Source organism: Microtus oregoni, unplaced genomic scaffold, assembly GCF_018167655.1.
Source record: "Microtus oregoni isolate MIOR12 unplaced genomic scaffold, Mior012 000000F_ref0000247, whole genome shotgun sequence".
NCBI classification, from domain to species: Eukaryota; Metazoa; Chordata; class Mammalia; order Rodentia; family Cricetidae; genus Microtus; species Microtus oregoni.
This window is the reverse complement of record NW_024543059.1, coordinates 11,006,417-11,078,010: the sequence shown is the minus strand read 5'-3', so window position 1 is coordinate 11,078,010 and position 71,594 is coordinate 11,006,417. Positions and strand designations below refer to the sequence as shown.

General features: G+C 39.0%; 4 protein-coding genes and 1 pseudogene across 4 annotated transcripts; 4 read left to right on the top strand and 1 right to left on the bottom strand.

Annotated features, from left to right (window-relative positions):
* The first annotated feature begins 6,322 nt into the window (after positions 1 to 6,322).
* On the top strand, positions 6,323 to 19,501 carry LOC121453686 (annotated as a pseudogene).
* A 4,483-nt stretch (positions 19,502 to 23,984) lies between these two features.
* On the top strand, positions 23,985 to 24,932 carry LOC121453661 (olfactory receptor 5V1-like). Its single transcript, XM_041660589.1, has one exon. It carries the CDS (start codon positions 23,985 to 23,987, stop codon positions 24,930 to 24,932), a length of 948 nt encoding a protein of 315 aa, XP_041516523.1.
* A 5,002-nt stretch (positions 24,933 to 29,934) lies between these two features.
* Positions 29,935 to 30,861, top strand: LOC121447429 (olfactory receptor 5V1-like). Its single transcript, XM_041650697.1, has one exon. The coding sequence runs from the start codon at positions 29,935 to 29,937 to the stop codon at positions 30,859 to 30,861; it is 927 nt and encodes a 308-aa protein (XP_041506631.1).
* A 9,065-nt stretch (positions 30,862 to 39,926) lies between these two features.
* LOC121453651 (olfactory receptor 5V1-like) lies at positions 39,927 to 40,874 on the top strand. Its single transcript, XM_041660581.1, has one exon. It carries the CDS (start codon positions 39,927 to 39,929, stop codon positions 40,872 to 40,874), a length of 948 nt encoding a protein of 315 aa, XP_041516515.1.
* A 4,113-nt stretch (positions 40,875 to 44,987) lies between these two features.
* Positions 44,988 to 57,282, bottom strand: LOC121446630 (vomeronasal type-2 receptor 116-like). Its single transcript, XM_041649387.1, has 6 exons — positions 57,086 to 57,282; positions 53,291 to 53,570; positions 52,120 to 52,920; positions 51,189 to 51,416; positions 48,315 to 48,438; positions 44,988 to 45,907 (listed from the first exon to the last, which is right to left on the bottom strand). The coding sequence occupies exons 1-6, from the start codon at positions 57,277 to 57,279 to the stop codon at positions 44,988 to 44,990; spliced, it is 2,547 nt and encodes an 848-aa protein (XP_041505321.1). The 5' UTR covers positions 57,280 to 57,282.
* Between the last annotated feature and the right edge of the window lie 14,312 nt (positions 57,283 to 71,594).

Below are 71,594 nucleotides of genomic sequence, written 5' to 3'. Positions count from 1 at the left end.
TCCACTCCCCTCTGACCAGACACTTGGGTTCTTTTCAACTTTGAGTGATTGTGAATGAACCTGCTATGAAATTTGAGTACACCTCCTTAGAGACACTATCTGCATTGACCCTGACTGCAGTGCCGATACTGGAATTGTGGATGACATGGGGATTTTTATGTTTTATGCTTATGCATTCCACTTTCTGCCAGCTCAGGTGAGAGTTCCGGTTGCTCTGCCTGCTTTACGCTTGGTGTCAGGTGATTTAAGTTCTGCCCCTATGGAAGGTACAGGGGGTTAGTCTCTGGGTGTGCTTTTAATCCATGTTTCCTTACAGGTTCATGACGGTGAGCTTTGCTAACTGGTTTATTTGATGATAAGATTTAAAATGACATTTAAATCCTCCGCCTAGTCATAAAAGTTGGGGTTATATTGTTCCTGAATTTTAAGAGTTCATAATATATTTGTGAACTGACTTTTTTTTTTTGTAAAGTGAATACATTCCTCCTTCTATGAACCCCACGACCCTTGTAAGATAACAGTTGAGAATGTGGATATTTGTTCTCCAGAAACAAAGAAGAATTCTGGATAAGAATATTTCTACACTCGCTAGGACCCTCCCTCAGTCCTGGACATAGCACCTCTGTGTCTCCTGCCTCCAGGTCCACGTCCAACTCTGTAATGGCCTTTCAATCCCTTGACCTTTGTTTTGTCTTCCAGTTCTGGGAAACCTACTTGGGCCCTTTCAACCCATTACTCACTGTCTGAGACTGAGAGCTGGGAGGAACAAGAAGATGCCAGATAGATTTTGTACTTCCTTTTTGATATGCTAAGTTGTTGGCTACTCTTTATAGAGTTTTTATTTTTGAGAACGGGTCTCACGTAGCCCAGGTTGGTCTCCACGGCAATAGGCAGCAAAGAATGAAGTTGGAGATCGGACTCAGGACTTGCTAGGTGAGCACTCTTAAGAAATGAGCAGAGTCCCTAGCCTCACTTTATAAAGAAACACGAGGGTTAACGCACATTTCAGAAGATGACAGGAGGAAACAAAACTTTCCTTTTATCTTTTTATGAGGGTGTCATGGCTCAGGACTTCATGCAGATACAGCAGATACTAGTGATCTACGCCCTAGACTCTGTTAACTTTGAAGCTATGTGAAAAGCGTGTACCTTCTCAACTCAGTCATCCTTCAGTGTGTTAAGAAAGGGAGCTGTCAGACACACTGTTGATGATAACAAACTAGAAGGAACTCATTGCGTATCATTAAAAAGTTCTCTTCAAAGATCGAAGGTTAAAAATTACTTTAGCTGGGCCCAAGCCTCAAGGGTTCTAAATGAGAGCAATGAGCTATGGGAAGTATTAGTAAGTCAAAGAGTTGATACAACGTGGTTGAGCTTTTAATGGAACTCACCTTTGGTGAGGTGTGAACAAGACCCCCAAGAGCATTGTAACCCATATGTTTTAAGAGAATTGATCTTAACTGGGAGATTTTTAACTTTCAGATATTGTCAATTAAAAAATTAATAGTTTTAAATTGTATTCTTTTTATTACATGGGGGTTATACTCTACTGAGTTTCATTTTGAGCCACTTAGGAGTCATTTTTTTTTCTCAGTGTTATGCAAAATGCATTAGTACATCAAATTAGGAAGGCCTGGCTTTTGTGCTACAGGAACAACCACCTCTGGTTTTCTTGGGACATGATTGAGTAGGGAGTAATAACTCCAACTAAGTGGAGCAGGTCAGCAGCACAGAGAGGCTGCAATTAGACAGGCTCAGTGGACACCTGGCTGTGAAAGCCGCGCGGTTGTTTCCAAGTGTGTGTCCATGGGGTGCTCCAGTGGTGGCCCTCTGGGATGAGACTTCGTACATCCTCATACATACGATAACAGGGCTTTCTCAATGTTTCTGATTAATCTACTCATGTCACACCGATATCCTGACTTCCAGAGCAGAGATGGAATGTACTGGCAAAGAATGTGGTCAGACATAAAATATTTATCACAGCATACAGCAGCATGGTGATGTTACTTACAGTGTAAATGACCCAATTTTGTTGAGAGAGAGGAAGAGAGAGAGGGAGGGAGGGAGGGAAGGAGGGAGAGAGAGAGAGAGAGAGAGAGAGAGAGAGAATGCATGCAGAAGATTCTCCCTTTCCATCATCTGGGTTCCCAGGATCATCAGGCCTTTTTTTTTCTTTTATTTATTATATATGCAGTGTTCTGCCTGCATGTACACCTGCAGGCCAGAAGAGGGCACCACATCTCATAGATGGTTGTGAGCCATCATGTGGTTGCTGGGACTTGAACTCAGGACCTCTGGAAGAGCAGTCAGTGCTCTTAACCTCTGAGCCATCTCTCCAGCCCTCATCAGGCCTTTTTCACCTGTCATCAGTCACCTAACAACTATATCCACTGGGTCAACTCACTGGTTCCCAATTTCTGTTTCCCCTTCAGTCATAATGAAGACTGAAGGTAGAGATAAGCACTGGACATCACCTCCTGCCAAGGAGAGCCTCTAAGAAACAGCAGGAATGCTGTACCAATGAAACACACAGGAATGGGAAGGTCAGACTAGCTCTATCCAGAAATCCAGGCCTCTCTTCAGGGCAGAGAACCAGACAAAGGGTCTCTGTAACCTATGGGCCAAGAGTCAGGCAGCCGTATTACTGAAGTTCTTGCCTGTCCCTTGTCCTGGAGCGTAGGGTGGAGAAAAGCCTGCAGACTGGAGTCAGAGGACTGTGATCCTAGGAACGGAATACAGGGGAAGGGAGCACTGTGGCCGGATGTTCTGAAAGACAGATGGTCCTGATGCTAGAACTCCCTGGCGCCTCCTGCCCCGTGCTCCCGCATTATTAGCTCACCTGGCAGCCTGTTTGAGCGATGTTAGTTTTTCTAACTTTGTTTTCTTTACCTCTGCTTACTGAGTAGGAGGAGATTTTCCAAGATTGCCAGGCAGTCCAAGAACTTAGTTGTAAAGGGTTAGGAAGCAAGGGTGTGGAGTGGGAGGAGGGATGAAGAAAAGCCACCTGGCTTGCCAGAGGCATTTGTCATCTTGTTTGACACTCATCCCAGGCCTAGAGGAAATCTCTGTAAACAGTCTGACGTGGTCTATATTTTGAAGCAGCTGGAACCTGCCTTACCTGTAAGATCGCCTCATCTCGCTAATGACCGTAATTGCTGGGGCCTTTGCCAGCCATGACCTAGCGTTGGTAATGGTGCTAAAAGTAGGCCTGGAGCCAGGCAGTCTGCAGGGCTTAGGGAGCCCTCCCAGGCACAGAGGACACCAGGCAGCTGGAAGGATGGTAGACAAGTCCGAGGTTAGAGGTGTTGTTCTTTCAGTGCCTTTGGTCTGGGTCAAACAGAAATACTGCACATACTGAAGAAGTTTGGTTTGGGGGACTGCCTGGTACACATTATTGGTTAGCAGTGCCCCCCCCCCCCCAAAAGGCTCACATCCTTACAATATTACAAGACGAAAAGCTTGTAAAATATAGGGGGTGAAAACCCAACCAAACAAAACCATGCTGACTGAGACTATAACTCAGTTGGTAGGAAACCTCCATCATTTTCGGAGCCCCAGGTCTGATTCCCAGAACCTCATAAAATAGGGGGTATATTCCTGTAATTCTAGAACTCAGGAAGTAGAGGTGATGGGAGGTTATTCTCAGCTATGCAGCAAGTTTGAGGCCAGCCCGGTCTACAGGAGACCCAGTCTCAAAAAAGCCCATAAGAGGATGCATCATGGGCTGGAGAGATGGCTCAGAGATGAAGAGAGCATGGACTGCTCTTCCAGAGGTCCTGAGTTCGATTCTCAGCAACCACATGGTGGCTCACAGCCATCTATAATGAGATCTGGTGCCCTCTTCTGGCGTGCAAGCATACATGGAAGGAATGTTGTATACATAATAAATAAATTTAAAAAAAAGAAGATGCATGGATCTTTGTGTACCAGTGGCAGGGGTAACACAGCAAAGTGACAATGCAAAACCAGATGGACGAACAGTAATTTATAACAAATATACAAAGGAATAAAACCATTTAAATGATCAAAACCGCTCTTGCACTGACTATTATGGTTTAAGTAAAATGTTGCAGGTCTCTGAGTGGCTGCAGTGGGCAGCGGGTCATGAGACCATGGCAACCATGGCGGGGAAGGCAGCTGGCCCCAGGCAACCCCCACCCCAGTGGCCCTGATGGCCCACTGGTCCTAGGCAGGGAGCCTAGGCAGGGAGCCTCATGGTGGGTGCAGTTTCCCGAGGGGTGGCAGTGGACCGTGGGCCACAAGGAGCAGCAAGTCCCAGGCAGGGAGCTGCATGGTGGGTGAGAGGCCAAGACAGATAGGCACACCATGCAGAGTGAGGTTGGATATTTATTTAGTGGGTTATGGAGGGGAAAGGGAAAGAGGGGAAGGAGAGAAAGAAGAAGAGCAGAGAGAGAGATGGGGGAGGGGGAGAAGTGGGGAGAAGGGAGAGAGGCAGAAGCTGCCTCTTCGGGAGAAAGAGAAAGGAAGGAGCTCAGACTGCCAACAGAAGGAAGATCTGCCTGCCTCAGTAAACTGGGAGTAAGGGTGGGTGGTGAGTAGGAGGGGGAAATGGATGGGAGTAGGCGGGACTTATCTCTTAAAGGGACAGGACAGACCATTACAGTTATGCCACCCCAAGGGAAGCGGGAAGATCAGGAGTTCAAGGACATTCTCAACCTAGTTCAAGGCTAGGCTGGGCTATAGGAGATGTTTCTAGAGACCAAAAAACCAAGAAGACAAAAAGTGCACTTGCGAGTAGCTGCGGCTGGACAATGCCCAACTTCACATCTTCCATGCTCATCAGTCCTGAAAACGACAAAGTTGCCCAGTTAGCACAATGTTGTGGGTGAAACTCAGCCCAGGAAACATCCCAGCAGAGGGTAGGTTGGTTACCATAGAGACCACATGGGTAGTCCTGGCTCCAGATTGGGCTTGGCATTGTATATTTGGGGGCCCCGAGGAACTATGGGCCTATCTGCTATCACCTGTGGAATATGAATGGGAGCAAAGAGAAGTAAAAAGGCTAAGGAGAAGAGAGAGATGGGGCAGGAAGAGGAACTGGAAAAGCCAGAAACCCCGGGGCACGCTCAACAGTCAGGCCAGTGAAGAGCCAGGAAGAAGAGGGAGGTCTGTTTGGGGTAGGGAGCCTGCTCTCAATGATGTGGAGGCATAAGGAGAGAGGGGCGGTCAGTATTGAGGGACAGAACTCCACAGATCCTGTCCTAAGCCTGGGACTGATTTGCTGTACTGTGTCTCATCTCTGTCCTGAGGTCAGTTGGGTGGAGCGGGGAAGTTGGAACAACCTGTGGCAGGCAGGCAGACTGTCTGCATTCAGATAACTACTTCACTTCCGGGGTCAAGATGCTTCTCTCAGGGTCAAACAGGCAGCTGGCTTCTCAGAACTCCAGCACCGCTTCGCTTGTCCTCTTCCTCCAGCTGAGTCACCCTCAGGTGTGGTCTGACACCCTGAGGGTGTGGGCTCACAAGTAAATCCTTGAAACACCTGGCACCTGCATTTCCTATGACAAAAACTAAGTGTTCAATGGGTTTTTCTTTTTGGCCGGTGTGTGTGTGTGTGTGTGTGTGTGTGTGTGTGTGTGTGTAAAAGCCTTGCAAGCCCAATGATCTGAATTCTACTCTCAGAACTCACCTCAAGGTGGAAGGAGAGAAATGACTCCCACCGTTTACACTCTCAGCTCTGTGTGTGCCCCGCGGAGTTCATACGCTTGCACTTGTGGGCACACAAACACACAATGAATAGCACGTTTTCTTTTGGACTCATCAAAGTTATGCTCAGCATACAAAATACTATACATATACTTATTATAAATCCTACTATAAAGTGCATATTTATTGGAAATACATCTCTGTGTGAGATAGGTGGAATATTAAAAGTTAATAATATTCCATCAGCCTATGTGTCCACAGGGGAAGTTTTCTTGCTAGGGTTCAGCATCAACTCTTATTTTATTTTTTATGATAAGCAGTGAGGAAAACATTTTTCAAACTCTATAAGGAAACAGGAATGGAAGTTTTGTTATATAAATGCCATTCAGCTGATGATGGGCCCAGACCAAAATACAGCCTGAAAATCTCCCGTGACAGAATTCTTTTGATGATTACCGCCTGCTTACTTGACTGTTTCCTAGAGATGTTCCATGTGTCTGCTCTAATACTGAGCTTTCCTTACTCAGGCACCCAGAGAGTTTCGTTCCACCAAGGAAGACAGCGAGCTGCAGGGATGTGGGGTCAGACATGGAAAAGAAAACGACCCGCTGAGCTCTTCTCACCCTGGCTCATCCACAAGGAAAGACGAGGCATGGTGGTTATGTGGGGCCCTCTAGAGTCCAGCGGGGGTCTCTTCAGGAAGTCTTCGTACTCCTACAAGCGTAGGTTACATCTGCACCTGGTTTTTAGTCCAACCTCCTTGGCCCCTTCTTCACGGTATGGACATAATACCATGAAGCTTGAAGACAAAATCGGTCGGGACTGTCCAATGTCATTTAGCCACCCATCTACTACCGCCCACCCTCAGGGACTGAATTCAAACTTCCAAGACTTCAGGGCCATAAAATACTTTCATGACTCCCTGTGTCCAGCCAAAACCTCTCCCATGCTCCTGCCCTAGTTCACCAAACACATCTCAACCTCTGCAGGATCCTTAGCGTAGACTTGGCATCTGGCATGCCTTTCTTGGGTTTCTTTCCTGAGCCATTGTCTTTCCCCTAGTTACCCCCGAGTTTCCCCCATTCTCACGCCACTGGTTCTTTCCTCCTTCATTTCCCATTCTCCCTCCCTCTTTTCATTCCTCCTTACTCACATCCTCTCTCCCTATCTGTCTCCCTCTTCCTTTTCCTTTTCTTCCTCTTCTTTCCATCTTTTTATTTCCAATAGAAAAGGAGGTAGTTTATTTAAAAACAACCAAACAAAGAAACCAAACGAGTTTGGAAATAGGCCGCGGGTGAACCGACTGAGGTTAGACCATTCTTTTCTATAGTACAGTGCCTTGCCTCAAGCCCTGCGGTCCACAGGCTGAGTTTCAACTGAGTGCCACTGAAGGGCGCTCGGCGACCTGCCCATGTCCCTTTTCCCACCCTTCCCTCTTCCGGCGCTTGTTGATTACACTCTGCTCCAGTTGAAACAGGGCGGTTTTTCCCAGCTTCCGTTTGCTTTCCTCCTTCATCCGTATGTGTCATTTATCTGCGCCCGCTTCCAGCCTGGTGAACTCCTACCCATGCTGAAACGTCAGTTCCCTGTAATCCCCTCCTGGAGGCTCTCCAGTTCGCCTGGTGTTCGTGGCTGTTAGCTAACGTGGCACGAGCTGGATAGAATTTTCATAGAGCTTCCTGTTTACCTCACTAAGCGGAGTAATTAAAGGGCTGTGCCTTCTCCCCCAAACCCCAGCATGAGAGTTCTTTATAACGCGGAGGATAATTGTGGCAGACACAGCCCTCTGACCTGCAGGGGTTTTCTTGTTCCCAGCTAATCATTCGGTATTGGGGACTGACTGCCGCACTTCCTAACCTGGTATTGAGAAATTCATAGTGAAATGTTCCACGCACCCTGAGCTACAGAAGCGCCCTTCTTCTAATGCAGTTCCACTCGAGAACACGAGATGGCACTCGTGGAGCGCGGTTAGCTTGGCCCTAGCAACACCCCCCCCCCCCCCAATAATCTCCATTTAAGTAGTTTGAGATGATAGGGAACTGCAGTTTATTGACATCTTCTGTCCCTCTCCCTAAAGTCACTTTTTGTCCTTGCGTCAAAGAAAAGCGGAGCTATCTAAGTCTGGGGGGGGGGGGGGTTATTTTTGTTTGAAAGCATGACCAAAAGCTGAAAGTCTGCTGCAAAATGCTTCTCTCTGAGCGCAGCATGGGTGGCTATTACAGTCTTGATGTCAGAGCAGCTGTGATTCCCTGCACCAGAACCTCATCGTTTAGGTCGTTTCTATACTCTTAGAGTTTACATTAATTGTTCTCAGCATTTTCTCATCTAAGGAAGTATATGGTCGCACAGAGTTAGACCATTGCTTCCAGCTTGGTTTTATAAATTCGCTGCCAGATTTGAGACAGCAGTGACCCCAAGAGACACCAAACACTGGACTCACTAACTTCCTTTGTGGAGGACAAGGAGGGCTTAAAAGGCCCAGCCTCTCCCTGAAGTTGCATAAACCCATTAAGCCATAGGTGGATGTTTGTGTTCCTATAGATAATCTCTCACCCAGTAAGTAACCCCAGTTATGAAGGCTTGAATAGAGTCATTTCTTTGATCTGCTGTTGGTGCCCAGTTTGGAGGGAATAGGTGTTTGTTCATGGCTTCCCTCAAAAAAGTGAATGCTATTTAATAAAACAAAATAAAAATCTTCTTCACAAAAAAAAGGAAACACAAAACAAAACACTGGCGTGGCATCGTATGGCTTTATAGTTCCAGCACTCGGAAGGTAGAGGCAGGTAGATCTCTGAGTTCAAGGCCAGCCTGGTCTACAAAGGGTTCTAGGAAAGCCAGGGCTATAGCCCCTTTCCCATCACTGCCTGAAACAAAGCAAACAAAACAAAAAAGGAAGGAAGGAGTGTACGTAAAACCTGGTAAGACCTGTAGTGAAGCTGTCTAGTTATTTTTCTCAGTGCTGTGCCAAAATGCTCGTTAAAAAGCAGTTTAAGTATCCTCTTGGCTATGGGAAGTAGACAAAATTGCCGGGGAGAAAATTGGGATCTTGGGGGTGGGTTGGGATGGGGGTAAGGGAGTTGGGGAGAGAAAAGTGAGAAGGGGAGGATGGGGGGAACTTGGGGAAACAGGAGGATTGGGATAAAGGAAGGTTGGATAGGGGAGCATGGAAGCACAATTCTTAGTTAAGGGAGCCACCTTAGGGTTGGCAAGAGACTTGAACCTAGAGTGGATCCCAGGAGCCCAAGGTGATGTCCCCAGTTAGTCCCTTGGGCAGCTGAGGATAGGGAACCTGAAATGACCCTATCCTATAGCAATACTGACGAATATCTTGCATATCACCATAGAACCTTCATCTGGTGATGGAGATAGAGACAGAGACCCACACTGGAGCACTGGACTGAGTTCCCAAGGTCCCAATGAGGAGCGGAAGGAGGGAGAAGATGAGCAAGGAAGTCAGGACCACGAGGGGTGCACCCACCCACTGAGACAGTGGGGCTGATCTATTGAGAGCTCACCATGGCCAGCTGGACTGTGACTGAAAAAGCATGGGATAAAACTGGACTCTCTGAACATAGCGAACAATGAGGACTGATGAGAAGCCAAGGACAATGGCACGGGTTTTGATCCTACTTCATGTTCTGGCTTTGTGGGAGCCTAGCCAGTTTGGATGTTCACCTTCCTAGACATGGACGGAGGGGGGCGGACCTTGGACTTTCCACAGGGCAGGGAACCCTGACTGCTCTTTGGACTGGAGAGGGAAGGGGAGAGGAGTGGGGGAGGGGGAGAAGGGTGGCAGGAGGGGGAGGGAAATGGGAGGCTGGGAGGAGGCGGATACTTTTTTTTCCTTTTCTCAATTAAAAAAAGCAGTTTATGGAAGGAAAGGGTTAATGTGCTCACAGAACACAGCTCATGGAGACAGGGAAGTCAGGCCAGCAGAAGCAAGAGGTCACTTAGGAGCTGTAGTCAGAAGTCAGAGCCAGCTGCTTACCAGCAGATCTGCTCAGCTTCTCTCCAGTGTGGGCTGTGTCCAAGGAACTGTGCTTGGTATACGAAGAGTCCTTTGCACAATTGAAGCCACCATCTTGGGCTCCTCCACGTCTGCCTGAGGTACCAGGTGTGACAGCATAATTCACAAGATGGAATGGGAGAGTCTGGGCCTAGGGATGTAGACTACACCATAGAGCGCTTGCCTGGTGTGCTGGAAGCCCTGGGTTTGATTGCCAGCACCATGTAAACCCGTATGGTAGTGCATGTCTGTAATCTCATCACAGAGGAGGTAGAGACAAGAGGATCAGAAGTTTGTTTGAGGTCAGTTTCAGCTGTATATTCAGTTTAAGGACAGCTTGGCTTACACTGGACCCTGACTGAAAATTAAGGAGGAGAAGGAGGGATGGGGAGACAGCAGGAAAGAGGGGTGCATGCATGGGGTGGAGATATTAGCCTTTCACCATCAACTCCTCTGCATTAAATGGCAAGGGTGGCTCCTGCAAGATTCCACAGATGGGGAATCTATGGGAGCCTCTTAGAGTCCCCAGCAAGGCAAGCATTGGAATTTTCTGTGTCCCGAATGATGTTTGTTAGTCTATATGTGGCAGCTTAAGGAGTCTGAGAATGTGAGGTAGAAAAAAGCTTCTAAAACCTGAGGTTTCAGAATAGCGCAGGTGTCGATGTTGTTACCAGGACAGAGCAGGGATATCAAAGATGACACAGGAAGGGGGTTTCCCTTGGAAGTGACACCTTACCAGACAGATGGAGGCTCACCAGTGACAATGGAGAATAAAGACTCTAAAGGCGTTTGAATTCTGAGAAGATTCTGTGTCTTTGGGGGAGTTTTAAAAAGACCTTTATGATGGAAAAATTGCGACACACTCAAAATAGAAGAGCGTGTCAGTACCTGCACTCCTCACCTCCTTCATCAATTGCCAACATTTTGACCCATTCTTCTTTTTTCTCTCACCTTTTGTATTTTTCTAGATCATTAACAAATCTGTGCTAGACTTAGAAGGCGGCAAAGCCCTTCCAGAAATCTAAAGTAAGCATCAAAGAAGTCAGACTGGGAGCTGCCCTATGCCAGTGTTCTCAGGCCACTGCACTGGGCCTTCCAGGGGCCACCAGCTCCATGTTTCTGGACTTCTCCCGCCCAAGTCACCTGTGACTTTCAAACTTTACACTCAGCAGAAAGAAGAGTGTCCTAAGAACCAGCAAGCCCCTGGAATGCTTAGAACGTGCTGACGCAGTTCACAGAGAACCGGAATCTTAGTTCAAAAGCCATCTCCGTTTTCATGAGTATATTTGATGCTGTGTCCTCTAGAAGGGGCGGGTGTGATTTTCATGAATACTGTGGATGATTCTGGAGGGAAAAGGGATTTAAGCTGCCAAGCCAGGACTAACATCCAAGGCCATAGGATGTCTTTTTCAGCATTGGGTCTTCTCTTCCCTGTGTTCCATTTGGAAGGTTCCTTGCCTTCTGGAACCCAGTCACCTTGGGATGCTAAGCCCCGCTGGCATCTCTTACAGTTCTATCCTGAAGAGGAAAGCACACAGACAAATACATATACAAAACCCTTACAGAAGTTTTGATAATGGGTGAGACCCAGTCACTGAGACTCTGCTGTGACTTTGAACTCAGGAGAGCAGAAGGTTCCCTATGGAGCCAGGTCAACTTTCCTGGTACAGCTGAAGGCAATACAGCCAGAGCCAGCTCAGAAGATTTCAGAGGCATGGGTCTGCAGGCTTTCTGGAATGAACCAGTCCCTCACCTTCTACCGGAACAATGGTGTGAGCAATAGACTGGCCATCACCTTGGTATTTCATGTGGTGAGGGCCTTTCACAACTGCTCTAAGTCTCATGACTCCGACTTTCTCTCCTTTGCCTCTTTCGTCATGCTCAAACACATCCACAACTGCCCTTATCAACTTAGTTGACAGAGGAAGCAGCCAACATGTTGAGAGGTTGTCTTCTCCAGTGGAGATGGAGAGCCAAGAACTATGTTCTATCATGTCAGTGGTGGGAATGCAAACTTGCACAACCACTCTGGAAATCAGATGGTGACTTCTCAGAAAATTGGGAATTAACCTACCTCAAGACCCACCAATACCACTCTTGGGATGCTCAATCATACTAAAAGGATGTAAACAATCTAGATGCCCTTCAACTGAAGAACAGATAAAGAAAAATGTGGTAAATTTACAGAATGGAATACTACTCAGTGGTAAACAAACAAACAAAAACAAAAAAATCAATAACATCTTGAAATTTGCATGCAAATGGATGGAACTAGAAAAAATCATCCTGAGTAAGGTAACTCAGACCCAGAAAGATGGGAGATGGTATATACTCACCAATAAGTGGATATTAGGTGTAAAGCAAAGGATAACAAGCCTATAGTCCACAATCCCAGAGAAACTAGGTCACAAGGAGAATCCTAAGAGAAACATATATGGATGCCCCTAGGAGGGGGAAACAGAAAAAAATCTCCCGAGAAAATTGGAAACATAAGGGTGGGGTGGGGGAAGAAGGGAGAGTGGAAGGGAGGAGGAGGGAAGAAGGGACCTTGAGGGAATGAGATGGGTAAGAACAGAGAGGGAAAGGAAGGAAAGAGATATCTTAATTGAGGGACTCATCATGGGGGTAGCAAGAAACCTGGTACTAGAGATATTCCCAGGAATCCACAAGGATGACCCCAGCTAAGACCCTAAGCAAAAGTGGAGAGGATGCCTGAATTGGCATCACCCTGTAGGTCATATTGATGACTATCTTAAGGTGTTACACAGAGAAATCCTGTCTCAAAAAAACAAACAACAAAGAAGTCATCATAGAACCTTCATCCAGCAACTGATGGATGTGGAGGCAGAGGTCCACAGAGGAACACTGGGCTGAGCTTCCAAATTCCAGTTGAAGAGAGGAAGGAGTAATAATAAGAGCAAAGACCATGATGGGGATACCCGCTGAAAGGCTTATTTGAGCTAATGGGAGCTCAGTGACTCCGGCCTGACAGTGGGAGAACCAGCAAGGACCAAACAAGGCCCTCTGAATGTTATGACTGTTGTATGGCTGGAGCAGGCTCTGGGGCCACTGGCAGTGAGACCACAATTTATCCCTACTGCTTGTACTGGTGTTTTGGAACTCCTTCTCTTTGGAGGGATACATTGCTTAGCCTAGATATTATGGGGAAGGCCTTTGTCCTGAGTCAAAGCAATGTGCTAGACTTCCTTAACTCCCCATGGGAACCCTTACCCTCTCTTTAGAGTAGATGGGGGTGGTAGGGAGTAAGGTGGGGGGAGCAGGAGGAAGGGGGGAGTGAGAACTGGGATTGATATGTAAAATGAGAAAAGAAAGTATTTTTTTTTTTTGGTTTTTCAAGACAGGGTTTCTCTGTGGTTTTGGAGCCTGTCCTGGAATTAGCTCTTGTAGACCAGGCTGGTCTCAAACTCACAGAGATCCGCCTGCCTCTGCCTCCCGAGTGCTGGGATTAAAGGTGTGCGCCACCACCGCCCGGCAAAATATAGTATTTTTTTAAAAAAATAAATTAATTCAGTCTATTTGGTGTTCTGTAAGTTTCTTGTATCTTCATAGGTATATCTTTATTTAGGCTGTGTACTCACTCATAAGTGGTTTTTAAATATAAAGCAAAGAAAACAAGCCCACAAATCACAATCCCAGAGAACCTAGACAACAATGAGGACCCTAAGAGAGACATAGATCTAATCTACATGGGAAGTAGAAAAAGACAAGATCTACTGAGTAAATTGGGAGCATGGGGACCATAGGAGAGGGTTGAAGGAGAGGGGAGAGGAAGGGAGGGATCAGAGAAAAACGTATAGCACAATCAAATCAATAAAAAATTAACTAAAAATAAATTCAAGATACAGATGATCTCCAACTCAGTAATTTATGGATGGCTATTTCATATTCCTTTCCTCTAATACACAAGTCAGTCGGACAAAAGATAGCAGAGAAACATTAGAATTAAATGCCATTATACATCAAATGCATCTAGCAGGTGTCTATAGAATATCCCACTCAAACATGAAGAATATATGTTCTATTAAGCAATCTATGGATAGAAGCCTGTCTCAAAGAGTCCACCGGATGGAGCACAGAACTGATACGGAGTAACTGAATTGTCTCATCTGACTAAAATATAGTAAAGCTTACAAGCAAAAGCATCTCTGGTAACTACACAAATGCCTGGAGATTAAATACCACATCATTGAATAATAAATGGGACAAAGGATAAATCAAGAAAGAAATAAAAAAAAAACACCTGCAATTAAATGAAAATGAAAACACAACAACAAAAAGCCCATGGGACACATTAAAATCTGTCCTAAGAGGGCAATTTGTAGTTGAATACACCTACTTTAAAAAAAGCCCTAAATAGCCCAAAGAAACAACTTAATGATTTAACTCAAGAATTTGGAAAAGCAGCAAATCAAGCCCAAGTGGAGTATATATTAAGACATAATAAAATCAGAATCTAACCTAATAAAACAGAAACAAAGAAATCAAAGACTCTAAGAGCTGGTATATTTTTGAAAGGATAAAACTAATTGAGAGACCTTTAGTCCAATTAACCAAAAGGCAAAAGACTCAGATTGATAGAATCTGAGATTAACAAAGAAATATTACAACAGATAAAAGTTGAGTATATTATAAAAGATAGTCAGGCAGTGGTGGCGCACACCTTTAATGCCTCCCAGCACTCAGGAGGCAGAAGCAGGTGAATTTTTGTGAGTTTGAGGCCAGCCTGGTCTACAGAGTGAGTTCCAGGATGGCCCCCAAAGCCTGAAAGGACAGAAAAATGCTGTTTGAAAAAAAAGAAACAAACAAACAAAAAACAAAACAAAAACTTTAAACTATGCTCCATTGTCTTAGGGCTTCCACTGTTGTGAACAGACACCAAGACCACACACACTTTCATAAAGGGAAACAGTTAATCATGGCTGGCTTAGAGTTTCAGAGGTTTAGTCCGTTATTGCCATGATGGGAAGAATGGCAGTGTGTGGGCAGACACAGTGCTGGAGAAGGAGCTGAGAGCTGTCCATCACAATCTGTGGGCAGCAGAAAGAGATTGTGTGTCACACTGGACATAGCTTGAGCATATGAGGCCCCAAAGCTCACCCCCACAGTGACACACTTCCTCCAACAAGGCCACACCTGCTAACAGTGCCACTCCCTATGACCAAGAATTCAAACACATGAGTTTATGGGCACCATTCCTATTCAAACCACTACATCCATTCTTTTAATATCCCAAGAAAATGGAAAAATTTTTATTCATGCGATTATATATTGTAGAATCATCTGAGCCAATAAAGCTAGACCGTGAAGAGATGAACATTTTAAAAAGACAAGTAATAAATAAGAGGTTGTAACAATAATAAAAACATTCTGACTAAGAAAAAGCCCAGTTGCAGATAGGTTCATAACAGAATTCTAACAGTCTCTTAGAGAATGCTGGAGAGATGACTTAGAGGTTAAGAACACTGGTTGCTTTTAAAAAGGTGCCTCGAGATCAAATCCCAACAAACACATGATGGCTCACAGCCATCTGTAGTGAGATCTGGCGCCCTCTTCTGGCATAAAGGAATACATACAGGCATAAATAATAAATATATATGAATAATATATATTTAACAATATGCTACATATATTATATATTAATATAAATATATACTGTATAAATAATAAATTTATATTAAAAAGATCTACAATCAATATCTTTTAATTTTTTAAAAAGCAGAAGGCATACTTTAAAACTCTTTCTACAGTATCACTTTAATATCTAAACCAGGTAAAGATACACCAAAAGAGAAACACAGGCCAATATCCCTATACAAAAATATACAAAGCCTCTCAATTAAATACTTCCAAAATGAATGAAGGCATAAATAACAAATATTATCCACCATACTAAGGATGACTTTATCATGGAGATATAGGGATAGTTAAACTTATTTAAGTTTATAAATGTAATAAACTATATAGAGGAACTTAATAAGAAAATCCCATTATCTAAAGAGATACAGAATAGACCTTTGATAAAATCCAACATACATACAAGATAAAAGTCCTAGAGAGAAAATGACTGGAGGAAGCATCCATCAACATGATAAAGACTATATATAGCAAACCTACAGATAGCATCATTCTAAATGGAGAAAAAGTTGAAGCAATCTCATTAAAACTGGGGATGACACAAGGCTGTCCGTTATCTCCACTCCCTTTTCAATACTGCACTAAAAGCTCTAGCCAGAGCAATAAAGAAAGAAAGAGAAGGAAATTAAAGGGAAACAAATTAAAAACCATGTAAAATAATCTTTACTTGCTGCTGATTTAGGTAGGAGATTTCACCAGAATGACTATGTCAAGAACTCTATCCTTAGACTCATGGAAGAATGGTAAAGCCTTTTCCCTAGGGTAAGGCCCAGAGGGATAGCAAAACCTTCCTCTGGTTCATAAGAGGGTGTTGACAGTGTGTGCAGAAATCTGCACCATTGTTTCCCCACCTCCTGGATATTTATAGCCTCACGACTGCTCTCCTACAGAGAGTACTCCTACCAAGATTATCTAAATCTATCTCCTTAATTCAGATATATATATATATATATATATATATATATATATATATCATAAACTCTGCCTACTCGATTTACCTACACACAATAACCCTGACTCCTTGTTCAACTGTGTGTAAGAAACATTCTGAACTTCCAGTGTGTTGGTCTTCTCCATCAGAGAACCCAGTCCAGTCCATGCCCAGGAGCCATACAAAGTCACAACCATACTTTCTAGAAAGTATCAACCCATTCAGCAACATGACAGGATATAAAATTAACTTATGAGAACAAGGACCCTTTACAGGATGGAGACCAGACTTGTAGACACAATGAATTCTAGGCCAGCAAAGACTTCATAGGGATACTGTATAAAAAAAATCAGTAGCCTTTCTATATGTAAGAAAAAGCATTCTGAGAAAGACATCATGGAAATACTCCCATTTTCAGAAGTCTCAAAGAAATATCTAAGAACATATTCATGAAGGAGATGAAGGAATGTCCTCAGACAGCATCCTGAGCCTATAGACAAGCTTTTCTCATTACTCTGTATCTGCATCTCTGATGTACCCACCAATTCTTTTTAAGCTTGCCTCAATTTATGACTGTTCTTGTTCTGCACAACTCCAAGAAGCTGATGGAACTCCTTGCACATCAGAACATAGAAATTGGGGTTAACCTAAATCTGTGTTCCTGGTCACTAAAAATGGTTTCCGAAGAAACATCGGTAAGCTAATGGAACACATTAAAAATAAGCAATTGGCAATCATCAAATGCTTAGAAGATAGGGAATTTTTCATTTTACTTACATCTTTGGCATGAACACCAGAACCAGATTTTGGAGATGAGCAAATGGGTCTACATGGTTTCCATTTATTCCATTCACCTCAATTAACAGGAACAAAGGAACTGAAAGCTGAAGATGGCATCTCTCTGAAAGTGTGATACATACCAACACATACATATTATTCTTGCCCTTAGTTGTGCACTTCTAGGAACAAAGAAATCACTTCCCATAAAAGGAATCCCTCCAAACATCTTAGTAAAGCATAGATTCCAAGACCTTTATAAGGTGGACAAAAGCCTGTCATTGATGGAGTGAAAGACACTGCATTCGCTGGGAAACTGTCCTATGGATTTGACTTGGCACCCCCACATGAAACGTGCCTATCAGAGTCTCTGACTCAGTTGAAGAGTTACTTTTCAGACCCTACTGGCTGAGAGTTCAGCCAAAGAGAAAGGCCAGCACGTTGACTACTGGAGTTCCAAATGAACAGGTGAGCCGGGCCTGCCCCCTAGTAATGGAAATAGCCTGTGTCCATTACAGAGATTCATCCTCCGGCATCACCTGATGGAGTGATAACAGAGGCACTGTAGCTAGTTAAAAAGTTCCAGCTATTCATTAGCCAGTAACAAAACAAAATTCCCACTAGATGCCTCTCTACAGACTCAGAATGATTTCAGCATGTCTGTAAACGAGGTTCTAGAACCATCATGAGGTAGTGTCATCATCAACCTCTGCTACCCTGGGAAACAAGCCATTCCTTAACTGTATTCCAGCAATAACTAATATATCAGATGGACACCCAGAAGTAAGGGATAATGACAGGAGTAGTCTAAACCAAGAAAAGACTTTGCAAATACTTAATTCAGTATTTCCCAAACAAGCCGATCTAGCTGTGATATAGGGAGGAGGTTCACAGGGAGTTGTCAGGGGAATATTCTGATGCTGACCTATCTCTAATGGTATTACCACCCGCAAGCTCCAGGGAGGAAATGGCAGCTGGTGAAGTTGAACAACGGCAGAAGACCCCAGTGTCAAATCCAGGACTACAGAGTAGAACTGAAGAAGTGGTTGAACCGAAAGCACAGGTGGGCTTCATAAAAAAACAAAAAGTAAATTCAGCTAGCTGTATGTCAGTGTATCCTGTGGAACCCAGAGAACCATTGAAAGAGACACAAAACAATGATTTAAAGACAGACACATTAATACTTTTTAAAGAAAATTGTGCCCCTGAGGTGGCAGAGGAAATTAACATTCCCTCAGGCTTCCCCTATTGTTCTCTAATAGAAGAAGTATCACCAGCTTCTAGTCCTGATCCCATGGCACAAACTGAAGAAACACAACCCTCTCCATGTTTAAAACGTCATGGTACACAGTCTGAGAAAAGTAGTGAGTTCTCCCAGATTAAGACAGGAGGTTTAACTGTAATAGGAAAAGGAAATTCTTTTGTTGGTCCTAAGACTTCAATGGGACAAGATTAGTTAACTGAAGTACAAGTGCATCTCTCTGCTGAAACGCCGCAGGTTCTAACCAGTGCAGACATAGAAGGCAGAGTAACTGCCCGGTGAGATATCTGAGTTCTGTGTCGAAAGTCAGCAGAATGAGAAATTATCTTTCTTAGAAAAGGTACAATGCGGGGGCTGGAGAGATGGCTCAGTGGTTAAGAGCATTGCCTGCTCTTCCAAAGGTCCTGAGTTCAATTCCCAGCAACCACATGGTGGCTCACAACCATCTGTAAAGACTTCTGGTGCCCTCTTCTGGCCTGCAGGCATACATACAGACAGAATATTGTATACATAATAAATAAATAAAATAAATATTTAAAAAAAGGTACAATGCCATGATACAGAATTAAACAGGCCCACCTCATCCCCCAAATTTGGAGGTAACTTTAAGCCTCTTGAAAAACTCATAAAATTAGGAAACTCATTGCAAGCAATTTGTATGAAAACAGAAATCTGGACACAAAACCTTTTTTGAGCCCAGTATACCCTTATGTAGTACTAGAAAAATTATTGAAAATAAGTCTTTGGCAGACACATTGGTTTCTATCACCACTGTAAGTGGAATAGTGAATACATCATTAAAACAGACTAGCTCTAAAACTGTAAGAAAAATAGCTCTGACAGCAATTGGAAAATGGAGGCTGATATTAATATGTAGTCTGGGTCTGTAAACTCTGTCTCCATTGACAAAACTGATGATGTACAGCCATACATTCACCCAGAGATCTCAAAGTATATTTCTTCCTCTGACAGTGCCCAGTGTACCTATTACACAAAGCCAGTAAGTGTAGAGCTAGGGTTTCGAACACGGGAAATACCTGTAGTTAGAATGGCCAGTGTCATCTTTGCTGGGGAGGACACCCCTGAAAACGTTCAGAGTGACACCTGCCAAGAGCTGTTTTGCCCGGGCAGCTTCGTGGTATCAGATGATGACATACTAGAAAATTTAACATTAGTACAACTGGAATTGTCAAAATCCTAAAAAAAAAAAAACTACATAAAATGGAAGATGGAAGTGGCTGCTTCACTACAGAGAAAATAAAAAAGTCAAGGAAGATGTCAGAGCAGATTCAATTGGACATAAAAGAACTTAATGCTGAAATCATATCAGAGTGTAAATATCATTGAATTGTTTCGTTATCCCAACTGTGACTCTCCATCACCAACAAAAGCTGAAATCTTGAAACGCTTGCTAAACCTGCAAATCCAACCTATTAGTGCCAGCTTTGTCGTTCCTAGCAGACAAGCCCGCGGTATCCACAGATGTCTCTGAAAATAGTGGAATGCTTGTTACAGGTATAAACTACTTCACTGAAAATATATAAAAGATAGCATTGGTGACTAAACTCCATCTTGGAGTTGAGGCTAGACACAGAAGACACCAACAATAAATTAGTATTTTCCTGTGTCTTAAAACCTTCAAATACATGCAAGTAATCCTCAATTGAAAAATCCATGTTTTGCTTTGCATACTTTGCTAGAATGTCTCATTTTGTCAGACCACAGTTGCCTTTAGCTGTGGGTAACAATGTTGAATATGGTTATAAATTATTTTCATTCTAAACCTAATGCCTTCAAAACTATTGAGCTTAATATTAAAATTGAGACCTTCACATGTTTACCTAGCAAAAGTAAAGTCTATTTTGACAAATAGCAGTTCTTGCATGTGGTCAGAGGCTTATGAAGTGCATGTTTTATAGGTTTTACCACACTGTATAAGAAATTATAATCTGTAATGATTTTGTTTGCTATTGCATAAGAAACAAAGAGAAAAGCCATTTTTTTTGTAAATGACAAATTTATACATTTTCCCACTTACTCGGGCTGTTTTTTTTTTTTTTTAATGTTGGACTACAAAAATCAATCTGAGGAAGAAATTATTTATGGTATTAGAACTTTCTTAAGTCTTTAAAATGAACACAAGAAGAAACCATTTGTATACTATCTATTTGGAACAAAAGTTTTTTTTCTTTTTTTTTAAATATTTATTTATTATGCATATAACATTCTGCCTACATGTATGCCCACATGCCAGAGGAGAGCGCCAGACCTTTTTACAGATGGTTGTGAGCCACCATGTGGTTGCTGGGAATTGAACTCAGGACCTTTGGAAGAGCAGGCAATGCTCTTAACTGCTGAGCCATCTCTCCAGCCCGGAACAAAAGTTTTATACGTAGTTTGGGGTTGGGTTGGTTGTTTTTTATATTTTTAAATAAAAACAGTTTAAATGCAAAAAAATGGGATGATATGTTCATCGAAGGATGTTTGTGGGGAGAAAAAGTCACTTACTATCACCAATGTATTTCTTAAGTTGGTTTGGCCATGTGATTACTGCAAAGCATTCTGTCTTGACATACCCGATGAGGCAAGTCCAACCTTTTATAACAAGAAAAGTCATTGTTATCTGCAGAAGAAACTCTTGAAAATAACAGCATAAATCTTACACCATATAATTAGCATTGGCCAAGTTCTTTCCAGGTGGGACAGTTCCATGAACCATTACAAGGAACAAAAATGGCACTCATGTAATGTAGAATTATATTAAAACTTTCATCAAATTGATGATCTCTGTGTCCCTATTAATAAGTTTTAGTAATGTGATTATTATCTCTAGAGTTCTTGCTATTCTGCATCCCTAAGGGGACAACGGGAATAATATAAATCATGGACTAACCCCTTGTGTGAGTCCTAAGAAAACCTGTTGACTTCATTTTTGTCTACTGATGTAATTTGTTGCTGGATCGTTTGATTTGTCTTGCTGAAACTATTTATTGGTAATATATTTTAATTTTTATATGAATACAATATTTTATTGTTATTGATAGATATGCTAATAAAATGAAGCCCTAAAGGTGCCATAATTTATTCTACATATGCTCTATTTTTACAAAATTACATCTCCTTATATCTTCCTATGTGGCAGAAATTTGATTATTTTAAAATGAAAAAATCTTCCTGTGTAGTAATTTTTGAATCCACCATACGAAAAGTTGTTTGTCAGAAATGGTAAGAAAGTCTATGTGATTTCCAGTAGAAATGGAATGGTTTCCCTACAGTCTTTTCATTAATTCCCACCTGTATGTTTACAATTTCCAATTATATCACATAATCATAAAATACCCTTGAAAAGATTAAATTTAATAAAGCTTACCTAAATCTCTGGTCTAGAAACTATTGATAACTACATAAGATTCTAAAACCTGTTTCTGATAACTGTTCTTGATAAAATCTTTGTTTTTAATTACATCACAAGTTGTTAAGAATAAATTATGCTGATATTAGAATAAAAGGGTTGATAAATATATGAAGTCTTTGCATGTGAGTAAATCCTGTGTTCTGTATAGCAAGGACCATCAGTTTCATAGAACACATTGAAACAATAGCACACAAAATTAAGAAAGTGTTACTGGGTTTTGTTGTGTACATATTGATTATATAATCTTAATAATAGAATAAATTTATCAATCAAAATATTCTAAAGTATATTTCTTATAGTTCATGTTTAAAGAACCAAATTTCTGTGAGAAAAACTGAGTTAGTAGATAAGTAAATATTTGTTCTTGAAGATGTTGCTATTGCAAAAAAAGAGCCGTATTTTGCTTTCATCTCTTCTATATTTGAAAGATTAACACATAGGATAAAATTTGAGCATTTCATTGGGCTTCTAAAATTCAAAACCCTAATAATTGATATGATTCATTTTGTTCCTATCATTGCCATTGTTTTTCACTCAGGAACACCCTTCACCAACTTCATAATGACATACACATATTTTGTAAATATTTTAATAGTTTTCTTTGTTATATTTCTAGATTTGAAGTGTCTGGCAATAGAAGTTTATTTACTCTGAAATATGCTCCAAATTTTTGTTGCTTGAGGAATAAAAAAAAGCACACCACAGTCCTATCTCTTTTTCTTTTATTTTGAAACAGGGCCTTGCTTTGTACTTTGGGGTGGCCACATATTCATCATTCTCTAGTCTTAGTTTTCTAAATGTAGGGATGTATTGTATGGGGGAAAGATGAACAAAACCTTTGTGCATTTTGGGGATAAAATCACTATGTATCATTTATATTATTTTTTTGTGAATTTTAACTTACTGAAGAATGTATTCATTGTTATTACCAGACAAAATAAATAGGAGTAGGATTATAAGATGTAAAATTTCACTTTATTTTCTAACCAGTTTTTCTATGAATTTTCAATATATGATGTTGTAGAAAAATATTTTCAAGAACCACAAGTCAAATAAAATACTAATTTTTGGCTTCTGTCTAACTTCTCCCAAACAGTCTGCTTAACATCTTTATTATGCATGAATTAATGAAAGTGCTATTGCTCATATCTTAAAAATGTGGTGTTAAAGTTATAGAAGCATTTCTACATTTATTTCTTCCAAGTAGAATATATGAGTCATTCATGTTTCTGATTCCATTGTTGAAGTGATTGCCTATAAACTTGAAGTTTTATCTATCAATGAATATATATGTTTATATAACATGATAATTAGGTAGTAGAAAATATGAAGTAGGCAATTATGTAATGGCCTAATTCAAACTTAATTTAGACTAAAGTAGTAGGTAGTGACATACACATTGAAATAAACCTTGACAAAATGAATCAAATGTTTATGGTAATGTGAAAAATAGATCAACATTTAATTAATTATGAAATAAAAGACATGAAGTTTTTCTATGATTAATAAAGAGATGAATTAGTTACTCACTAAATTTCCTCTTGATATGGGATGAGATTTTTTAATATTCAGAATAACTATGGATACCCAGAAGTTCTAGAACTTCTAAAAGGAAAATCCACAAGACAACAGCCATCAAGGAAATCCAGAGAATCATAAGACATGCTTTACAAATCATAAGGATATATTTTACTACACCAAACTTAAAAAGGTAAAAGAAATGAATAATTTTCTTGATAGGTACCATTTACCAAAGTTAAATCAAGATGAGATAAACAATTTAAATGTACCCATAACTCCTACTGAATTAGAAGAATTTTCCAACCTCCACCCCCCAAAAGTCAAGAATCAGATGCTTTTAGCACAGAATTCTACCAGTATTTCAAAGAATAGTTAATGTAAATGCCAACACTCCTCAAATTATTCCACAAAAAACAAACAAAACAAATCAGAAGAAGCACTGACAAATTCATTTTATGAGGCCACAGTTACTGTATTACTAAAACAATATAAAGACTCAACAAAATAAAAGAATTACAGACCAATTTCCCATATGAACATAGATACAAAAACACTCAATGAAATATTTGCAAAATAATGCCAAAAACACTACTATGATGAGAAAATAGTAAATGTGATAGAGGTAGGCAATTCTTCCAGCACATTCTGCTGTATTCCCATTTTCTCAGCACCAGGATCACTGACTTATCACTTGAAAATTTATTCTTTGCTTTCATTTCCCTTAGAAGCATCGTTGTGGACAGAGAAGATGGAAGCCTACAATCTTACCACAGTAACTCAGTTCATCCTCATAGGGCTCTCTGACCTCCCTGAGGTGCGTTATCCCCTCTTTGTGGCCTTTGTTATCATCTATCAGATTACTTTGCTAGGAAACGGGGCCATCCTCTTGGCCATAGTGACTGAGAGAAAGCTCCACACTCCCATGTATTATTTGTTGGCCAATCTGTCTGTGCTAGACATATTTTGCCCATCAGCTACTGTCCCCAAGATGCTCAAGAATCTCTTGACTGAAGATCACAGCATTTCCTTTGTTGGGTGTGCTTTGCAGCTCTATTTCCTGGTGGCCCTAGCTGGGACTGAAGTTTTCTTGCTGGCTGTGATGGCTTATGACCGGTATGTGGCCATATGCTTCCCTCTGCGTTATTCCCTCATCATGACCACGGTTCGCTGTGTGCAGATGTTGGTGGGGACCTGGGCAGCTGGGTTTCTTAACTCCTTCATCCACACAATGTCCACCTTTAGCCTGACTTTCTGCAAGTCCAATCGAGTAAACCAGTACTACTGTGATATCCCCCCTGTGGTGGCCCTGTCTTGCTCATCCACCTACATAGCAGAAATGCTTGTTTTAGTGGTAGGAGGTATTTTTGGTGTTGGTGCTTTTCTGATCACTTTGATCTCTTACATATACATCGTGTCCACCATCCTAAAGATCCAGTCAGTAGAAGGGAAGTGCAAAGCCTTCTCCACCTGTGCTTCCCATCTTCTTGTCGTCTTCTTGTTCTATGGCACAACAATATTTACCTATATCCGCCCGTCCTCCAGTCAACACTCTCCTGCCAGAGACAGACTCATCTCTATGCTGTATGGGGTCATTACCCCCATGTTAAACCCCATTATCTACAGCCTGAGAAACACAGAAGTCAAAGGAGCACTCAGAAAAGTTTTACGTCTTAGAATATGTTCACAGAAAACATGATTGTAGAGTCTCTCTCAAACTCTTTTTAGAATCAATATACAGAAACAGGTAGAAAAGTACTAAATCAATGTATGTAAAGAAAGAAATTGATAACAAACTTGCATTGAAGTTCACATATTGTTATACACATCTCTGTATCCACTTTAATGTTTGTAATTGAAAAATAAAATTATTTGAGACTGAATAGGATTAGTGGGTTATTTGAAGTAAATATATCTATTACTGTCTTATCTGTATCAACAGCTATATCCACATACATGCCTATAATTATATACCAGAATTCTGGGCTTATATTTATTATTTACATATATTACACTTCTAAAAACTGATTTTGTTCATTCCAAAAATCTTTGCCTTTTAAAAAATCTTTCCATCAATATCATGAGAGAATAGTTTGGTTTCCCAGAAGATAAGCCATAAAGGATATGATGGCTCTTCTTTAGTTTTCGTATCCATGATCTCTGTTATTTCAATTTTCTTTGACTTTGGAAGTTAGTGTCATTTTAAACCATTTAAACTGGTCTGACTTTAGTTTGTATGTACTCAGTTAGCAATTTAGAATTAAAGTTAGTACTAATTGTTATTTTAAAAATAAGAGAAATAATAATAAAAATAATTTCAAAAGGAGACCATCCTGTATGGAATAATAAGGTTACTCCCATAAGACATGGGTCATTAAATGAAAAACACAGAGCGAGGCATCGGACATCAAGGAATTATTGGTCAGGGAAGCTAAACAAAACTCTAAATTAACAAGATGTTCCCTTTAACTGGATATATTATTTTTATGATTATGTCTGTAAATTTCTCATTTTATTTGAAAATATATAGACAAAAATAAAACACTTTAGTGTTCATTAACATTCAATTTACATGCTTTTATTAACTGCAAGTACAAATCTATTATCTATCTACCTGCACTTACTATTTTATTTTGAAAAAGTTGTTTTTAGATTTTATTTCATGTGTATGAATATTTTGCCTGCATGTGTATATGTGTGCCACGTGTGTGCCTGGCGTCCATGGAGGATAGAAGAAGATATTAAATCTACTGAAACTAGAATTACAGATCACTGTGAGCCGCCACCATCAGTTCTGAGAACTGGAGCCAGGTCCTCTGCAAGAGCAATGAGTGCTCTTAACTGCTAAGCCATATCTCTAGCATCTGTCAATTAGCCAACTATTTTCATAATTACTGTGCCGGGAAGAGTCAAGTCACAAGATATGTGTTCAAATCAGTTACTGTTTCTATCCATACTGCGTTTGAGCTCTTTAATGTTCGTCATGAGGATGACATAACTTTCACAAGATTCATCGTATGATAATGTTAAAAAATTGTAAGCTTTGAGTCCAACAAAGAAAAGACATTGAAAATTTAATAGTTTAACTATATTTTGAAGCAATTTTTGCATACATTTATTCTTTGATGTTGTCCGGCCACAATATTCCATATGGCATGTCCATTTTTTTTTACATTGAGACATGTATCTGTCATTTATTTATTTTACATGAAAGCAACTCAATTGACTTTAAACAAAACGAAATTAATAGTTTGAAAAAGTTTATGAATATGTATTTTATATGTATCACTGACTGCGTTTCAGGGCCTGAACACATTTGGTGGGCCTTTACCAGAAACTAAAATGTCAGTGTTAGAATATTCTTGTGCTTACATTAAATTAATTAACTATGTGGTCCCATTATAGGTTGGCAGCTATGTGCATAGTCTCTCCACAGTTCCTGTTATCGTGACTCCCTAAGGATAAAGCAGGAATAATATAAATGATGCGCTAACCCTGATGTGAATCTTACATTCAAGTGTGGACTTCGTTTTCATCTACTGGTGTTATTTGTTGGCCAGGTCTTTTGCTTTAATTTTCTCAAGTTTTAACTGGTAATATGACCTACTTTTAGGGCAAAATTTGCCTATACTATTTTTTAATAAGGTTCTTATAATTAAACAAATACAGTTTTAATTATGCCCAGGTTTAAGGTTTATCTTTGATTTTTGCCTGCAGGATTGTGAGCATTTGAGAACTTAAGAACTGATAGAGCACAGTTTGGTTTTACTTATTAACAAACTGATTTTCAGTAGCAACTGATTCTTTTTCTGTGTACGGCAGTAACTTGAAAAATGCATTAAGAGCAAAGCTTCATATATTGGTATTTACCATATTAAAATTGGTAAGAAAGAACGATATTAAGAACATTTGAATTCTGGATAATTTGTAACAGTTGGTTAATGCTTGCCATGTATACCAATTCAATACACATTATACAAAGAACCACACAAAGCACATAGATTAGTAAAAGCTTGTCAGATTCTCTTAATTGAAAATTATTCATTTGTACATTAGGGGTGTTGCATAAAATTTTGTTGAGAAATACATGATGGTAGCATGTTGATCTTTGTTTTCTAATTATTCAAAAATCCTTAATATTTATGTTTGTATAAGGAAGAAGAAATTGTTGAAAAAATAAAAGCACCTTCTCCACATGAACAAGTTCCATACTGTGTGTACCAATACCATGTGTTTTATTAAATCTTTTCAAAAATCTAAGTGTAAAATATAAGGACAATATACTAGCACTTATTTTGGCTGCATACTAGTCATATAATTTTGGAACAAACAGGTATGTTTATTAGCCAGAAAGTTACTGGTTAATTTACTATATTCCTTGTGTTAAAAAGTCAATTTTGTCTGTGTGACTACAAAAATAGCTTATTGTGTAAACTAGAATTTGCTTTCTGTAGATTTTACTCTTTTGATAAAGGTGTTATATTTATGCACTTGCTGCAATATTTATATACCTACGGTGTTTTTATCAGATATTAATCAGACATATCTGTAGACAGATTTCTAACAGTTCGATAGGATTCTGATCTTTTGAAAATGAAACACTGATAGGAAACAGTTTTGTTTTAATCATTGTCATTCAGGTGTTCACTGTCTTTCATTTGCATAGTGATATACCCATTGTATTTTGTAACAAATTTCTTTGTTGTATTTCATGAATTGAAGAGATTGTCAGCCAGACTTTCTTCTCATTTTTTCCAATATATGCTGTTGTTTCAGAAGAGAAAATACCACTCTTCCAGGAATTGTTCTCTCTCAGTCCTTTGGTTTGAAAAAGAGCCTACCTTTGTAATCCAGGGTGACTTCAAATTAATTTTTTTTGCCTTAGCCACCTAAATGTAGGAATTAAAGGTCCACACCACCATATCAACAATCAGGAATCTTATTATTGCTTGTATATTTCTTACATAGGATAGAGTGATGGAAGAACTTTCAAGTCCTTTGTGAATAAAATTCTTTTTTATAACTTTCATTATTTGTCTTAAGCATTTTAAATGATGATAGAAAATATTTATTGTTTTATATGAAGAAAATAAATTGGTATGGAAATAGAATGTTCATTTTAATCTTCTTTTAAAATGTGATTTGATTTTTAATACAAATGAGATAAATACAATACATTTAAAGATATATAGTAGATATAAATACAAAGGATTAAAAAAAATCTCATCATAGTTGGACAAGGCAAAACAACAGAAGACATAAATACAAAGGATTAAAAAAAATCTCATCATAGTTGGACAAGGCAAAACAACAGAAGACTCAGAGCTCAAGAGAAGGCACTAAAATCTGAGATCTTCTTGTTCCCCCACTTAAGAGTCCCATAAAAACACCAAATTGATAACTATAATGTATATGCAGAGGACTTGCTGCAGACATATGCAGGTTCTGGACTTACTGTTTCAGTCTTTGTGAGTTCTTATAGACATTTTCAGTTCATTTACAGAGCATCGTTATCCTGTGGTCCTCTCTTCCCTCTGGCTCTTACACTCTTCCTGCCTTTTCTTCCATAGGATTCCCTGAATTTTGAGGGGAATGACTTGATAATCCATTTAGAGCAGCGTGTTACAAAGTCTTTCTTTCTCTCAACAATCTGACCCTTTTTTTTTTTTAGTTTGGGAGACTTATAATTACTGTTTTTTTTTAAAGTCACTAGGGGTAATATATCTGTTTATATCCTTATATAATCTTGATTTAACTCAGCATAATTGATATCTATTGATAAACTTATTCATTATTTTAGATTTTCCAGTTTGATTGAGTACAAAATTTTAAAATAAGTTCTTATGCTTTCCTAGTGTTCTTGGTGTCTGTTGCTATGTCCCCAGATTTTCTATGTAAACTTCCTAATATGTGATGGCAATGAAAAAACTACTTTTAAAGAAACAAAAATTAGTTTCCATTCTTCAGTTGAGGGGCATTTAGGTTGTTTTCAGTTCTGGCTATGGCAAACAATGCAGCTATGAACATAGTTGAACACATGTCCTTGTGGCACGGTTGAGCATTCTTTGGATATATACCCAAAAGTGGTATTACTAGGTCTTGAGAAAGGTTGTTTCCTAACTTTCTGAGAAATCACCACACTGACATCCAAAGGGGCTGTACCAACTTTCATTTTTACCAACAATGCAAGAGTGTTCCATTTACCCCACAACCTATCCAGCATAAGTTGTCATCAGTGCTTTTGATCTTGGCCATTCTTACAGGTGTAAGATGGAATCTTAGAGTTGTTTTGATTTGCATTTCTCTGATGACTAAGGATGCTGAACATTTCCTTAAGTGTCTTTCAGCCATTTTAGATTCTTCAGTTGAAAGTTTTCTGTTTAGGTCTGTACTCCATTTTTTTTTATTGGATTATCTGTTCTTTCAATGACCAATTTCTCAAGTTCTTTGTATATTTTGGAGATCAGATCTCTGTCTGATGTGGGGTTAGTGAAGATCTTTTCCAGTTCTGTAGGCTGTTGTTTTGTCTTGTTGACCATGTCCTTTACTTTACAGAAGCTTTTAAGTACCCAAATTTGTAACTGAACTAGAGCACACATAATTAGCCTGATATTTCCATTGTCCACAAGTTCCATGCCTTGCCACACTAATCTGTATTTTGTTCTTTCATTTCTATTAGAAACCCCTTTAAGAGAGAGGACATGGACGTCTACAATCTTACCACAGTGACTCATTTTGTCCTCATAGGACTCTCCGACCTCCCTGAGGTGCGCTATCCCCTCTTCATGGCCTTTATCATCATCTATCAGATCACATTGCTAGGAAATGGGGCCATCCTCTTGGCCATAGTGACGGGGAGAAAGCTCCACACTCCCATGTATTATTTGTTGGCCAATCTGTCCCTGCTAGACATATCCTGCCCATCAACAACTGTCCCCAAGATACTGAAGAATCTCTTGACTGAAGATCACAGCATTTCCTTCATTGGATGTGCTTTGCAGCTCTATTTCCTGGTGGCCCTAACTGGGACTGAAGTTTTCTTGCTGGCTGTGATGGCTTATGACCGGTATGTGGCCATATGCTTCCCTCTGCGTTATTCCCTCATCATGACCAAGGTTCGCTGTGTGCAGATGTTGGTGGGGACCTGGGCAGCTGGGTTTTTCAACTCCTTCATCCACACAATGTCCACATTTAGCCTGACTTTTTGTAAGTCAAATCAAGTTAAACAGTACTACTGTGATATCCCACCTTTGATGGCCCTCTCCTGCTCATCTACCTACATGGCAAAAATGCTTGTTTTTGTTGAAGGAGGTATTTTGTCCTTTGGTGCCTTTCTGATCACCTTGGTCTCCTACATATACATTGTCTCCACCATCCTAAGGATCCAATCAGTGGAAGGAAAGCAGAAAGCCTTCTCCACCTGTGCTTCTCATCTTCTTGTCGTCTTTTTGTTCTATGGCACAGCCATATTTACCTATATTCACCCCTCATCCAGTCAATATTCTCCTGCCAGAGACAGACTCATCTCTATGCTGTATGCAGTCATTACTCCTATGTTAAACCCCATTATCTATAGCCTGAGAAACACAGAAGTCAAAGGAGCACTCAGAAAAATTTTACATCTTTAGATATATTCAAAGAAAGCATGATGTAAGAACTTTTAAAAGTCTGCTTAGAATGAATTCATAGAAATAAGTAGGAAAAAATAAAACACTGTATTCACAGAATGTAATTGAACGCAAACTTGATATAAAATCAGATATTATTATGTGCATCTCTATATCTACTTGAAATAAAATATATGATGGAAAAATAAAACTATTTGGGACTGAATAGATTAAGTAGTCTATCTGAAGTACTTTATGTCGATTGTTGTCTTATATGTATAAAAGTCTATATCAACCTTCATGCCTACAATTACTTTTCATATATCTGTATTTTCTATTTTTCCAATTCTACATCTATCATGTAGTTGCAGATCTTTATCTTTTTCTTTTTATGTTTTATTGTTCTTAAGAGATTTTTATTTATGGCCATGAAGTCCTTCTCTGCACATATATATGTGCACCATTGTACTTGATATTCCTGTGTGTCCTCATCTACCTGTTCCTCACAGTATCCATAAGAGGGTTTTGGATCTCTGGAACTGGAGTTATAGATAGTAGTTAGTAGCCATGTAAATGTCAGAGTAAAAACTTCGGTCCTCTGCAAGAGCAGAAAGTGCTTTTAACTTCTGAAACTTTTCTTCTCCCATTAATTTTATTTAAATATTTGTTTAATTTTATGCATGTGGGTGTCTTGTTGGTAGAAGCCATGCTGTCATTCCTGGGAAAGGCACATAAATGTTTTCAAATTGGAGCTTCTTAGACTGCAAGTTGCTTTGGAGGGTCCCATCCATTTGACAAGAACCAATGGAAACAATATTGCAGACTCCGGCACTAATCCTAGGGAACTCATGGGCTTCAGGCCTCTGTAAATTTCCCTACTTTCATTCTTATGATAACTCTTAATTTTGCTATACTAGTCATGAATGTACCTGAGTTGGTAACAAATGCCCTCCAAAATTAAATTAATCTGATCTGTTAAAGAAACTGGTTTCTCCGGTTGCCCCTGGCTGCCTTTGCAGTGATCCTGAGTGAACAAGAGGGACTCACTAAGGCAATGATTATTGCTTATTCAGTTCCAAAAAGAGATAAATTTACTCCAAAGAACTTAAGAACTTCAAAAATGTTCTTTTAAAAATGACATCAAAATCTTATACGAACATATAAGGTAAGGATATAGGATATGAAAAGTCAGATATAATTCTGGTTCCCGGACATGAACACTCAGATATTTTTCCAATGTCAAAATATCAATAAAGAAATCTAAAACTCTTAGTTCTCTTAAAAGAAAAAAAGCAGGGGGCTGGAGAGATGGCTCAGAGGTTAAAAGCATTGCCTGCTCTTCCAAAGGTCCTGAGTTCAATTCCCAGCAACTACATGGTGGCTCACAACCATCTGTAAAGGGGTCTGGTGCCCTCTTCTGGCCTGCAGGCATATACTCAGACAGAATATTGTATACATAATAAATAAATAAATATTTAAAAAAAAGAAAAAAGAAAAAAAGCAGGCAGAAATTTCCATAAAGAAAAGAAAAACTCGCCGGGCGGTGGTGGCGCACGCCTTTAATCCCAGCACTCGGGAGGCAGAGGCAGGCGGATCTCTGTGAGTTCGAGGCCAGCCTGGTCTACAAAGGGAGTTCCAGGACAGGCTCCAAAACTACAGAGAAAAACCAAACAAAACAAAACAAAACAAAACAAAAAAACCAAAAAGAAAGAAAAAAAAAAGAAAAGAAAAACTTTAGTCCCAACCTTTAAAGAGTTAGGTAGTGATCATTACTATTTTTAGAACTCATAAAGTATAGTATTATTAACCGAAATCCACTTAATAAATGTGACATATAGGTAGCTTAGAATCTGGTATACACCTGAAAATATTCTCCTACACATCATAATATACTCAAATGCTTTAATATTGTTAAGAAATAATCACAAGGCTTCAATCTCTTACTTTGTAACCACGTGTTTGCTGCCGGCAAGGGCACAGTATGAGTAAGATGTGCCTAGCTAGATATAAACACTTGGCTTGCATTACAATGATATGGGGTAAAGGCTAATGACATCAAAAAAGTGGGAAAAGAGGAGAAATTAAAGTGAATAATTGTCAGTGATTCTTGTAAAATGATTAAAGAAGAGAAATGATTTGAGACTGCTCATGCTTGAATGCATTAGAAGTTGTATAACTAAAGATGGCTTGAGCTAGTTGGGGCTTTCAGTTTGAAAGACAACCGGTGGTCAGATTCTTCCTTCTTTGCCGACTTCGCTAAACAGTCCTGTGTCAAAAGAACCCAACTGGAGTTGGACTCTGGGATTCTGTCTCCATCTGGCTGTGCACACATGTGTGCAGTGTCCACGGTGGCCAGAGGGAGGGCACTGTATGCCCAGCAATGAGTTTCAGATAGTTGTCGTCGTCAGTTGTGTGGTTGGATTGGCCTTGGGTCTTTTGGAAGAGCAAGTTGTGCTCTTAACCTTTGAGCCCCTCTACAGGTACCATTTTATTTTTTTAACTGAGAAATTACTCTAAATATTTAAGGATTTATATTGTTTTTATGTTCACAGACACTGTGAGGAATAGCTAAATCTTGTTAGTTAGCATGTTACTCCCCTCAATATCTATTATTTTAGGTGAGAATTTCTGAAAGTTTCATTATTTTCTGTGCACCTATGTTACTTTTTGATTTATTTTACATACCAACCACATCTCCCCCCATTCCCTTTCTCCACCCCCTTCTATGCCACATCCACTCTTCCCCCCACTTCCATTCAGAAGAGGTAAGGCCTTGCATGGTAGTCAACAAAGCATGACTTAGCATGTTGAGGCAGGACCAAACTCCTCCCCATTTCAAATAAAGTATCCTCTCTTTGGAACCAAAGAGAATAGGTTCCAAAGAGCCAGCTCATACATCAGGGATGGGTCCTGGTTCCACTGCTAGATGCCCCACAAAAGAACAAACTACACAACAGTCAGTCACAAGCAGAGGGCTTAGGTTGGTTCCATGCCAACACCCTAGCTTCTTGTTCAGAGTTTGTGAGCTCCCATAAGCTGAGGTTAGCTGCCTCTGTGGGTTTTCCCATTACGATCTTGACCCTCCCTTCCTCATATAATCCCTCCCCTCTCTCTTCAAATGGACTCCTGGAGCTCGGCCCAGTGCTTGGCTGTAGATATCTGCCTCTGCTTCCATCAGTTACTAGATGAAGGCACTGTGATGACAGGATAGTCACCAATCTGATTACAGAAGAAGGACAGTTCAGGTATCATCTCCACTATTGCTAGGAGTCTTAATTTGAGTCTTCTTTATGGTTTCCTGGGAGTTTCCCTGGCACCAAGTTTCTCCTTAACCCCATAATGGCCCCCTCTATCAAGAAATCTATTTTATTACTCTCAAACTTCCATTCCACCCCCAACTCAACCATCCTGACCCCTCATGTTTCTAGCCACTCTTTTGCTCCCATCTAACCCCCTCTCCAGTTTCCCCAGGTGATCTCATCTATTTCCTCTTCCCAAGGATACCCATGCATCTCTCTTAGGGTCCTCCTTGTTACGAACCTAGGTTATTTTCAAATTATATTCAACATTTTATTAAAATGCAGTTCATAGGATTTAAATCTTATTTAATCTGATTAATTGTGCATGTGTTGCTGCAGGAAATGGCCAAGTGATGAGACACCCAAGACTGAATACCTGGAAGCAGTTTTATTTTATGCACAAAATAAGCCCATGGAACACCAGTCCATAACCTACAGCTGAATTCAGTTAAACAGTATTTTATCATTATCAGAGAGCCTTCTAGCAGCTGATGGGGGCAGATGCAGAGATCCACAGCCAAGTATCAGGCAGAAAGAGAGCCCAAATTAGAGATCTCCATGGGGTCTTTCAACTTGGAGCTCAGGGAATCTGCAGATAATGTACAAAATACATTTACCTGCATTATATAGTTTTTTTTATAGTTGTTTTTATTTTATTTTATTTTGAATTTTTGAGACAGGGTTTCTCCATGGCTTTTGGTTCTTGTTTTGGAACTAGCTCTTGTAGATCAGGCTGGCCTCGAACTCATAGAGATCCGCCTGCCTCTGCCTCCCGAGTGCTGGGATTAAAGGCGTGTGCCACCACCGCCCGGCTTATAGTTGCTTTTAATAATATATTTAAATTTTACTTAATTTTGAATATTTTATTCATGTGTACAATAAAATATGACCATATTTATTCCCCTTGATGTCATTCAAATGCACTCATATCCCTTCAATATGTGTCCCTCCTAACTTCAATTGTTTTTAAAAATCCATGAATCATTCCCATATGTGTATAAGGGTGAGAACCTCTCCTGGAGCATAGAAATCATACCTGTGCCTACATACTCAAATAGAATGATTCTCCATCCCCATCAATTACCAATTGTCAACAGTTTTCTCAGTAAGGGCTGGAATTTAGAAATCAATTACCCCATCTATACTAGAATTTTGGCTCTTTGGATCTTTTGTAATCTTATGCAGGCAACTATTGTTGCTGTGAATTTATTTATATTTTTTAATTAATTTATTTATTAAAGATTTCTGTCTCTTCCCCGCCACCGCTTCCCATTTCCCTCCCCCTCCCCCAATCAAGTCCCTCTCCCTCATCAGCCCAAAGAGCCATCAGGGTTCCCTGCCCTGTGGGAAGTCCAAGGACCACCCAACTTCATCCAGGTCTAGTAAGGTGAGCATCCAAACTGCCTAGGCTCCCACAAAGCCAGTTCGTGCAGTAGGATCAAAAACCCATTGCCATTGTTCTTGAGTTCTCAGCAGTCCTCATTGTCTGCTATGTTCAGTGAGTCCGGTTTTATCCCATGCTTTTTCACACCCAGGCCAGCTGGCCTTGGTGAGTTCCCGATAGAACATCCCCTCTATCCATAAATAAAGGACTTTGAGCCTATAATTAGTGATCCTAGAGAAGCTAAATAAGAAGGAGAACCCAAAGAAAAACATATAGGCATCCTCCTGAATATTAATCTTCATCAGGCGACGAAAGGAGACAGAGACAGAGACATTGGAGCACTGGACAGAAATCTCAAGGTCCAAATCAGGAGCAGAAGGAGAGAGAGCACGAGCAAGGAACTCAGGACCGCGAGGGATGCACCCACACACTGAGACAATGCTGTGAATTTATTATTTCCACAACTATGTTACCTTCAGGAAGCAAAACCACATAATACTCCCTCTATCCTGTTATTTGGTTCTGATGTTTGCTCTGTCTCTTCCATTATGCTCCCTGAGACTTGGTGGTAGTGATAGAGTTAATATTAATATACTATTTAGGACTGAGAACTTAGTCTTTTATCCGTAGGACTTTGGGAATTTCCCCATTGACTTCTGCCCATTGAAAAATAAGCTTTGTGACTAAAGCTGACATCAGTATAGCTCTATTGGTATGAACAAATAATTTGATGGCAACCTGATGGCATGATCATCTAGCCAGATAACAGTATGTTCAGTCTTGGATACTGTGGTGGCTTGAAAAGATAAAACCTTTATGTACTATCATTTTTTTAAAATATTTATTTATTATGTATAATTTATTTATTTATTTATTATGTATACAATATTCTGTCTGTATGCCTGAAGGCCAGAAGAGGGCGCCAGACCTCTTTACAGATGGTTGTAAGCCACCATGTGGTTGCTGGGAACTGAACTCAGGACCTTTGGAAGAGCAGGCAATGCTCTTAACTACTGAGCCATCTCTCCAGCCCCCTATGTACTATCATTTAAAAAATGTAGGTTTTGTGAGTTCGAGGCCAGCCTGGTCTACAAGAGCTAGTTCCAGGACAGGAACCAAAAGCTACGGAGAAACCCTGTCTCGAAAAATAAAAAAAAAAAAATGTAGGTTTTATTTCATATATATGAGTGTTTTGCCTGCATGTGTGTATGTATACCATGTGTGTACCTGGTGCCAATGAAGGTCAGAAGAAGGCACCAAATTCCCTGGAACTAGAGTTACAGATGGTTTTGCGCTCTCTTACGGGTGTTGGGCACTGAAGTCGGATCCTCTGTAAGAGCAAAAAGTGCTCTGAACTGCTGAGCTGCCTCCGTAGCTTCTATCTAGCTATCTTACCAGTCTGGTAGGCAGTCATCCACATCCATAATTTCATGGTGTTATCAGGAGGAAAGCAGCATGGTGTGTGTTTGGATCAGTTGTGGTTCTATCCACACTGGAGATGAACTGTTTAATGTTCATGTGGATGGCGCATACCTTCCACAAGACACACTGTCTGCATAAAATGAAAAATTTTCACTCAACAACGAAAAGACATATTTAAGAAAATTTGATAATATAATTATATTTTGAAGCAATGATTGGCTTACACTTATTCTTTGCAGCTGTCTGGTGTCATGATTAGTGTAAAATATTTTGTTTTACATCAATTCTACAAGACATGTGCAACTTTTTTACACTGGTACATTGGAAAACTGAGTTGTCATTTCTTTAGTTTATGTTAAAACAACTCAATTGAGTTTTTTAAATATAAAATAATTGTTTGAGTTAGTTTATGAAATTATATTTTATTTTCATCTTTGACCACATACAGGGGTTGAATACATTTTTCTGAACCATAACAAGAAACCAAAATATGACTCTTGTACCATAGAATTATTTTATAGTTTACATAAAATTAATTAGCTATGCAATCCCGTTGATAGGTTGATAGTAATGTGCATAGTCTCTCTTAAGTTCTTATTATCATGACTCCCCAAGGATATTCACGAGTGGTATAAATTATGTACTAACCGCTCATTTGAGTCTTACATTCAAGCGGTGAGTTTGCTTTTCTCTACTGATGTAACTTGTGAGCAGGTCATTTGCTTAAACTTGCTGAATTCTTTTTAATGCCAATGTGACCTACTTTTAAAGCAAAATTTGCCTATTTCACTAATGTTGCTGCAATAAATCAAATACAGTTTTAATTATGCTAAGTTTTAAGGCTTGTGTTTTATTTTTTGCTTAATTAACAACTAACTGTGTTCTCTCTATAACAGAAGTTTGGATATTTTCTGAAGAGAAAAGCTTCATGTAGCTGGCATTTACTATATTAAAACTGGTAAGGGAGACTGATAGTAAGAAAGTGTGAATTCTGGGATATTTCTAACAGATGGTGAACGCTATCTATACATGCCAATTCCCATTAATGATCATACATTATATCATGAACAAATTAAAGCACATGGAGCGCATTTCATGCGTGATTCTCAGAATCTCTGGTGTAAAAATTACACATCTGTCCACTGTGTGCTGCATGAACTCTTCTTGAGATATGTATGATGGGAAACATGGCACACTCCTAATTCATTCAAAAATGCTTAATATTTATTTATGTTTGAATTTGGAAGAGGAGGTTGTTGAGATGAATTCAAGCACTGTCTCCACATGAACAAGTTCTGTACCGTATATATCAAGTCCATGTGTTTCATTGAATATGTTCAAAAAGTTAAGTGTAAAATGTAGGAGCATTGTGATTTCAGGTACAATGGGCATATATTTGTCATATAATTTGGGAACCAACTGGGGATATTTATTAATAAGAATGCTGTTGATGAATATATTACAGCCCCTTTTAAAGGGTCAATTTTTATGTGAGTGAAAATAAAGGTAATTACTTGTATAAAGTGGAATTTACTCTGAAGACATTACTACTCTTGTGAAAAAAGGTGTCATCTTTATATACTTACACCTTCTTGCTGTTCTCAGAGACTAATTGTACTCAGTTGTCAACAGTTTAGCATTCTTGCAGGGTTGTGAGCATTTGGGAGATTAAGAACTAATATGGCACAGCTTTGTTTTAATCGTTGTTATTCGTTCATTAACCACCCTTCAGTTGCATAATGGCATACACATTTATTTATTTTTATAGTAAATTTCTTTGTTATATTTTATGATTTTAAGAGATCATTAATTAAAATTATTTTATTAAAAAAATTTTCCATAACTGCTCTTGCTTCAGTAGAAAAAAAAGTTATTCCTTCAGGACTTCTTCTTAACTTGCTTTGTTTTGAATCAAGGCCTTGCTTTGTAGTTCAGGGTGACTTCAAATTCAAATTACCCTTGTCTTAGCCTTTTGATATAGGAATTAAAGTCACATACCACTATAACTACTTTGTTAGGCACTCCCAGGAATCTTGATAGTCTTTATTTACGTGTTACCTAGGAAAACGTGAAGGGAAAAATCCTTCAACCCCTTCGTGAATAAAAATCATTACATATAACTTGCATTATTTGCCTTATGCATTTTCACTGACCAAAGAAAATATTTATTGTTTTTAAGCAAAAATGGATAGGATTGTAGAATATTCCTCTTTATTTTATTTTAATCAGGTTTTATATAAGAATTTCCAAATATTGACACTAAAGAAAAAAACCATTTTAAAGTGCCAACAATTTGCATTTCCATGTGTCCAACTGGGTTCTTCCAGACAGTCTGCTTAACATTGTTATTGTGCATCCAATTAAGTTAATGCTAGTAATTATATCTTACACATACGGATTTTAAAGTCATAAGAACATTTTTGCATTTATTACTTCCAAGTAGAGATACTTGGTTTAAGGAAGAAATTGCCATTCTTTTATATTCTTTACCCTAATATTGACTTGATTTTCCACATATCTATTAACTCCTAGTATTTTTGTTATGATAATTATACAATAACAATAAAATATACAATGAGTACATGACACACCTATTCTGTACTCTATTAATTTAACTTGAAAGTGTACCTAAAATTATGGATATTAATATGAGACTAAATGAAATAAATTTCTATGGAGATGTTAGAAATCATCATCTTTCATGAACAAAATTACATAATTGAAGGTTGCTAATGTCTATAATGGAAATATGCTTTTACATATTTCTAAAGGTTGGGAACAAAAGATAAGTATTTTAAGAAAGACTGTGACTAGTTATATTTTAGGCAGAAATGTTAAGAACTTAAAACCTTAATTATTAATTCATTATTATTAATTCACCATTAGTCTGATATTTCTATTGTCCATGAGTTACCTGCTATTCACTCTAATCTGAGTTTTTTTTCTTTTATTTCCCTTAGAAATTCCCTTTAAGAGAGGACATGGATGCCTACAATCTTACCACAGTGACTCAGTTCATCCTCATAGGGCTCTCTGATCTCCCTCAGGTGCGCTATCCCCTCTTTGTGGCCTTTATCATCATCTATCAGATCACTTTGCTGGGAAACGGGGCCATCCTCTTGGCCATAGTGACTGAGAGAAAGCTCCAAACTCCCATGTATTACCTGTTGGCCAATCTGTCCCTGCTGGACATATTCTGTCCGTCAACCACTGTCCCCAAAATGCTCAACAATCTCTTGACTGAAGATCACAGCATTTCCTTTGTTGGGTGTGCTTTGCAGCTCTATTTCCTGGTGGCCCTAGCTGGGACTGAAGTTTTCTTGCTGGCTGTGATGGCTTATGACCGGTATGTGGCCATATGCTTCCCTCTGCGTTATTCCCTCATCATGACCACGGTTCGCTGTGTGCAGATGCTGGTGGGGACCTGGGCAGCTGGGTTTCTGAATTCTTTCATGCATACAATGGCAACCTTCAGCTTATCTTTCTGCAAGTCCAATCGAGTAAACCAGTACTACTGTGATATCCCCCCTGTGGTGGCCCTGTCCTGCTCATCCACCTTCATTGCAGAAATTCTTATTTTATTGATGGGCAGTATCTTTGGTGTTGGTGCTTTTCTGATCACTTTGATCTCCTACACATACATCGTGTCCACCATCCTAAAGATCCAGTCAGTAGAAGGGAAGCGCAAAGCTTTCTCCACCTGTGCTTCTCATCTTCTTGTCGTCTTCTTGTTCTATGGCACAACAATATTTACCTATATCCGACCGTCCTCCAGTCAACACTCTCCTGCCAGAGACAGACTCATCTCTATGCTGTATGGGGTCATTACCCCCATGTTAAACCCCATTATCTACAGCCTGAGAAACACAGAAGTCAAAGGAGCACTCAGAAAAGTTTTACATTTTAGGATATATTTACAAAAAACATGATGTAAGAATTGTCACCGTTTCCCTAGAACAAATGCATAGAAGCATATACTAAGTAGAACGTGTACACAAACAGGGATTGATTGTATATACATGTAACTGCAAATATAATTTTTCATACACCTGTATATACTAGAAATTAAAAATTTTTTTAAAAGACTTTTTTAATTTTGCCATTGTTTTTATGATTGTTTTTCCTGCACATGTTCTTGTACACAACTGTGTTCTTGATACCTGTGGGGACATTAAGGGAATGTTGGATCTCCTAGACCTGTAGTTACAGATGTTTGTGAACTGCCATGTGGATGCTGGAATCAGAATTGACATCCTTTGTAATGGCAGCAAGCACTCTTTACTCTAACCCCTCTGTCTAGTCTTAGAAGCAAAAATTTGTAAACCAAAATTAAAAATTTTGGGATTGAATAAATTTATTGGGCCATCTGAAATAACTTTACATCTGTTGCTGCTTTATCTATATCAACATTTATATGAACATGCATGCCTACAGTTGTATTTACGTGTCTTCTTATATATTCGTTTTTATTTTTGTTTGTAATCTATATTTATTCATGTAACTACAGATCCTCATTTGAAAAATTTGCTGCTTTTATTTTTACAATTAAAAAGATTTAAGTGAGACAACGTAGTGTTATTGTTCATTAACACTTTCCATATAATTAAATAATACTAATCATCATTTTCCTGAGATTTATGTAAACTAAGAAATACACATTTATTATTATGTACTGCATTCAACATACTTTGAAATAAAAATTATTGAAGAAAAATACTGTTTCTCCTGAGAATATGAATATCTATGCTCTCACGTCACCGATTACCTGTTGTCTCCACATCTCTACAATCTGATAATGAAATTCTTTTGTCTCCAGTGCAATTCCCTTTAATTCCATGTGTCAGTTATAGCTTTTAGCATTGATCCTTCTGTTATCAGAATACTTTATTGAGTTTAATTATCTGCATCCATTCATGTTGTAACACATGATATTTATGTGTTTACTGTAGAACCTGTTTCATGGTATATTTATGTCAATGAATCTTTACTATTCATCTGTTAAACACACAATTTGATCTCATCATTTGACTCTTGTATTATATCTTGCTCAACATGAAAGAGCAGACATTTATTCTACTTTAATTTCAAGTATTTTTACTAAATATTTATATATGAGATTTTTTTATTTATATAATTGTTCTGTTTTGATTATTTAAAAACATTACTGAATAAAGAGTATCCAAATTAACAAACCATGTGTAAATACCCCTTTTTCTGAAATCTTCAAAAGCAATTATGTGTAGTATTTAATTTTTGCTTGTTTTCTTTTTTAAATTTATTTTTATTCTTATGCACATTGGTCGTTTGCCTGCATGTATGTCTGTACGAGTGTGTTGGATCACAGCTATATGGGTGCTAGGAATCCAACCAAGGTCCTTTGGGAGAATGGTTCATGTTTCTAACCACTGTGCCATCTCTCTAGCCCCGTTTTTCTTTATTCTTCTCCCATGTAATACATCTCACTCACAATTTCCCCTCCCAGTTCTCTTCTGATATCTATTCCACCTCTATTTCCCTTTAGAAAAGAACAGTTCTCCCAGGGATATAAACTGAACTCAGTGACACTAGTTACAATAAGACTAAGTGCAAACCCTGATATTAGAGCTGATTGAGGCAGCCCAGAATGAAGAAAAGGGTCCCAAGAGCCTACAGAAGAGTCAGAGACATCCCTACTCCCACTGTTAGGATTCTCACAAAACACCAAGCTAAGAAACATAACATATATGCAGAAGACCTGGTATAGACTGATACAGATTCCATGATTGCCACTTCAGTCTCTGTGAGCCACTAAGAGCCCAGCTTAGTTGATGCTATTGATTGTGTTCTACTGGTATCCTAATCCCCTTGGCTTCTACAGTCTTTGCTCCCTTATCTTCAGGAATGGTCCCTGAGCTCCTCCTAATGTTTGGCCATGGATCTCTGCATCTATTCCAATCACTTGCTAGATGAGACCTGTCTGATGATGATTGGACTAGGCACTAATCTACAAGTATGTCAGAATATCAGTGGAAATAATTTTATTGACATTTTCCCAGTCATATTTGTTTCTATACTAAGTGTCTGGGTTATCCAGCCTCTATTTTTTGTCCATTCAGCCAGTGTTGGGAATGGGATATCTTTATGAATTCGGCATCAGGTTAGACCAGTTATTGTTTGGCTACTTCTACAAATTCTTCACCACCATCACCCCAGCATGTCTTGCAGACAGGACGAGGGGTAGTCCAAAGGTTATATGACCTGGTTGGTGTCCATGCCCCATCACTGGTAGCCTTGTTTGTTTACAGAAGGCTGATTCAGGTTCCATATCTGGCATTACTAGGAGCCATGAATAGGGTCATTCTTGTAAATTCTAGGGAGTTTTCATGGCATTACTCCTCCAAGGCTCAGGGATCATCGCAGAGCAAGGAGTGTTTAAATTCAAGAGGCAGAGGAAGCGGCAGGGTGTTGTCTAGTGGTTTCCCTGAGATTAAAACTTCCTAACCTGTGGAAATCTCCTCAAGAAGTAAGGTAAACAGCTCAAAATAGCTTCAGTAGATCCTAGAAACTGCTCAGATTCACTAGTCCACTACCCACCCCAGTTGACATTAACAACTGGGTGTTGTCCTCAGACAAATAGATGCAGAGCTGCAAAAAGGGCTCCCAGAGGGTAAGTTTCGAAAAGTAGGCTCTAAAATCAGACCAACTGCCTTGAAGTAGAAACCAGGAAAGCTGCCTGCAAGAGATTAAGACAAGCATCATCTGGACTAACTCCTCCCTCTCCAACCATTAGATCTGCTTGCAGGCTGATAAGTGTAGTCCAGGTTCCCAGTTCTGTCAGCTGTCTCCTTTATTGGGTGGATTGTGTTGAGTTATTTCTTTCTCTGTAAGTAACTCTTCACCCACATTCCTGTAAGTAACTCCAAAAACTTATTGGGTCATAAAATTGCACTTTCATGCTATCTATATTTTTTTAGCTGTTGTGGGTCCACTGTCTTATGTGTGTGTTGCATATTCTCAGAGAAAGTTTTCTCAGACAATAAAATTCAGGACCATATGAAAACATTTGGGACTCCAAATCCCTATCACATTCTTAACATTATTCCCTTTACTTTGTAAAGTTCCGGAACTAGACACAGGTCTTCCTTGGGGTGCCTACTAGTGACATACATTGTCCAACAACTCCTTCCAAAAGTGTTATTTCCCAAGGATTATCACCATATCTGGAATTTTCCCAATATTTTATTCCTCTCACAAGATTTTTTTTCAAGGAAATCACTCTGACTTTCTTTAAAGACCCAATATCATTTATGTCAAGAATTTACAAAATATTTATAAATTCTTAGTAAATTATTGAGTATTAAATACAATAATTATGGCACACTTCCAGTCAAACCCCTTTATTGTCATAAATAATGTTACTATAAACTTACATACTGTTGACAGCTAGAGGGCTGTAAATGATAATGTGGTCCCAGTAAACACGATCGTTGTTAGCCATAACCATGTTTAGAAAAATGAATACAAGCTGGACTGTTATGCCACATGTCTTTAATTCCAGAGACCAGGCAGATCTATTTGAGTTTAAAGATTGCCTGGTCTGTAAGAGATAGTTCCATGAGGCTCGAAAGCTCAGAAAAACCCTGTCTTGACAAACAAAAGCAAAACAAAAATAAACAAAAAGAAAGTGAACAAAACACCCAGTTTTATAAATTAATCAGTATTAATTTTGCCTCTCCTCTATCTCTAATCTAAGCTCCTAGAAGGATCTCTCTATTTAGATCACTTAATAGATTATCTAGGTTATCTGAACTTAAAAATTCCAATATTGTACCAACATTTTAGCACAAACTAAATGAGAAGCACCCAGTCCCTCAAATATGACAATAAGAAAAGGCTAGTAGAAGGTATGGTTCATAGAACTGATATCATATGTTAAAACTTTATTACACAGCTTTTTTCTACATTTTACAGCAAAATCTTAATATGTTTTCAATATTTAGTGAGTAGATAGCAACTTTGTCATCTTGTGGATGCGTTTGCAGTTTTTAATAAGCTAGATAAATTTAATGAATATATTCAGCTTTATCATTTGTGACTCTGAACTTGTGAAAAGAATTTATCTGTGGTCTTAACAAAATAATGTAGCATTTTGGAGCAAAAATGCAAAGAAATAGTCCTGCACTTGAGGCCAAGATACAGAAGACCTCCACAGCCACCAGAGCCTTGCCTTTGGTGCTGTGATAGACAGTGAGGAAGGTGATCCAAACACTACAGAACACCAGCATGCTGAACGTCAGGAACTTTGCTTCATTGAATGTGTCCGGTAGATTCCTAGCCAGGAAAGCTACAACGAAACTCACTAGGGCGAGAGACCCCAGGTATCCCAGGACAAAGTAGAAGAAAATTACTGATCCTTTGTTGCAAACAATAATGATGTGGCCATGTTCCATATGCACATCAGTATTAACAAACGGAGGAGAAGTTCCTAACCAGACTCCACAGAGAATCATTTGGATCACGGTGCATATGGGGATGATGAAATTAGGTGCCCCTGATATGAGCAGTGACCTCATCCTTCTTTCTGGAGCAGTGACCTTGAATGCCAACACTACAGTAATCGTCTTTGCCAAGACAGTAGAGGTGGCCACAGTGAACACAATTGCAAATGTGGTCTGCTGCATTATACAGGTGGGTGTGTCTGGATGGCCAATGTAGAGCAAGGGACAGAGAAAGCAAAAGATGAGGGAGATGAGTAGGACATAGCTGAGAGCTCTGTTATTTGCCTTGACAATGGGTGTGTCCTGGTGCTTCAAGAAGACATACAGTACAGAAGCTGTAAGGGCTGAGAAGCATAGAGCCACGCAGGTCAGAGACATTCCCAAGGGATCTTCATAGGCCAGAAAGCTCACAACTTTTTGGAGGCAGTGAGTTTGATTTTTGTTGGCATACTGATCATGTGGACACTTCACACATTCATCCATATCTAGTAGAGGAAGGGCGTTATTATCAATTTTCATTTTTCTCTATGAGGGACTAGTTATGCTAAACTAATGCTTTGGAAAATCATAGCTCAACTATTATTACCTCTTTCTGTGTAAGAAAATTTAAATGTAGTTTATCGTAAAATTTAATCTGAATTTAAAATGATTATTATTTTTATGAAAGGCTTAGTTCGTATTTATCTTACAGACTCAAGAGTCTTTGATATTTTTCCCAAATAATGAAGTGTTGTTATATCATATTCATGTTTCTAAAACAACATAGTTTGGTAAGTTCAATCATGGAATTATACTGTTGCTATTTGTAATTTTGAATATTATGCAGAACATGAACTTAGAATGAGCAGTTTCTTTGCATGTTATGGTAGATCTCTGAACTTCAAGTTTGGTCTTGACCAAGAACAAGAGACTGACAAATTGGACTTGAGAAAGAGCATCAGACAAAAGCCCTATGCAGAGAACTACAGGCAACTAAGGAATACTGAAAATGGGAGAGACTGTCTTCCACAGAGAAGAGCACACCAACAGATGATATTTGGGTAACAAAAAGTTCAGCCATGAAAGCAAGCAATAAAGGCACTGATAATGTCAAGCAAGGCAGAGATAGCATGAACAAGTTACCACCTAAATTCTCTACATGGCAAAAGATCACCTTTGGTTTATGTTTCAATACATTAATTTTGGTAAGGCATATTATTTGCCAGTTTTGCTGATTTCTGTGAGATTCAACTACACAATATTCCCAGCAGTGTAGACGTCATGGAGAAGCATTATGCTCAAGATAATTTTCTAATCTCAAGACCATAATTTTTAAAGATAATAATGGGTAGGGGCTGAGGCATTCCTTACAGCTGTGTCTGTGTAATTTACAGCCTAATATATTCAGTTTTCTTCAATTACATTGAGACAGTGGATCAAACTGGAAGTGATGGTGTCTTACTATTACTGAGTCACTAAACTGATGGGTGTACATTCTCTTTCTGTTTATATATTCTCTCTGATTGTGAAAAACAGTGTTTCCTAAACTAGTGAATAAAAGTATCAAAATACTTCAACTCTATCTATCCATTTGAAAATTATAATGTATTTTAAAATATTGTATTTTGAAGCCCTTAGAAGTACATATAGGAACAAGGGGGAGTTTAATAGAATTTGATTTAGCATCCATGTATTCAATCAACACAAAGTTCACTAAACTTATATTTTAATTCAACTTCTTATATATGCTAAAGAATCATTGGAATCAATATATATTTATTAATTTATTTTGCATACTTTATTCTCTGCAATTGGTTTATATTCTTGAATGTTTCACTGGTTTCTGTAACCAAGTGTGTTTAATATTTCGTGTAATATAAATTATGTACTTTATCTTCACAATCCTTGTGTCTAAATCATATGAAACCATTTGCATTTTGGTTTAACTCTGAAATGAATATTGTCCATGAATACATGTTATGGTCATTCCAATAAAAAAAGTTTAATTCAGAGATCAAAATTTTGGCATCCAAACTCATGTGTGTACTAGGATATAATGAAAATGAATCTTACCAATAACTGTATTGATCTACCATAGCCCATGATAAAAACACATGTTTCTAAAGTATGATACAACAGTACCAAGCATTCATTTCCTGTCAGAGACATTGATTAGCGTTGGAAAATGTGGATGCTGTGGTAGTTTGAATACAACTGGCCCCATAATCTCATAGAAAGTGGCACTTGTGAGAAGGATGGGTTTTTGGAGTAGTTGTGGACTTGGTGGTGGAGCTGTGTCACTGAGGAGTGGTTTTTGAGCTCTCCTTTGACCTAGCTCAGTGTGATACCCAACTCACTTCCTGTTACCTTCAGATCAAAATGAAGAAGTCTCAGCTTCTTGAATATTATGTCCTATCGAGCACCATGTCTGCCTACATGCTTTTTGTCCTAACATGATGATAATGGACTAAACTTCTGAACTGTAAGCCATCCCAATTATGCTTTTTCTTTTATAAGATTTTCCGTGGCTGTGGTCTTTTCACAGCGATAGAAACCCTAAGTAAGGCAGATGTGTAGCAACTATATCATTAATAAAAGTGGAAAGTAAGTATATTTTAATGCAATATGCTGAATTCTAAGATGAAGGTGAGATGCTATAGTAATGCTTATTACTCAAAAGTAATGATTAAGGAAAAATACGTCCCTGCTTCTAGAATGATGAGAGAAAATAAAGTTCATGAGCAGTATAGTTTAATATAGGTAGTATAGTTTTCCAAATTGCAGTGTTATTATTTCTTCTGACTTTGTAATGAGGGTTTCCTCTTCCTTATCCCTGAAGGTCTCTTTGAGAATTGTATAAATAATGCAGAATGTAAACAATCTGTTGATTATTTTGGTAAAGTGTATTCTTACTTGTCATGTTTGAAATTTCATTTTCAGGACACGGGTTGCAATCAAAACAGCAGATAGCCCTCCCCTCTTGAGGGAATTTTCTTAGTCCTGGACGGCAAGGCATACTGCATATCGAGGGCGGAGTCTACGGTAAATCACATACATTTTATAAATTGAGTATAACTCATATGGGAAAAGCAGCATTGATTGACGCTGTGGAGTAACTGAAAAAAAAAACCTTTTACAGACATGTATACAATTATGAAACATAATTTTCATGTCTTTTCTGTGTCTCTTTTATCCCAAAAGCAGTTCCACAGGATTCTCCTAGCACTGCACTAGAACACCTGTTGCAGCCTTACTCCCCCTTCCCACATCTGCCATGGATTTCACAAACTATTGCTTTCTAACCTCCATTTTCTAATTCATTCCTATATCCCAGTCCTGAACTATACAGGTATGCCTTGATAAAACAGATTGCATTAAAAAGTCTACCAGGGAACCCGTACAGGTAATAAATATTTTCAGCTACATACAATATTATGTAAGAGGCTACATACAACATTAACTTAAAAATATCTCTCATGGATACAAATTTTGAGCAGAAAGTACTCAGGAAAAACACTTTTCACAATATCTTCATAATAGTATAATATATCTTGAGTAAACTCTAGGCAAGCAAGGGAAATACTTCTGTGATAAAAACTTCAATCTTTGGAGAAAGCAACTGAAGACAAATTCAGAAGATGGAAAGTGCTCCCATGCTCATGAATTGGTAAGGTAAACATAGTAAAAGTGGACATCCTACAAGAACAATCTAAATTTTTAATGCATTCCCAATAGAAATTCCAACACAATTCTTTACAAACCTTGAAAGGACAAGTCTTAACCTCACGTGAATAAATAATAACCTCAAGAGACCTAACCCAATCTTGAATTACAAAAAAGCAAAGAAAGCATCGCCATCCATGATTTCAAGTTGTGCTACAGTGTTGTAATAATTTAAACCATATGTTATTGTCATAAAAACAGAATGCTGATTGGTGAAATTTAAGTGAGGATCAGACATAAGTTTAGACCTATGTTTTGACAGAGAAATCATAAAAACACAGGAAATGAGACAAAATCTTAAACAAATGGTGTTGGTCCACTTTGATGTCTTCATGCACCCAAACGCAAATAGAACCATGATTATTCCAGAACAAATTTGAAGTCTAGGTGGATCAAAGACCTCAACATCAAGCCGGATACAATGAACCTGAAAGACGAGAAAATGAGGAGCATCCTTGGATGCATTGGCAAATGAGATGACTTCTAAATAGAACACTGAAAATGCAGGGCTAAGATTAACAATTAATAAATGAGACATTTTTAAACTAAAACATGAATATAAGGAAAAAATCCATCTTCATAAGACAGAAGAAAGTCTCTAGAATTTAAAAAGGGTTTTAAAATCAACTTGAAATGTGAAAGAGGACTAATATTGAAATTATAAAAGAAACTCAATCAATAAAATAACAGAAATTCGATTTAAAATTGTGAAATTGATTTAAACAAAGAATTCTCAATACAGAATCTCAAAAGGCTGTGAAACACTTAAATAAATGTTCAATATCCTTATCTATCAGGAAAAGCCAATCAGAACTACTTTGAGATTCATCCTATACCTTTCAGATTAGCTAAATTTAATCGCACAAGTAATATCTCATGCTCGTGAGGACGTGGAACAAGAGGAACACCCCTCCACTGCTGGTGAGAGTGCTAATTATACATACAGCATGGAAAACAAAATGTGAGTTTCCCAGAAAGATGAGACCAAGTCCATCTCTAGACCAGCCATACAGCTTTGGGGTATATACACAAAGGACAAACCAGCCTACAAAACATTTGACCTAAAATCTATCCTGCCAACAAATATGGCAGGGTCATAGTGGCACAGAATTCATAACAGTAGAAACCAATGTTTGGTTTGACCTTTATCCACTCTATGGGAAGTAATTCATACCTAACACAGCTTGGGTAACTATGAGCCAGAGACTGGAAAGAACAGAGAACAAATACTCATTGGTATAAAAACAAAATCAATAACATGATTCTTAATGATGTTTTGTTATATTTTCAGATCAGTCCCTCAACCAGTCATCAGCAAAGATACTTCCACCAACAGGAGTTCAGGGCTGATGCAGAAACTACAGCCATGTAGTATGTGGAGGGTCTAAGTTGGAAGTCTCCCCCAGATTTCTCCCCTTTGAGTTCAAGGAATCCTGTAGACGTGGAAATAGAAAACTTCTCAGAGCCAGAGGAGATAGAGGATAACAGGAGCAGACTTTCTGAATCATGAAGGAAGACACATGTGAGCTCAAAAGGACGGAAGCAAGAAATACAGGGCCTGCATGGGTCTGTAAAAGAGCCTCTGTATATATATTAAAATATTATGTTCGAGTTTTGGTGAGACACCTCACTGTGAGAATAGGTGGTCTCTATTCTTGTTCTAACTCATGGGACTCTTTTTTCCTGTTGGGTTGACATGACCAACTTCAATATAATAGTTTCTCCTTGATTTTATTGTATCTAGTTTTACTGTGCTTGTTTTTTATATCTAAGAATCCTGTATTTCCTACTGAGAGACACAAAGGGAGTAGACCTGGAGAGGAGTAAGGAGATGGAGAAATTGAGAGTGTGATCTATAATCAGTTTATTGTATGAGAAAAGATCCAATCTTCAATAAAAATTAGAATAAAATTTTACTACTTTATAAAATAAATATGAAGGTTTGGTCATTTATATTTTGTTAACACATGATAAAATGCTTTATTCCATGAGGAAGCATGAGCAAACCTTGCGATTTTAGGTATTTTTGGCACACGTAAATCGTTAGAATTAGGAACAACTCACCTGTCTAAAACCTGTAGCCCATTCTATCATTTCATCAGACATATATAACTGTTGATAATTTGGAAAATGACTGGAAAACTTTCCTAATTTCATCTTAAGTCCAAAATTTGGTGGAAAATCCATGATGTAGAAAATGTCATATTCTGTATCCAGTTTTACTTTCTGGTTCATGGTCACCAGGTCTCCAGCAGGATTTTCAAATCGTATGTTCTTCAGAAGAGAGAACATCTAAAACACATTTGTCATTTTAGTCATAACTATGCTAACATATTAGGAAGGAAAATAAAATATTTTAATGACCCTAATTTCCTTAACCTCTTCTAAAATATAACTTTATTAAAAGTACTTAGTAATAAAAAAGAAGATATTCCATGTATATGGAAAGATTCCCTATGCTTTAAAAATACATATTTCTTCCTTCAGTTGATACCTTAAAACATGCACATCTGAATTGTATGCCTGAAATGTAGTTGCGCATTCTCAACTTCTTTCTACTAACAGTGTTATTTAATCATGACCTAGGGAATTGAAATCCTTAGTTGGTAAAAAATGGCAAAGCCATTTTATATTTATATTATCTTATTTCACTACATTGATAAGAAACTTTTTGATCACATCAAAGGGTAGGCATTCTACTATTGCCATTTAATATTTTCGTGAGAAAATATTTCTTTTCAAATGTAAAAAACTGTATGGTTAAAACCGCTGAAAAAAATTCTTGACTAAGATTGTAAAATGCTGACTTGGGTGCCAGTGTTAACTGTATGATATTTTGTGACACTAACATGATTTGCCTTATATGCCATGCTAGGTTAAAGACACATATGAACTCAGGAAAAAGATTCCTTATTTGCATAGATTTGGACCTTGTGGTTCCTTTTAAGAACACCATCTCTGTGACATTCATGCCTTTCTGTATAAGACACATTACCTTCCAGGAGTCAAGTTCCAGCTTCTTACCAGCATTCTTTGGCCATGTGTCTACTTGCAGAAGCATCTCATGGAGTGTGTGAGCCACAGCATACACTGCATTGTATAAGTTATAAGCTGTATCACTCATGGACATTCCAAACGGTGTCCTAAATAACCATTTCAATAGGGTTCTTGTTGGACAGTTCTTCAGTTTGTTACAATTAGATGATGGTAAAGCACATTTAAAATAAGTCCACCATAGTTTTACAAGAGAAATTTCATCACTATAGTTTAAAGGATGCACTGTCTGCAGGAATTGTTTAAAACCAGACATCTCAGAATGCTGATGAGAGAAAATGAGAATCCCATCAGGGGAGTTAAGCATGAAATCTCCTTCAATGAACATATCAAATTTTGGCACACTGACCCAGATTCTCTGAATATTTAGAGGTTTCCACATCCAAAAGTTTAATGGCATATAAGTATCTCTGTCTCCATAAACAATCACTACTTTTGCTGACGATGTCATGACCTTGTTATAATTTTTCCTAAACATTTTAATGTATAACTCTATACTCAGTGGGATAATAGCCACAAAAGCTAAGCAGACGTTTTTTCTTTTCATCACTCCTCTCCATTCAGAAAGAAACTGAGTTCCAAGATCATCATCTGAAATGACCATTCCCACCCAGTTCCATCTGAAGTGAATCACTAGGGACACCATGGCCAGTGCTAGAGATGTGTCCTTGGGCGATATCTGGTAGAGATGAGGAAATTGTTCATGGGCATTCAGGTGAGGATGAAAATACCCATAGTAAAGCTGAAAGACATAGACCATAAGCAACAGTGTAAAGAAGATGGAAGCATGACACTCAGTCTAAGATCTATGTGTGCTAAGCAAATGCTAGGAGAGCTAGAAATTGTGAATTTTTCATTTAATTATTAAAATCATATCAATTTTTTGGTGATTGTCTAAACTATTATAGATTTAGAGTTTTGAAAAATGTTTCACATTTTTTGCTTCCTCCCATGTCCATTTCTTATAAAGTGTTTCCCATAGTGTTTGAGTATTTATGCTTTATGAAGCAGAAAATGCATAAACCCAATCTCTGTCTTCCCATCACCATTTGTACCCAGAATATCAGCCTGAAGGGAAAATATTTCATTAAAACTAATCCACTCAGGCTTACCTCTGGAGTTCTAGAAAAGTAGAGGCGGAACCCAAATTTGGCAGATTCTCGCCACCGTGGTCCTGTAAGTGTAATTAAATATCTTCTCTCTTCTGAGCAGTAGTAGTTAGGAAAGTATTCACTTCTTTTTGAAGATGAAATAGATTTTATGTGATCAACAAACACATTACATTTAATGGTAGCTAGCAGAGAAATGTTGGGTAAAATTTGAGGATTCCTATTGATTTCTTCCATGGCAAAATAAAGAGAGAAAATCAAGTTGATGTTGTTAGGTGTCAACCTGAAATCAGAGCACAGTAATCACGAGAGATTAGGTTCCAAACATGATAATCTTAATTACACTCAGTGTGGGTTCAGCACTGAATTATCTTTTCTTGACCCATTGCTAGGGTGATATACACAAGTCCTTGTATTGTGGTCTATTTTGATGTGAGACATGGAGAGGAATATAAAGATCATATGTTTTTTATGTTTGTTTCTTTGGCTTGGTGCGTTCTTTTTTTCTAACAATGGGATTCTGTCATTTTGAAGTTTTCTATAGATTCATCCTTTTTTTTTTGCTGAACACCATGAGAGAGTCTTTATGCAGTCCATGGAATTTTATTAATTCCATGAATTGATGTACATTGATCGACATTGAATATGCTCATACATGTGTACTGTAATTCTTTTACATAACATATTTGCAATACATCTGTATCATCTACTATCAAGGTAGTTATACTCTTTTACACAGAGGCAGTACTGACCAATGGCATGATGTTGTTATGGGCATAGAGAACATGTGGACAAATCGTTCTGTGTCCAAAGCTCTGAAGTTTCTAGCATATTCATAGGTAACGCAAAGAGCATGATCATTATTACTCTTCCTCGGTGCATCCACACAGTTTTCCTTTTATTCTCTATTTGAGACTTTGCAGTATTGGATGATATAAAATTGGGTATAACTACAGCTTTTTCTGAGAGGAATGAACAGTACACTCACGTGGACCCTTAGATGGTACCGATGTATTTCATTCTTTGTTCATAGATGGTTATCAGAGACTCGTCGTTGGATTCTAGTCCTTTCAGATTTGTTGTGATATGGTACAACTCTAACATATTCACTTTAGATTTTGTCTTTCATTTACATATTTAACTGGTCTAATTGCATTCATATAATTTTTGTATAGTTTCATAATCTTATTTAACAATAATGAACCATTTCAGCATTTGGTGGATTACTATGTTTGTTTTTGCCTCATTTACTGTATTTTCTGCACTGCTTTCTGGCTATAGTAAATGTTCAAATAACAAGATATCACATGTGGCTGGTACTTAATTCTGAATAATATATGCTCCCTCTACTTTTCTGTTTCTCATGCTTAAAAACTTTTATTGTGCTGTGTATTATTCTTGTATTTTTTACAGTTTTCTTATTTTTTTTTAATAAAGATCTGAAATTATTCCACATTTTCTAGGTCCTTGCCATTCTATATTGGAGACTGATATGTGCTTTTAAAATTGAGTTCTTTATTAACCCACTATTATTACCATTCTGTTAAAGATTCATGTTTCAAATAATATAGGACATTGTTTATAAATTAACTCTTTTACATCTTCAAAGAATTTTTAGCTTCATAAGGAACAGAAAAAAAACCAGGACAGCTTAAACAATCCTAGATATTGAAATAACTATTGAGGATACCACTATCCCTAATCTTACATTGTACTACATAGCTATTTTAAAAAAAACAGCAACATATTTTCACAAAAAATGTTGATTAATAGAATGGAATTGAGGACCACTACAGAAGTCCATACACCTATGGACAACTACTTTTGGATAAAGAAACTAGAAATACACACTGGAAAAAATAAAAAGCATCTTCAATAAATGGTGTTGGCCAAAGGGGTAGCTGCATGGAGTAGAACACAAAAATATCTATAACTCTCACCCCTCACAATACTCAACTCTAAACGAATATAGGACCTCAGATTAAGACCAGATACACTAACTCTGATGAAATAGAAGGCAGTGAAATAGTCTTGAATTCATTTGTAAGGCAAAAGGATTTTTTTGACAGGAGACCTGCAGCCCCAAAACAATAACAATAAATTAGTAGGATCTCATGAAACTTCAAAGATTTTATATGGCAAAGAAACCGCGTTTCAGACAGAGTCGCAGGCAACAGAATAAAAAATATATTTTTTACCAAGCAAACATCCAATGGAGTATGAATATCAACTGTGAAAGTAAGTAAATAATCTTGATAAGAAACATAGAAACATAAAATATTATAAAATATTTATTCAGCATAAAATACTGCTGAATAAACAATGTTGATTAGCCATGAAGTAAGCTCTGCTGTATAGGCAGAATATAAGAAGAAGAGAACACACTGGTTTGGAAACATTGTTTGCAGCTCAGAGATACTATCTCCCTCTGTAATGAACATATGTGTATATTATGAAAATCAAGGAAATGGCAAGGACCACATAACAATTTTCTATAACTGAGGAATGCATGCATCCATGAGTCAGTCTCTATATGAAGACATTACTTTTTATTGGTAGAAAGAGAAAAACAGGAATCTATATTGAATATATTTGCCTTACCATTTTCTTTATTACTCTTACATAAGGAAAAATTAAATTTCTTGCACTTCTCTGATCTTAAGCTATGTAAATATGTAATAATAGAGCCTGCAATTTCAAGTGTCAATGTGTCTGGATGGCTAAGTAAAGAACATTCTGGGAATGACACGTGGCAAGGCAAATACTCTTCCATTGGTGGTTGCAGGTGAAACTTGTACAGCTACTGTGAAAATAATTATGGCAGTTTTTCAGAAAGTTGGGAATCTACCTCAATACCCATTTATACAACTCATGGTTCTCCCTTGGGAACGGGAAATAGAATAGTTTGACTTGAATGGGGTCAGGTTGGTGATTGGAGTGGGAAGGATAAGGTCAGGGTATAGGGATGGAAGGAGAGAGTTCAGGGATTAACAGCTGGAACTCTTTTTGGTTGCTTTGGGAAAGGTAGAGTGGAAACTTCTTGATATCTTTGAGGGTTACTCTATTGTGGAATCCCTATAAGGTAGAATATGGATTGCACAAAGGCCCTGTTTGTATCCAGAAAAGGTTACCAGTTGTGGAATTGTGTTGTATTTGCTTGAAATTTTGCTTGATGGGTTCCTATGGAGATCAAAAAACAACCCAGGACGTTGCTAAGACAGAAGTTTGCTCTCTGAAAACAGACTGTCTCCCTATTGCCCAAAACAACAGACCCAAAGCTCATTGAACATGGAGAGCTTAACTGGGCCCTTCAATGATTCTTTTCTTCTATATTCTAGTCTCTTTGGTGAACGACGGTACCATGGAGGCTACTGCAAGATAACACCAGACCCTAACCCAATGATAAATCGTCCCACATCTCACCATTCCTGCCTGGAATATGCACTCAGACAATGGCAGCACAGAATTTGTGGGAGTAGACAACCAATGTATAGTTTAAAAGGACTTCCAGGCCACGAGAGGGAGTCCATGTCCTACACTGTCTGAATTTCCAGGACTTGGAGACTGGTTAACCCAGAGACCAAGGTGGAACCAAACATTACTGAAAAAGTATTTCCTCATGATATTATGCTGAATTTATAGACGGGTGTCTTGTCCAGTAGACTTCAGAGAAGTTTCTTCAATCACCAGATAGGTGCAGGTGCATGTCTCTACAAACAAATACTATTCCTCTCAGTACCCAGAGAATACAATATCTCCCATACTTAACTACAATTAATGAATCACAGATGTACTTACTTCTCATTTAGATTCTCAGTGAAATCGTTATTCTTCACATGCCCATCCTCTGTATAAATAGAAAAGAAACAATGCTCCTCTATATCTAGCTCTTTGTTGTTCTTCTTGATTCTCATGAAGCACTTGGGGTCAGTTAAACTGCAGAAAACGAGGGAAAGATTCAGGACCAAAAGGACAAAGATCAAAGAGAGCATCTTTGTCAAGTCTCTAGGTTAGGAGCGTGAGGGAAGTGCAGCATGAAGAGTCAGACAGAAACCCATGTATCAATTATGCCTGCCCGTATCCAGGTGTCTCTTTTTATCACTGCAGATTCTACTAAAGAGTGCCTGTACTTCTCTCTGTAGTGTTTTTCAGCCCATTGTTCATCTCTGGGGATTCTTTAGCATTCCTGGCCTGAGGCCCTGCATCTGAGTTCCTATGTTCAGGTGACAAAAAAAGGCATAATAGTTTTGTTTACAAGAATTACCTTTCCCTCCATATCCCTCATCGTTCCATCTGTTTCAGTGCACATGAAGGCTCCAGATATGATTTCTCTTGGGAAAATTTGCTAAAAAGCCTTGTTCGCCAACACAATTCTCTAATTCCCATTTGAATGTTTGGATTCCAGAACATATTCAAAGCAGTTTTTGAGATAAAATGTAAGGAATAGCTATTCCTAGAGAGGTCTTGTTATAGACATACAGGCAATATAAACAATAATGTTCATGGTTGGAAATAGTATTGCATATGTGTTGTCCTATGTCAATGGAGCATGCACTTATGATTCACACACATCTGACTGCCTGCTAATGCACACAGTCACATGTGTTAGAAATGCAGTCAAAATTACAAATCAAGAACCGGTCAATACTATCTGAATATCAAGGCTAGAAAGTTATTGCATATTAGAGTCCTAATACATGACTAAGACCTCAGTTCTCAATAATGTGTATTTTGTCATCAACATGGATCTTCATTTATGACACTGATTTCTTTTGGAGGCCCAAATATGTGACACTGTTTCCATCTTGTCTGAAGGTCAGAGAGCTTGATGTTGCTCAAAATTGTTGACAACAACAAGGGTTACACATGGTGATCCAGGGTGTGGTTACTTGGTCTTTTTGACATTAAGGTGGCCCATACAGGCAGATCCTCTCCACCCTGAACAACAGTCAGGTTGTCAGTGCATATTTCTGTTCTTTCTTTTGTAATAGGAGGTTTACCCTTGGGAGTGGCTGCCTTCATGAAACTTGGTCTATGGTGGGTTCGCTGTCTAAACCACAGAATGTTTTCCTCATGGATTAATTGCCTGAATGCGTGAAGTATTGAAACCAGTAACTGTTCAAGTTGTCCTTTATATCATGTTATTGTAGTCTTCTGTCTTCTTCCCCTTGTTGCATTTGGGTACAAAACTTTATGAAAAATTAAATGCATTTGAATTTCTGTATTTACTGGAACTCCCTCCCAATACTCTTCTATGTTTTCTGTTTTATTGTTTTTTCTTGCATTTTCATATTCTTCACTAACTTTTCTATTTGCCATGCTCCTGTCCTGGTAAATGGTATTTTTGTTGAAGCTGGTCCCTGACAATTTCTTGCATTTGAATGTTTATATTCGAAAAGAATGCTTGCTGGGGATTAGTTCTATAATTTATGGATTAAATGATTGTAAATGAAAATTAAATTTCTCCCTGGAAATGCTGAAAAATTTATGGGCAGCCAGTACATGGCAGTTCTATTGAACTTGTTCATATTGGATTTCATGGTCTAAGTTGCTAAGGATGACTGATCAGGTCTCTCCGTGAAGAGGACACCAAGTCTTACTACAGATGGTTGTGAGCCACCATATGGTTGTTGGGGATTGAACACAGGACCTTTGGAAAAGCAGGTAATGTTTTTAAGCAGGGAGCCATCTATCCAGCGTCTGCTAATTTAATTTTCCAGTAAGAAATTTTGTGTCATAATAGCAATACAGAATATATATTGCAAATAAGATAGTGCATTGATAGGTCTTAAATGAACTTATTTCTTACATTAATATGGGATGCTTGAGAAAGATACCCTAATGCAAAGCAATTGCTTTTGTTTTGAGGTGATTCAACCCAGAACATCCAATCTTGTGCCTCAAAGGTCTTAATACATTACTGATAGACCAAAAATGTGAATGGTTAGCAGTAAGGAAAAGAAATTAAAAACACCTTTCTTTGGTATAGCTTAACCAAGGACCAACCCAGATTAAACTTCTCTACTTCTTTCCGTGATCCTTTTTTCATTCATCTGCCTATCTGTTACATGAGTTTGAATCTGTGCCTGACCAAGTGGTATTTTGTCACTCAATCTGTCTGATGTCTATCTCTTTGTTGTCAATCTGTGCCTGTGTTTCTCTATCCTTATCCAAAGGCTTTGGTCTCTCTTTTATTAAATATCTCAGAAAGTATCACATGGGGAAAAACGCAAAATAATTTCCAGAAATTTTTTTTTAATTTTTTTTAATTTTTTTTATTAAGAAAAGAAGAAAAAAAAAACATAAACAAAAAACAAGTTTCCACTTCCTCCCAGCCTCCCATTTCCCTCCCCCTCCTCCCACCCTTCTCCCCCTCCTCCCACCCTTCTACCCCTCCCCCCACTCCTCTCCCCCTCCCTCTCCAGTCCACAGAGCAGTCCGGGTTCCCTGCCCTGTGGTAAGTCCTAGGTCCTCCCCCCTCCGTCCATATCTAGGAAGGTGAACATCCAAACTGGCTAGGCTTCCACAAAGCCAGCACATTAAGTAGGATCAAAACCCCGTGCCATTGTCCTTGGCGTCTCATCAGCCCTCATTGTTCGCCATGTTCAGAGAGTCCGGTTTTATCCCATGCTTTTTCGGTCACAGTCCAGCTGGCCTTGGTGAGCTCCCAGTAGATCAGCTCCACTGTCTCAGTGGGTGGGTGCACGCCTCGTGGTCCCGACTTCTTTGCTCATGTTCTCCCTCCTTCTGCTCCTCATTGGGACCTTGGGAGCTCAGTCCAGTGCTCCAGTGTGGGTCTCTGTCTCTGTCTCCATCCATCACCAGATGAAGGTTCTATGATGATATGCAAGATATTCGTCAGTATTGCTCTAGGATAGGGTCATTTCAGGTTCCCAATCCTCAGCTGCCCAAGGAACTAACTGGGAACCTCATGTTGGGCACTTGGGAGCCCCTCTAGGGTCAAATCTCTTGCTCACCCTAAAGTGGTTCCCTTAACTAAGAATTGTGGTTCCGTGCTCCCCTATCCACCTTTCCTTTATCCCAATTCTCCTGATTCCCCAAGTCCCCCCTCCTTCCCTTCTACCTTTTCTCTCCCCATCTCCCCTTACCCCCATCCCACCCCACCCCCAAGATCCTAATTTTCTCACCGGCAATTTGGTCTACTTCCCTTAGCCAAGAGGATAACTATATGTTTTTCCTTGGGTTCACCTTCTTACTTAGCTTCTTTAGGTTCACCTATTGTAGACTCCGTGGCCCTAATTTATGGCTAGAAACCAATTATGAGCGAGTACATCCCATGTTCATCTTTTTGGGTCTGGGACACCTCACTCAGGATAGTGTTTTCTATTTCCATCCATTTGCATGCAAAATTCGAGAAGTCATTGTTTTTTACCGCAGCGTAGTACTCTAGCGTGTATATATTCCATACTTTCTTCATCCATTCTTCCATTGAAGGGCATCTAGGTTGTTTCCAGGTTCTGGCTATTACAAATAATACTGCTATGAACATAGTTGAATAAATGCTTTTGTCATATGATAGAGCATCTCTTGGGTATATTCCCAGGAGTGGTATTGCTGGGTCCAGGGGTAAGTTGATCCCGAATTTCCTGAGAAACCGAAACACTGACTTCCACAGTGGTTGCACAAGATTGCATTCCCATCAGCAATGGATGAGGGTACCCGTTCCTCCACAGCCTCTCCAGCAAAGGTTATCCTTGGTGTTTTTGACTTTAGCCATTCTGACAGGTGTAAGATGATATCTCAAAGTTGTTTTGATTTGCATTTCCCTGATTGCTAAGGAAGTTGAGCACGACTTTAAGTGTCTTTTGGCCATTTGAACTTCCTCTGCTGAGAATTCTCTGTTCAGTTCAGTGCCCCATTTTTTAATTGGGTTAATTAGCATTTTAAAGTCTAGTTTCTTGAGTTCTTTATATATTTTGGAGATCAGACCTTTGTCTGTTGTGGGGTTGGTGAAGATCTTCTCCCAATCAGTAGGTTGCCTTTGTGTCTTATTGACTATGTCCTTTGCTTTACAGAAGCTTCTCAGTTTCAGTAGGTCCCATTTATTCAATGTTGCCCTTAATGTCTGTGCTTCTGGGGTTATACATAGGAAGCGATCTCCTGTGCCCAGCTCCTGTAGGGTACTTCCCACTTTCTCTTCTATCAGGTTCAGTGTGTTCGGGCTGATATTGAGGTCTTTAATCCATTTGGACTTGAGTTTTGTGCACGGTGATAGATAAGGGTCTATTTTCATTCTTCTACAAGATGACATCCAGTTGTGCCAGCACCATTTGTTGAAGATGCTTTCTTTCTTCCATTGTATACTTTTAGCTCCTTTATCGAAAATCAGGTGTTCATAGGTTTGTGGGATAAAATCCGGGTCTTCTATACGATTCCATTGGTCGACTTCTCTGTTTTTATGCCAGTACCACACTGTTTTCATTACTGTAGCTCTGTAATAGAGTTTGAAGTCAGGGATGGTAATGCCTCCAGAAGATCCTTTATTGTATAGGATTGTTTTGGCTATCCTGGGTTTTTTGTTTTTCCATATAAAGTTGATTATTGTCCTCTCCAGATCTGTGAAGAATTTTGATGGGATCTTGATGGGGATTGCATTGAATCTATAAATTGCCTTTGGTAGAATTGCCATTTTTACTATGTTGATCCTCCCAATCCAAGAGCAAGGGAGGTCCATCCATTTTTTGGTATCCTCTTCAATTTCTTTCTTCAATGCCTTAAAGTTCTTGTCAAATAGATCTTTCACTTCCTTGGTTAGATGTACCCCAAGATATTTTATGCTGTTTTTGGCTATTGTGAATGGTGAAGCTTCTCTGATTTCCCTCTCTGCTTCCATATCCTTTGTGTATAAGAGGGCGACTGATTTTTTGGAGTTGATCTTGTATCCTGCCACATTACTAAAGCTGTTTATCAGCTGTATAAGTTCTTTGGTGGAGTTTTGGGGGTCGCTTATGTACACTATCATATCATCTGCAAATAACGAAAGTTTAACTTCTTCCTTTCCAATTCGAATCCCCTTGATTCCATTATGTCGTCTTATTGCTATTGCTAGAACTTCAAGCACTATATTGAAGAGGTATGGGGAGAGTGGACAGCCTTGTCGTGTTCCTGAGTTAAGTGGGATGGCTTTGAGTTTCTCTCCGTTTAATTTGATGTTAGCTGTCGGCTTGCTGTATATAGCTTTTATTATATTTAGGTATGACCCTTGTATCCCTAATCTCTCCAAGACTTTTAACATAAATGGATGTTGAATTTTGTCAAATGCTTTTTCAGCATCTAATGAAATGATCATATGGTTTTTTTCTTTCAGTTTATTTATATGCTGGATTACATTGATAGATTTTCGTATGTTGAACCAGCCCTGCATCTCAGGAATGAAGCCTACTTGATCATAATGGATAATTTTTCGGATGTGTTCTTGGATTCGATTTGCCAGTATTTTGTTGAGGATTTTTGCGTCGATATTCATGAGTGAGATTGGCCTGTAGTTCTCTTTCCTGGTTGAGTCTTTGAGTGGTTTTGGTATCAGAGTAATTGTGGCTTCATAAAAGGAGTTTGGTAATGACCCTTCTGTTTCTATTGTGGAATACATTAAGGAGTATAGGTATTAGATCTTCTTGGAAGATCTGGTAGAATTCTGCATTGAAACCATCTGGTCCTGGGCTTTTTTTGGTAGGGAGGTTTTTGATAACCTCTTCTAATTCTTCGCGACTAACAGGTCTATTTAGATTGTTCACCAGGTCCTGATTTAACTTTGGTATATGATATTTATCTAAAAAAGTATCCATTTCCTTTACATTTTCCAATTTTGTGGCATATAGGCTTTTGTAGTAAGATCTAATGATTCTCTGAATTTCCTCTGTGTCTGTGGTTATGTCCCCCTTTTCATTTCTGATCTTATTAATTTGCAAATTCTCTCTCTGCCGTTTGATTAGCTTGGATAGTGGTTTGTCAATCTTGTTGATTTTCTCCAGGAACCAGCTTTTTGTTTCATTGATTTTTTGTATTGTTTTCTGTGTTTCTATTTTGTTGATTTCAGCCCTCATTTTGATTATTTCCAGTCTTCTACTCCTCCTAGGTGAGTCTGCTTCTTTTTTTTCTAGAGCTTTCAGGTGGGCTGTTAAGTCTCCAATGTGAGCTTTCTCTGTTTTCTTTAAGTGGGCACTTAGTGCTATGAACTTTCCTCTTAGGACTGCTTTCATAGTGTCCCATAAGTTCGAGTATGTTGTTTCTTTATTTTCATTGAATTCCAGGAAGACTTTAATTTCTTTCTTTATTTCTTCCTTAATCCAGGTATGGTTCAATAGTTGACTGTTCAGTTTCCATGACTTTGTATGCTTTCTGGGGGTAGCATTATTGTTGAATTCTAACTTTAATCCATGGTGATCTGATAAGATACAGGTGGTTACTAATATTTTTTTGTAACTGTGGATGTTTGCTTTGTTACCGACTATGTGGTCGATTTTCGAGAAGGTTCCATGAGCTGCGGAGAAGAAGGTATATTCTTTCCTATTTGGATGGAATGTTCTATAGATGTCTGTTAAGTCCATTTGATTCATTACCTCCATTAATTCTCTTATTTCTCTGTTAGGTTCCTGTCTGATTGACCTGTCCATTGGTGAGAGAGGAGTGTTGAAGTCTCCTACTATTAGTGTGTGCGGTTTGATGGCTGCCTTGAATTTTAGCAATGTTTCTTTTATGTACGTGGGTGCTTTTATATTAGGGGCATAGATGTTCAGGATTGAGACTTCATCCTGATGAACTGTTCCTGTTATGAGTATAAAATGCCCCTCTCCATCTCTTCTGATTGATTTAAGTTTAAAGTCAACTTTGTTAGAGATTAGTATGGCCACACCTGCCTGTTTCTTAGGTCCATTTGCTTGATAGGCCTTTTCCCAGCCCTTTACTCCGAGTAGGTGCTTGTCTTTGTGGTTGAGGTGTGTTTCTTGTAAACAGCAGAATGTTGGATCCTGTTTTCTTATCCAATCTCTTAGCCTGTGTCTTTTTATAGGTGAGTTGAGTCCATTGACATTAAGTGATATTAATGACCAGTGGTTGTTAACTCCGGTCATTTTTTTTTTAGTCGTAGAGTTTGTGTGTTTCCCTTCTTTGTTTTGTGTTGGTGAAGGGTCTCTAGATGTCTGAGTTATTTTTTTTTTTTTCGAGACAGGGTTTCTCTGTGGCTTTGGAGCCTGTCCTGGAACTAGCTCTGTAGACCAGGCTGGTCTCGAACTCACAGAGATCCGCCTGCCTCTGCCTCCCGGATGTCTGAGTTATTGTGGTCATTGTTGGACTCCTTGGTTAGTGATTTTCCTTCAATTACTTTCTGTAAGGCTGGATTTGTGGCTGCGCATTGTTTAAATTTGTTTTTATCCTGGAAAATTTTATTTTCTCCATTTATAGTGAATGAAAGCTTGGCTGGGTATAGTAATCTGGGCTTGCACCCATGGTCTCTCAGTTTCTGCAGTACATCTATCCAGGACCTTCTGGCTTTCATGGTTTCCATGGAGAAGTCAGGTGTAAGTCTGATAGGTTTACCTTTATAAGTAATTTGGCCTTTTTCCTTTGCAGCTCTTAATATTCTTTCCTTATTCTGTATGCTTTGTGTTTTGATAATGATATGGCGAGGGGATGTTTTTTTTTTGATCCAGCCTATTCGGTGTTCTGTATGCTTCTTGCACCTTCATAGGAAAATCTTTCCTTAGGTTGGGAAAGTTTTCTTCTATAATTTTATTAAATATATTTTCTGGACCATTGAGCTGCCCTTCTTCTCCTTCTTCTACTCCTATTATTCTTAGGTTTGGTCTTTTTATTGTGTCCCATATTTCCTGAATGTTTTGTGATGAGAGTTTGTTGGACTTGCTGTTTTCTTTGATCATTGTGTTTATTTTCTCTATGGTATCTTCAGAATCCGAGAGTCTTTCTTCTATCTCTTGTATTCTGCTGGTTATGCTTGTTTCTGTAGTCTCTATTCGTTTACCTAGATTTTCCATGTCCAGACGGCCCTCTGATTGTGTTTTCTTCTTTGCCTCCATTTCAGTTTTCAGGTCTTGAACTGTTTCCATTATCTGTTTGATTGTTTTTCCTTGGTTTTCTAGGGTATCATTCACTGATTTATTCAATTCTTCAAACTTTCTGTTATATTTCTCATCCATTTCTATAAGGGCGTTTTTTACATGCTGTTTAAGGGTGTCAATCACTTTCATGAAGTCAATCTTTTTTCCTTCCTCTTGATTAAGGGGTTCTTGTCCTCCCGTTGTGAGGTCGCTTGTTTCTGGTAGCTTCATGTTGCTTTTCAGCTTGTTGGGCGAATTCTTGCCTTGACGTCGGCCCATCTCTTCTTCCAAATGCTACCTATGGATCTTCTTTTACCGGATTAGGTCTCCTTGCCTACCAAACGCTGTCTCTCCCCAATGTTGGCTCTCCCAATGATGGGTCTCCTGGCGCCGAAAGATCAGGCCTCCGTGCTGGTTGGGCAGCTCGCAGACAAAGCGCCTACCCCGCTTGGTGCAGGCAGGCCACAGAAACAAAGGAACTGCTGCCCGCCCGGGAGCCCCGGGTACTCGGACCCAGCGCCCAGATAGGCTGGGCTGGGCGATGCCACGCGCCAAAAGAGGGCAGTGGGGGCGAAGTGGGGAGGGCTCTGGACGGAAGCTGGGTGGGCCAGGAAGAAAGAGGCAGCAGAGAGCCCAAGCAGGACAGGGGGCCAAGAAACCCCCGAGCTCCCCGTCCCAGGCTGGCGCCGTGGGCCAGAAACTCACCCCAATGCTGGGTCTCCTGGCGCCGAAAGATCAGGCCTCCGTGCTGGTTGGGCAGCTCGCAGACAAAGCGCCTACCCCGCTTGGTGCAGGCAGGCCACAGAAACAAAGGAACTGCTGCCCCCCCGGGAGCCCCGAGTACTCGGACCCAGCGCCCAGATAGGCTGGGCTGGGCGATGCCACGCGCCTAAAGAGGGCAGTGGGGGCGAAGTGGGGAGGGCTCTGGACGGAAGCTGGGTGGGCCAGGAAGAAAGAGGCAGCACCCGGGGAGTAGAGGCCCTGCAGAGAGCCCAAGCAGGACAGGGGGCCAAGAAACCCCCGAGCTCCCCGTCCCAGGCTGGCGCCGTGGGCCAGAAACTCACCCCAATGCTGGGTCTCCTGGCGCCGAAAGATCAGGCCTCCCAATTTCCAGAAATTTTAAAAAGTTTTATAAGAAATTAAAATCATTGACTTCAACTGATCTCAATACCACAGACCAAAAGCAAACTAATGTTAAAATTCAATACTTTATGTGTCTTTAAATAATTTCATAAGGATTCTTTCAAATCATTTTCTGATTCCTAAATTTATAATTATTTAATTTATTACTTTTGGTTCTGGGGCATGGAAATGTGCATAATTTAAGATTAAAATTATTTATAAGCTTAGAACAGAAAAGCTGATTTCATGGGTAATCCAAGGCAAGTCAGTTTAGCTGTTTCATTGCCTCTAAAAGGCAGGTTAAGATTATCAGTCTTGGCTTGGTGCCTCCCTGCTCAGCCTGCTGGGGTGCTGGGACTGAACCCGAACCGGGAGGACAAAGGGGTGTCCGGTAGCTCCTTTGTTCCCATAGCCTGCGCGCAGCGAGCAGGGTGGGCCCTTTGTTTGCGAGCTAACCAAGCAGCACGGAGTTTCGATCTGGGCACCTAGTGAAACATCATTGTGGTGAGTGAGTGTTGCGGCAGCTGGGAACATACCTCAGCCCGCCCACACTTCCTGGACATCCTACAGGGGCTAAACTGCCCATACTTCCTCTCTCTTCCTATCCCATCCAGCTTACATCCAGATCCCCCCACCCCCTGTCTCCCTCCCTCCCTCCCTTCTTTGGCGGCATAGCGCCTCCCTGCTCAGCCTGCTAGGGCGCTGGGACTGAACCCGACCGGGAGGACAAAGGGGTGGCCGGTAGCTCCTTTGTTCCCATAGCCTGCCTGCAGCGAGCAGGGTGGGCCCTTTGTTCGCAAGCTAACCAAGCAGCGGAGTTTCGATCTGGGCCCCAAGGGAAACATCATTGTGGAGAAACATCTCTGGGGAGTGACATCTCTGGGAAGGTACATCAGTGGGCAAGAAGACCTGATCCTGTAAAAGAAGATCCAAAGGGGAGTATTGGGAGGAAGAGATGGGCAGACGCTAATGCAGGAATTCTCCCAACAATCTGAAAAACAACACGAAACCACCAGAAGCCAGTGACCTCACAACAGGAGGATATAAACAGCTTAATCAAGAAGAAGTAGAAAAAACTGACTTCATGAAAGTGATTGACACCCTTAAACAGCATATAAAAAATGCCCTTATAGAAATGGATGAGAAGTATAACAGAAAGTTCGAGGAATTGAGTAAATCAGTGAATGATACCCTAGGAAACCAAGGAAAAACAATCAAGCAGATAATGGAAACAGTTCATGACTTGAAAACTGAAATGGAGGCAAAGAAGAAAACACAAACAGAGGGCCAGTTGGACATGGAAAATCTAGGTAAATGAACAGAGACTACAGAATCAAGCATAACCAGCAGAATACAAGAGATAGAAGAAAGAATCTCAGATTCTGAGGATAACATAGAGAAAATAAACGCTCTGATCAAAGAAAACAGCAAGTCCAACAAACTCTCATCACAAAACATTCAGGAAATATGGGACACAATAAAAAGACCAAACCTAAGAATAATTGGAGTAGAAGAAGGAGAAGAAGTACAGCTCAACTGTCCAGAAAAATATACTTAATAAAATGATAGAAGAAAACTTTCCCAACCTGAAGACAGATGTACCTATGAATGTTCAAGAAGCATACAGAACACCAAATAGGCTAGATCAAAAGAAAACATCCCCTCGCCATATAATAATCAAAACACAAAATATACAGAATAAAGAAAGAATATTAAGAGCCGCAAAGGAAAAAGGCCAAGTTACTTATAAAGGTAAGCCTATCAGACTTACACCTGACTTCTCCATGGAAACCATGAAAGCCAGAAGGTCCTGGATAGATGTACTCCAAAAACTAAGAGACCACGGATGCAAGCCCAGACTACTATATCCAGCCAAACTTTCATTCACTATAAATGGAGAAAACAAAATTTTCCAGGATAAAAACAAATTTAAACAATACGTAGCCACAAATCCAGCCTTACAGAAAATAATAGAAGGAAAATCACTAACCAAGGAGTCCAACAATGACCACAATAACTCAGACATCTAGAGTCCCTTCACCAGCGCATTTCAAGGAAGGAAAACACACAAACCCTACTACTAAAAAAGTGACCGGAGTTAACAACCACTGGTCATTAATATCACTTAATATCAATGGGCTCAACTCACCTATAAAAAGGCACAGGCTAAGAGATTGGATAAGAAAACAGGATCCAACATTCTGCTGTTTACAAGAAACACACCTCAACCACAAAGACAGGCACCTACTCAGAGTAAAGGGCTGGGAAAAGGCTTATCAAGCAAATGGACCTAAGAAACAAGCAGGTGTGGCCATACTAATTTCTAACAAAGTTGACTTCAAACTTAAATCAATCAGAAGAGATGGAGAGGGGCATTTTATACTCATAACAGGAACAGTTCATCAGGATGAAGTCTCAATCCTGAATATCTATGCCCCTAATATAAAAGCACTCACGTACGTAAAAGAAACATTACTAAAACTCAAGGCAGCCATCAAACCGCACACACTAATAGTAGGAGACTTCAACACTCCTCTCTCACCAATGGACAGGTCAATCAGACAGAAACCTAACAGAGAAATTAGAGAATTAATGGGAGTAGTGAAGCAAATGTACTTAACAGACATCTATAGATTATTCCACCCAAAGAGGAAAGAATATACCTTCTTCTCTGCAGCTCATGGAACCTTCTCGAAAACTGACCACATACTTGGTAACAAAGCTAACTTACACAGTTACAAAAAAATATTAGTAACCACCTGTGTCTTATCAGATCACCATGGATTAAAGTTAGAATTCAACAACAATGCTACCCCCAGAAAGCCTACAAACTCATGGAAACTGAACAGTCAACTACTGAACCATACCTGGATTAAGGAAGAAATAAAGAAAGAAATTAAAGTCTTCCTGGAATTCAATGAAAATAAAGAAACAACATACTTGAACTTATGGGACACTATGAAAGCAGTCCTAAGAGGAAAGTTCATAGCACTAAGTGCCCACCTAAAGAAAACAGAGAATACACATATTGGAGACTTAACAGCCCACTTGAAAGCTCTAGAAAAAAAAGAAGCAGACTCACCTAGGAGGAGTAGAAGACTGGAAATAATCAAACTGAGGGCTGTAATCAACAAAATAGAAACACAGAAAACAATCCAAAGAATCAATGCAACAAAAAGCTGGTTCCTGGAGAAAATCAACAAGATTGATAAACCACTATCCAAACTAATCAAACGGCAGAGAGAGAACACGCAAATTAATAAGATCAGAAATGAAAAGGGGGACATAACCACAGACACAGAGGAAATTCAGAGAGTCATTAGATCTTACTACAAATGCCTGTATGCCACAAAACTGGAAAATGTAAAAGAAATGGACGCTTTTTTAGATAAATACCATTTACCAAAACTAAACCAGGACCAGGTGAACAATCTAAACAGACCTGTCAGTCGCGAAGAATTAGATGAGGTTATCAAAAACCTCCCTACCAAAAAAAGCCCAGGACCAGATGGTTTCAATGCAGAATTCTACCAGAACTTCCAAGAAGACCTAATACCTATACTCCTTAAGGTATTCCACAATATAGAAACAGAAGGGTCATTACCAAACTCCTTTTATGAAGCCACAGTTACTCTGATACCAAAACCACTCAAAGACTCAACCAGGAAAGAGAACTACAGGCCAATCTCACTCATGAATATCGACGCAAAAATCCTCAACAAAATACTGGCAAATCGAATCCAAGAACACATCCGAAAAATTATCCATTATGATCAAGTAGGCTTCATTCCTGAGATGCAGGGCTGGTTCAACATACAAAAATCTATCAATGTAATCCAGCATATAAATAAACTGAAAGAAAAAAACCATATGATCATTTCATTAGATGCTGAAAAAGCATTTGACAAAATTCAACATCCATTTATGTTAAAAGTCTTGGAGAGATTAGGGATACAAGGGTCATACCTAAATATAATAAAAGCTATATACAGCAAGCCAACAGCTAACATCAAATTAAACGGAGAGAAACTCAAAGCCATCCCACTTAACTCAGGAACACGGCAAGGCTGTCCACTCTCGCCATACCTCTTCAATATAGTGCTTGAAGTTCTAGCAATAGCAATAAGACAACATAATGGGATCAAGGGGATTCGAAATGGAAAGGAAGAAGTTAAACTTTCGTTATTTGCAGATGATATGATAGTGTACATAAGCGACCCCAAAAACTCCACCAAAGAACTTATACAGCTGATAAACAGCTTTAGTAATGTGGCAGGATACAAGATCAACTCCAAAAAATCAGTTGCCCTCTTATACACAAAGGATATGGAAGCAGAGAGGGAAATCAGAGAAGCTTCACCATTCACGATAACCACAAACAGCATAAAATATCTTGGGATAAATCTAACCAAGGAAGTGAAAGATCTATTTGACAAGAACTTTAAGGCATTGAAGAAAGAAATTGAAGAGGATACCAAAAAATGGATGGACCTCCCTTGCTCTTGGATTGGGAGGATCAACATAGTAAAAATGGCAATTCTACCAAAGGCAATTTATAGATTCAATGCAATCCCCATCAAGATCCCATCAAAATTCTTCACAGATCTGGAGAAGACAATAATCAACTTTATATGGAAAAACAAAAAAACCGAGGCTAGACTCTTAGAACAGCAGGAAAAAGTGAAGGGAATTGACATTTCCCTAGATCAAATTCTAGGTGAAGGGCTCTTTTCCGATCCTCAGGAACAAGCTAATTTGGATGAAAACACACTCTCCATGTGTACTACAGCAGCCTTAAGGGCTTGGGACAGGGTACAAGACCCAGGACAGAGAATGGAATCATTTGTCAGAGTTAAACAGGGTCAGAGAGAACCCTTTAGTGACTTTTACAAAGATTAACTAAGGCTGTACAAATAGGGATATCTGACCCAGAAGCAAGACGTATAATGATTGAGTCTTTGGCTTATGAAAATGCAAATGTGGAATGCAAATGGATTTTGGGGCCTTTAAAGCTCAGATCAGCACCTTTGGAAGAATGGGTCTTGCATACACTCAATGTTGATACATTTGATTACAGCACTGAAGCATGGGTACAAGAAGCAATTTCCAAT

Excerpts from the sequence above, each read along its gene's own strand:
- LOC121453661 (XM_041660589.1), top strand. The coding sequence starts at position 23,985 with ATGGAAGCCTACAATCTTACCACAGTAACTCAGTTCATCCTCATAGGG.
- LOC121447429 (XM_041650697.1), top strand. The coding sequence starts at position 29,935 with ATGGACGTCTACAATCTTACCACAGTGACTCATTTTGTCCTCATAGGA.
- LOC121453651 (XM_041660581.1), top strand. The coding sequence starts at position 39,927 with ATGGATGCCTACAATCTTACCACAGTGACTCAGTTCATCCTCATAGGG.
- LOC121446630 (XM_041649387.1), bottom strand. The coding sequence starts at position 57,279 with ATGCTCTCTTTGATCTTTGTCCTTTTGGTCCTGAATCTTTCCCTCGTT. Across the intron at positions 53,571-57,085 it reads ACTGAGAATCTAAATGAGAA|GTTGACACCTAACAACATCA; the intron begins GTAAGTACATCT and ends CTCTGATTTCAG. Across the intron at positions 45,908-48,314 it reads TGAAATTTCAAACATGACAA|ATATGGATGAATGTGTGAAG; the intron begins GTAAGAATACAC and ends TTCCTCTACTAG.